General features: G+C 38.5%; 4 protein-coding genes, 1 non-coding gene and 1 pseudogene across 5 annotated transcripts; 1 reads left to right on the top strand and 5 right to left on the bottom strand.

Moving 5' to 3' along the window:
* Nucleotides 1–14,355: 14,355 nt before the first annotated feature.
* Nucleotides 14,356–14,473, bottom strand: LOC128134033 (5S ribosomal RNA; annotated as a pseudogene).
* Nucleotides 14,474–38,003: 23,530 nt separating this feature from the next.
* LOC111910658 (uncharacterized) lies at nt 38,004–40,461 on the bottom strand. The gene is made up of 9 exons (XM_023906498.2): nt 40,180–40,461; nt 40,029–40,096; nt 39,769–39,880; nt 39,588–39,685; nt 39,373–39,506; nt 39,117–39,225; nt 38,650–38,841; nt 38,442–38,578; nt 38,004–38,351 (listed from the first exon to the last, which is right to left on the bottom strand). The coding sequence occupies exons 1-9, from the start codon at nt 40,433–40,435 to the stop codon at nt 38,063–38,065; spliced, it is 1,395 nt and encodes a 464-aa protein (XP_023762266.1). The 5' UTR covers nt 40,436–40,461; the 3' UTR covers nt 38,004–38,062.
* A 76-nt stretch (nt 40,462–40,537) lies between these two features.
* Nucleotides 40,538–40,609, top strand: TRNAG-UCC (transfer RNA glycine (anticodon UCC)). The gene has a single exon. It is a non-coding gene; the product is annotated as a tRNA-Gly (tRNA).
* Nucleotides 40,610–41,352: 743 nt separating this feature from the next.
* On the bottom strand, nt 41,353–43,750 carry LOC111910657 (uncharacterized). The gene is made up of 5 exons (XM_023906497.3): nt 43,576–43,750; nt 42,586–43,425; nt 42,210–42,398; nt 42,043–42,134; nt 41,353–41,975 (listed from the first exon to the last, which is right to left on the bottom strand). Exons 2-5 carry the CDS (start codon nt 43,321–43,323, stop codon nt 41,474–41,476), a joined length of 1,521 nt encoding a protein of 506 aa, XP_023762265.1. The 5' UTR covers nt 43,324–43,425; nt 43,576–43,750; the 3' UTR covers nt 41,353–41,473.
* Nucleotides 43,751–44,949: 1,199 nt separating this feature from the next.
* LOC111910635 (exocyst complex component EXO70B1) lies at nt 44,950–47,038 on the bottom strand. The gene has a single exon (XM_023906459.3). It carries the CDS (start codon nt 47,036–47,038, stop codon nt 45,038–45,040), a length of 2,001 nt encoding a protein of 666 aa, XP_023762227.1. The 3' UTR covers nt 44,950–45,037.
* A 10,828-nt stretch (nt 47,039–57,866) lies between these two features.
* On the bottom strand, nt 57,867–59,432 carry LOC111910656 (uncharacterized protein At4g28440). The gene is made up of 3 exons (XM_023906494.3): nt 59,274–59,432; nt 58,395–58,627; nt 57,867–58,308 (listed from the first exon to the last, which is right to left on the bottom strand). Exons 2-3 carry the CDS (start codon nt 58,612–58,614, stop codon nt 58,121–58,123), a joined length of 408 nt encoding a protein of 135 aa, XP_023762262.1. The 5' UTR covers nt 58,615–58,627; nt 59,274–59,432; the 3' UTR covers nt 57,867–58,120.
* Nucleotides 59,433–72,089: the final 12,657 nt, after the last annotated feature.

The raw sequence follows: 72,089 nt of genomic DNA, 5'->3' as shown, positions 1-72,089 counted from the left end.
GGTCAAGAGCACGCAACTTTTCAACTCCCAGGAACAATTGGAAGCTCTTCGATCCGAGAGGGAGGTCATAAAGACTTGTGTTTCGGATGTCCACGCAGCTATCTCAAACATCCTGGAAGCACATGACCCAATCCTTAACCACTCAGTGAGGCGTACCCTCGCTGAAAAACTCTCTCCGGCCATGGACCTGTTAAGTAAAATTGAAGGCCTACCGAGTTTCGTGTCCATTCCGAAACAAGGGGGAGAAGAGAAGAAAGGATCGAAACCACCTCCTTCCTCCAAAGCGACTCACACAACCGAACCAACCCCAACTGATCATGCCTCGGGTTCGGGTGTGAAGAACAAGGGCAAAAACATAACAGAGGGAGGAGATGAAGATGAAGATGAAGACAAGGAGACCATTGCGGACATGTTAAAAAGAAAGAACAGTCGCAATGCTGAAGACGATGTCAGTCGTGTGGCGCGTGAGGCTGAAGAAGCCGAACGAAAGCAAAAAGAAGCCCACGATCTCCTTGAGAGCCGAAAGTTGCTCTTCCCTGCCTGGACCAGGGATCGTATGATAAAAGAGGCCATAGAGACTCCAAGCATACTATGGCTCGAGCCGGTGATATCATTCGACTGCAACAATTCTATCGATTCGCAGTTTGATATGCCGCTAACTCGAAAGGCGTTCATCTTCCACGCCTTCTCTAATATTTTTGAAGTCCCACATCCGAACGATGAGCTTGACAGGGAGCTCATTGACTTCTACCTGGAGGCCGCTCGCCCTCAATACCTTACATGGAGCGCCCAGAAGATTGTTAGTGTTCGGGTGCTGAAGCCTTATGCCATGGGGAGATTCACAAACGTTAAGTTCAAGCTCATCCGAGGATTTGCAAGAACTTCCCACATCATCTCCCTGACGGATCTGCCCAATCTGAATCCTCATGATTGGATAGTATTGTACAATATCCTGCTGACAAATGAATCTGAATATGGTCCCATCATAGACCATGTGAAAAGGATGCTGGCATGCTATATCATGGAGGTTGCCCTAATGGATCAGGAGGTCGCCACAGTTTTTAAGAAGAAACCGAAAGTCGCACCTGTGGGATCGGCCAGCGATCTAAATCAAATGCAAATGGGCAAGATTGATCCGAGGCGAAACTCTGTGATGTTCACTAGAGCAGAAGGACAGAAATGTCTCTTCGCTTTAGCTGACAAACATCTTTACACCACACCTTGCTTGGAGCACGTCTTATCAATCATCAAGCGGTGTAAAGACAATTCGGCTGATGACATCAAGTACTTCAATGATATGATCAACTGGTACATCCGGTTTAGACAGACCATCCTCTCCATAACCAAGTGTCTGTTTAACACCGTGAAGAAGAAGGTACCAGCTTCAGCTGCCGGCCCAAGTAAGAAATGAAGGTCTCGCTCCAAATTGACGCAAAGGGGGAGATTGTTGGGCTGTAGATAGTTTTGATGTAGCGTCTTTTGGGCTCGTTGTTTAGCCTTGTATTCTCCGGTTTGGGCCTGTCCAACCGAGAGCCTTTTATGTATTGTATATAAGTTAAATGCTTGCATGCATATTAGGTTAAGATTCTAGAGATTATCGATATAGCGATTGATCAAGAGTACAATATTTTCTTTTAATCGTTCTTGTAATCTTCTAATCCTTTGCAGTTGATGTTCTTAATCGAGCTCTTCTAAGGATTTTATTTAATCATTCGACACGTTTGATTCAAGCTGTTTAGTTCTTATTATTGCGTTTTTACTGTTTCGTATTCATATATTTGTTCAAGAGCTAATCTATCTTCATAGATTAAAAGTCATTTTAATCCCATCAGGTCTGTATCGGAACATGACACCCCGAGTTTTGATTATAATGAAAATACATTTCTTTTATGAAATGCTTTGGTAAACATTGTTTTATCATGTTTTGTTTTTGGAAACAAATTCCGCAACTCTTTCAAATCAAAAGGATTTACTCTGAAAATATTTTAAAAGCATAAATGAAAATCGGTCTTTTCTGGCCGAGATTTTGGGGATGTCACAGTTGGTATCAGAGCACTAGTTTAAGCGAACTAGGAATTTGTAGGATTTGTAGACTTAAACTTAGAATGCTAAGTGGAATTTTGAGATGTGTGTCTGTTGTGTTTTAGACACAAGCACTAGTTTATTTTAGGGAAGTTGCCTAAAATGCTTTATGTTCTAAATGTTATATGTTGCCATATATGATATTATTTGTTCGGATCTATGGTCTGTTGTCGACCGGATTTAGAAACCTTATGTGTTTAGGATTCTAAGCGTACGTCTACGATATTAGAACTAGCATGTAAACGTTTCGGAGTGATAAGGATGATTTGAATATCTATCATGATTGAGGATCTAATTTCACCTTATTCGGTGTGTAGATCAAAATGGTGAGAACAAGAAGTGGAGTTGGAAATGCTGACGACAACGGGAATCAACCACCAGTGATTGAACAAATACCTGTCGTAGCAGCAGCACCTGAGCCAATAACCATGGCTGGTGTGCAATTGATGATTCAGACGATGTTGGATCATCAGATGGATGAAACTAGACGGTTTCTTCAACAAAATCGTGAAGAACTGTCAATTCGTGTGGAAGAGCCTGAATTAAATGAAGGGCACTCAGAAGGTGGAAACTTCAGTGGGTCTGTTGGTCAAGCCAACCCACCGATAGTTAGGCAAGACAACCGTGATGAAAGGAATGATGGAATGGGATGCAAGTACAAGGACTTTCTAACTTGCAAACCATCGACCTTCAATGGAAAGGAGGATCCGATTGGGGTTATGGATTGGATCTCGGAAATGGAGTTAGCCTTCATGACTTGTGGCTGCAGAGGCAAGTTGCAGACTATCTGTGACATCCCCAAAATCTCGGCCAGAAAAGACCGATTTTCATTTATGCTTTTAAATATTTTCAGAGTAAATCCTTTTGATTTGAAAGAGTTGCGGAATTTGTTCCCAAAAACAAAGCATGATAAAACAATGTTTACCAAAGCATTTCATAAAGAAATGTATTTTCATTATAATCAAAACTCGGGATGTCATGTTTCGATACAGACCAATAAGCATAAACGAATACATTACAAGTCATATAACAAATATAAACATATGCAGACTTGTAAACAAAACAACTTGATGGTTCATCCATCTCATGCCCTTCCGCCACTTCCTGTAATACAATTTAAAACTGAGTGGGTCAGGCTTGGGAGCCTGGTGAGCATATAGGGTTTTCAACCCACAATAAATATCATATTTAATTTTCACCAACCAACAATAACCCAATTACCCATTCCCGTTATTCTCACTTTAATGTCCCTAAAACAACTAACATAAGGGACCTAGTCTAAGAATATTTCATCGGGGCGACAACACATGCTTCGGGGGCACCTCAGCAATATAAGTCAAATAAGGCAACCATGAGGGGGATGGAGTGCAGCGAATGAACACCCAAGTTCATTAACACCTACAGGTGGCGAACCTGCTAATGTTTCCACAAGACTATCTAGAAAAGTATGTGGTCGTCATCTAAACTCCGCTAGATGACTAAATCAAACAACAACGAGGCCTCTCATCTGTTTATTACACACCAACTATCTACCCATGTTCTACCCAACATATTAGTAGATAAAAATATACATTTGTATACATAGTTTAAAAACCTGTATAGCATGCTTTAGTCAACACATATATCACATAACAGATGAGGCACACACACACATAACACATATCTCATAGAGAAATAATCAGATCTATAAGATAGAAGAGAGTGAATACACATTCACACATAACACAACCAAATATATACACATAGCACGTATTTCATACAAAATACTTCGTATTATTGTATTAGAAGAAAATAACTACACACTCACTTGATCAGAAGATGATCCGACAGCACTACGGCTTATGGAAGTAGTAATCCTCCGCAGATCTGGAAGATCTTCACAAAAATCGAACTTTTCGCGGGCAGAGCTTCGGCTCGGGAACCGCACTTCTCGGGATCTTCGGGATCTCGGATCTTGTTTCGAGACTAGAGTATGATACCGGGGCTTCGGGATGGCTTCGGGGGTTTTCGCGCAGAGCTTCGACACAAAAACGAGAGGAAAATGGTAAAAATACTCGGAACCCTCGCATCCTATTTATATGAGGCTGAAGCCTCGGAGTACACGGGGCGTACTGCTCCGAAGTCGTAAGCGCATGCATCATCCGAAGTGTCGACACTATTCTGAGTACGCGGTAGCGTACCCTCGTACGCAGGGCGTACTCCGGATCACACCGGTGACTCGTCTTCGGATAATACCTCCGAATTTATAATTAAATTTAAATACAAAATGATTAATAAATTTCGGAAATTCATAACTTCTTCATACGAACTCCGTTTTCGACGTTCTTTATATCAACGGAAAGGTGAGACCACGCTCTACGACTTTCGTTTAGACTCCGACGGCTAATTTTGATTTTATTTTTATTAATTATTTTTAATAGGCCGGGACAGAAACTTTCGTTATAAATCCATAACTTCTTCGTTTGACGTCCGTTCTCGCCTAACTTTTTATCGCTTCGATACCAACAATGAGATCTTCGATTCTCATTTAGATTGCTTCGGCTAAAAACCGCTCGATCTCAAATTGAGTATAACAGGCTGCATACCGCTAAGCCGGAACTTCGATAAATCATAACTTCCTCATACGCAGTCAGATTTGGGCGTTCTATATATATTCGGAAACCTCGTTTCAACTACTACAACATAGATCAAAGATATTAAGTTTATTTTACACTTAAATTTTGACGCTTATTTTTATTCTTAATTAATCAAACCACATAATTAAGCAATTAAGCACAAAACACATAATACTCAAATAATACAATCTTATTATTTCAAAACGGGTTACAAAGGTTAACCTAGACCATTACATTGCTAAAAGTGGCAAGCCCGGAAACACAGGCGTTACACTATCTATGTCGTGCGTCAATTCCGGGGAGGAGCCGTTCGTTGGTGGAACACTCTAGGGAAGACTTTGAGCCCTAATGAGCCACTACAATTGTCATGGGCAGAGTTCTTGGTGCAGTTCAAGCGCAAGTTCTGCTCGGCTCAAAATCTGTTGGAACTAGAAAACAAGTTTCTGACATTGACGAAAGGCAGCATGTCAGTTGATGAATACACCAATAACTTCACCGATAAGATGGAGTTTGCCTTGCGTATCGTTCCAGATGAGCTGACAAAGGTGGATCGGTATGCGAAGGGACTTCCATGGGAGTACGAGGTGCCAGTACGTCAGACACTTACTCTAGAGGCAGCTATCTGGGCTGCCAAGTCTGTTGAGAACATGATTAAGGGGAGAACCACCGACAAGGTTGAGGTTGGTGAGAAAAGAAAGTTTGAGGGAACATCTGGTTCCGGTAAGAAAGGAAAATTTTCAAAATTTGATTCGAAAAAGTTTGGAGGAAAAGGAGGCGAAGCAAAGTGGTGTGATAAGTGTAAGAAAAAGCACTTTGGGAAATGTAGCGAGGATGTAACCTGCTACAAGTGTGGAAAGGTCGGACATTTTGCCAATGAATGTCCGAACAACAAAAGGATGTGTTTTGGGTGTAATGAAGAGGGGCATATTTTTAAAGACTGTCCGAAGAAGAAGGAGGCAGCTAGGCCCAACATTCCACCAAAGCCGAAGGCGAGAGCCTTCCAGATGACACTTGAGGCCGCGAAAGATGAAGTTGATGTCGCTTCAGGTACCTTTCTCGTAAACGAATTACCTGCTCAAATATTGTTTGATTCTGGAGCCAACTACTCCTTTATTTCGCATGAGTTTGGTAGAAAGCTAGCTTTGCCTATTGATAGACTAGATAATGCTTTATTAGTCGAAGTAGCTAGTGGCAAGTTTGTACCTGTTAGCCATCGTATGAAAGACATCTTAATCGACCTTAATGGGAATAAGTTTCTCGAGGAATTATTGCCCATCGAACTAAATGGTTTCGACATCGTTTTGGGAATGGATTGGCTTAGCGCCAATGATGCCGAAATTTTATGCAAGAAGAAGATAGTTAAAGTAAACCCGCCTGGAAAAGATTCATTTATGGTGTACGGGGACAAACGGCGAGTGAATTCTGGAATCATTTCCCTAATGAAAGCCAGAAAGTGTTTGACCAAGGGATGTACATCATATTTAGCATTTGTGATTGATGCTAAGAAAGAAAAGAAGGTGATGCAGAGTATACCAGTGGTGTGTGATTATCCAGAAGTATTTCCCGAGGATCTTCCTGGATTACCACCTGATAGACAAGTGGAGTTCAAAATAGACTTGTTACCAGGAACCACGCCATTAGCAAAAGCACCTTATCGATTAGCACCGACGGAGATGAAGGAGCTGATGATGCAACTTCAGGAGTTATTGGAAAAAGGTTTCATTAGACCTAGTTCATCGCCCTGGGGAGCTCCGGTGTTATTTGTGAAGAAGAAAGATGGAAGTATGAGAATGTGCATCGATTACAGAGAGCTGAACAAGGAAACAATAAAGAATAGATATCCGTTGCCGAGGATTGATGACCTATTTGATCAATTGCAAGGTTCGAGCTATTTATCGAAGATCGATCTTAGGTCAGGATATCATCAGCTAAAAGTAAGAGAGCAAGATATCGAGAAGACTGCATTCAGAACTAGATATGGACACTACGAGTTCTGGTTATGTCGTTTGGACTAACCAATGCTCCGGCAGCATTCATGGATTTGATGAATAGGGTTTGTAATCCTTTCCTTGATAAATCCGTGATAGTGTTCATAGACGACATTCTGATTTACTCGAAAAGCCAGGAGGAGCATGGCAGACACTTGCGAGAAGTGTTAAAAGTTTTGAAGAAGGAGAAACTTTATGCAAAGTTCTCCAAATGTGATTTTTGGATTCGTGAAGTCCGATTCTTGGGTCACGGGGTCAACCAAGAAGGGATAATGGTTAATCCAGCGAAGATCGAAGCTGTGACGAAGTGGGAACAACCGAAAAGTCCCATGGAGATTCGAAGCTTTTTAGGATTAGCCGGATATTACCGAAGGTTTATCCAAGGCTTTTCTTCGATTGCTACTCCATTAACAGCTTTGACCCACAAAGGAGCTACTTATGCTTGGAGTGATAAGCATAAAGAAGCATTCGAGAAGTTAAAGAAGAAGCTATGCGAGGCACCGATACTTTCTCTACCCGATGGAGTTGAAGACTTCGCTGTTTATAGCGATGCGTCTGGTGTTGGATTGGGTTGTGTGTTGACCCAAAGAGAAAAGGTGATAGCATATGCGTCTCGACAGCTGAAGGAGCATGAAAAGAATACCCGACTCATGATTTGGAGTTAGCGGCGGTAGTTTTCGCTCTAAAAATATGGAGGCATTACCTCTATGGCACAAAGTGCAAACTTTTTACTGATCATAAGAGTCTCCAATATCTCTTTAATCAGAAAGAATTGAATATGAGGCAACGACGCTGGCTAGAATTACTTAAAGACTACGACTGCGAGATACTTTACCACCCCGGTAAAGCTAATGTTGTTGCTGATGCTCTTAGTCGGAAAGTCAATCTTGAAAGGAAGAGGCCAAGAGCGTTGAGAATTGAAGTTGTCTCGACCATTGTGGAAAGTATAAAGAAAGCTCAAGAGGAAGCTTCTGAGAAAAATGACCGAAAGGAGGAACGTTTGGGTAAAACGTTGGTGTTTGGTACTAACGGTCATGGGCTGAAGGTATTCCAAGATCGTATTTGGGTACCTAAGTCCGGTGGAATTAGAGATCTTCTGATGGAAGAAGCTCACAAGACCATGTACTCGATTCATCCGGGTAGCAGTAAAATGTATAGGGACCTGAAACCCTACTACTGGTGGCCGATGATGAAGCTTGATGTTGCAAAGTATGTGGCCGAGTGTGTGACTTGTGCGAGAGTCAAGACACAACATCAGAAACCTTACGGGAGTTTAGAACCATTGCCTGTGCCTATGGGTAAGTGGGAAGACATTGCTATGGATTTTGTCACTAAACTGCCCAGAACAAAGAATGGTCACGACATGATTTGGGTGGTCGTTAATCGATTCACTAAGAGTGCGCATTTCATAGCAGCCAAGGAGAAATGGTCTATGGAAAAGCTTGCGAATTCTTACGTGAAGGAAATTGTGAGGCTTCACGGTGTTCCGTTAACGATTGTATCGGATCGTGATAGCCGTTTCACCTCAAGGTTTTGGAAAAGTCTACAAGAGGAAATGGGTACCAAGTTATGTTTAAGTACAGCTTACCACCCGCAGACTGATGGTCAGAGTGAAAGAACGATACAAACACTTGAAGATATGCTGAGAGCATGTACCTTGGAATTCCTAGGTAATTGGGATGAACATTTACCTTTGGTAGAATTTTCCTATAATAATAGTTTTCACTCGAGCATTAAGATGGCACCTTATCAAGCTTTGTACGGACAAAAGTGTCGTACGCCGTCTTGTTGGCTTGAGGCTGGGGAAAAACAGTTTATGGGACCGGAGATGGTTCATCAAACTGCTGAAAAGTTGAAAATAATTAGGGAAAGAATGTTAGCGGCTCAGGATCGTCAAACGGGCTATGCTGACAAGAAGTGAAGACCGATGACTTTTGAAATTGAAGATTCGGTTTTGCTTAAAGTCTCATCGTGGAAGGGACTTATAAGATTTGGTAAAAGGGGAAAGTTGAGTCCAAGGTTTATTGGACCGTTTAAAGTTTTTCAGAGGATTGGAAACCAAGCTTACAAGCTCGAATTACCCGAAGAACTGAATGGAATTCACAACACTTTTCATGTGTGTTATTTGAGGAAGTTCACGGGAGAAGTTCCCGACATAATTCCAATTTCTGAATTGAGAATTGATGAGAACAAAAGGTTGATTGAAGAACCAAAGGCAATTGTTGACCGAAAGACTAAGAAGTTGCGACGCAAAATGGTTGGGTTAGTGCTTGTCCGATGGAAACACACGAATGGGCCGAATCTCACATGGGAGACGGAGAGTGACATGTTGAGTCGCTATCCGCATTTGTTTGTTGATGTGTGATTCCGGGGACGGAATCATTCTAAGGTGGAGAGAATTGTAACGCCTGTGTTTCCGGGCTTGCCATTTTTAGCAATGTAATGGTCTAGGTTAACTTTTGTAACCCGTTTTGAAATAATAAGATTGTATTATTTGAGTATTATGTGTTTTGTGCTTAATTGCTTAATTATGTGGTTTGATTAATTAAGAATAAAAATAAGCGTCAAAATTTAAGTGTAAAATAAACTTAATATCTTTGAATAATGTGGTAGTAGTTGAAACGAGGTTTCCGAATATATATAGAACGCCCAAATCTGACTTCGTATGAGGAAGTTATGATTTATCGAAGTTTCGGCTTAGCGGTAAGCAGCCTGAAATACTCGATTTGAGATCGAGCGGTTTTTAGCCGAAGCAATCTAAACGAGGATCGAAGGTCTCGTTGTTGGTATCGAAGCGATAAAAAGTTAGGCGAGAACGGACGTCAAACGAAGAAGTTATGAATTTATAACGAAGTTTTTCTATCGCGGCCTATTAAAAATAAATAATAAAAATAAATTCAAAATTAGCCGACGAAGTCTAAACGAAAGTTGTAGAGCGTAGTCTCACCTTTCCGTGAATATAAAGAACGTCGAAAACGGAGTTCGTATGGAGAAGATATGAATTTCCGAAGTTTATTAATTATTTTGTATTTATTTTTAATCTTTAATTCCGGCATTATCCGAAGGGGAGTCAGCAGTCCGATTCGAGGTACGCCCCGCGTACTCCGAAAAGTGTCGACACTTTGGATGACGCATGCAGTGAAGACTTCGGAGACCTGTACGCCCCGCGTACAGGCGTACACCCCGCGTACTCCGAGGCTCCAGCCTCCTATAAATAGGATGCGAGGGCAGCCGACCCAATTGCCAATTTCCTCTCTTCTCTCTCCCGTTTTGCATCGTTTTGCGTGCCAGAAATATCCCGAAGCCCCGGTATTGTTCCCGAGCCCCGAGGCAAGTCCCGAGATCCCGAAGATCCCGAGAAGTGCGGTTCCCAAGCCGAAGCTCTGCCCGCGTGAAGTTCGGTTTTTGAAGAGATCTTCCAGATCTGCGGAGGATTACTACTTCTGCAAGCCGTAGTGCTGTCCGATCATCTTCTGATCAAGTGAGTGTGTAGTTACTTTCTTCTAACGCATAATTATGAAGTATTTTATATGGAATACGTATTATGTGTATAATTTTGTGGTTATGTGTGTGAATGTGTATTCACTTTCTTCTAACTCATAGATATGATTTATTCTCTATGAGATATGTGTTATGTGTGTGTGAGCCTCATCTGTTATGTGAAATATGTGTTGATTAAAGCATGCTATACAGGTTTTTAAACTATGTATACAAATTGTATAATTTTTATCTACTAATATGTTGGGTAGAACATGGGTAGATAGTTGGTGTGTAATAAACAGATGAGAGGCCTCGTTGTTGTTTGATCTAGTTATCTAGCGGAGTTTAGATGACGACCACATACTTTTCTAGATAGTCTTGTGGAAACATTAGCAGGTTCGCCACCTATAGGTGTTAATGAACTTGGGTGTTCATTCGCTGCACTCCATCCCCCTCATTGTTGCCTTATTTGACTTATATTGCTGAGGTACCCCCGAAGCATGTGTTGTCGCCCCGATGAAATATTCTTAGACTAGGTCCCTTATGTTAGTTGTTTTAGGGACATTAAAGTGAGAATAACGGGAATGGGTAATTGGGTTATTGTTGGTTGGTGAAAATTAAATATGATATTTATTGTGGGTTGAAAACCCTATATGCTCACCAGGCTCCCAAGCCTGACCCACTCAGTTTTAAATTGTATTACAGGAAGTGGCGGAAGGGCATGAGATGGATGAACCATCAAGTTGTTTTGTTTACAAGTCTGCATATGTTTATATTTGTTATATGACTTGTAATGTATTCGTTTATGCTTATTGGTCTGTATCGGAACATGACACCCCGAGTTTTGATTATAATGAAAATACATTTCTTTTATGAAATGCTTTGGTAAACATTGTTTTATCATGTTTTGTTTTTAGAACAAATTCCGCAACTCTTTCAAATCAAAAGGATTTACTCTGAAAATATTTTAAAAGCATAAATGAAAATCGGTCTTTTCTGGCCGAGATTTTGGGGATGTCACATAGCGTAACAAACTTTTACTGGAAACTTTTTCCTAATGAAGGTAAAAGGTATGTTAGGGGCTTTATGGATGAATTTAATACGAGGCAGGAAAACTTTCTTCCCAGTGGAAGTTCAAGTAATAATTATTTCCTCTATCACGTTTGACAGTAACTGTGAAACCATCAACCGTGTCCCATTGCAAAAACCTTCTTTTTGGTTTATGTTCTGAATCAACATAATGGGAGTGTTAATTTTCAATGATAGCAAATGTGCAGGTATGCTAGGGAAGCTGAGGGCATTCAGATATTCTAATGGATAGAAAGTATTAAACTTTGTACTTTGGTTGCCATTGAATTCAATACTATTAGCATTTTCATACATCTTAGAATGACCAGGACTTTTCTGCAAAACTATATCATTTATTTTTTGGATTGTTTCATTTTCGGACAAACTATTGCTCTACCAGACAAGTCAGAAGCAGAAGGTTTTTTTAGAATACCATCTCCATATGCAAAGTTTATAAGGCTGTCTAATGCATTCTCTGATGGAGGTATAATAAGTGACCGAGGAATTTCAATCCATCTGCTATTTGTTTTATCACATGCATCAATTTTACCAATCGCCCCATCTCTAATTTTTAGTAACCAAGATGCAAACTCTAGGATGCTTAAGTTTGTGTCCAATGAGTTGGAGAAGTTTGTAAGTCGCATATTATCGGTTAGTTTATACAACTTGAAATACGACCATAAGTACGAGTTTGGCAACGTAAAGGAGATAATTTCAGAGGGTGTACTCCTGGGAGAGACAAGTAATGTTTGACGAAAGTGCCTTCCTAATAATAGTGACATACCACCAAAAACTTTACTTTCGCATTCGAGGATATCTCTTAAAGAGCGATCTAGACACTCGAAACAACGCATGTCACTCATTGGTGCTTCATCCCATATAATGATGAAATTTCGTTACAATAACTCAGCAAGCATTGTCTTCTTTGTAATATTACACGCCATGTTATCGGTAAAGTCAATCGGAATATTGAACCTAGAATGAGCAGTTCTTCCTGATGGAAGGAGCAAGGACGCTATACCCGAAGCAGCAACAGCAAGTGCAATTCTCCTTCTTGAACGAAAATGAGCAACTATGGTGGTCCACAGAAAAGTCTTGCTAGTTTCTCCATGCCCATAAACGAACATGAGTAGCTATTGACTTTTATCTTCTGCAGATTGAATAACATTATAGATGTGAAGTTGTTCATGATTTAGAGATGACAACATTTGCTCATGAGTGACATTCAAAATCTCCTTATCATACGTTGTTTCTTCTAAATAAAGATGATTTTTTAACATAGCGATGGCTTCCTCTGTCGGTTTAGGCAAATGAGAGTCAACAACAGATCTTGAAGGCGTAGATGATTTAAGTAGACGATCCAACCCATATAAAACCATTTTTGTACATGCAAATCATCTATACTTACATCTAGAGTAGGATTGGACATCTTAATGGTATATACCAAATCATCACTCATTTTCTTCCATCCAATAAACCACAAAGACATAGGATCATTAACATCACATAGACGAAGCAAATAACAGAATAAAGAACGCAGTTGAGAGGACGTTGCCCATTCAAAAGCCTGAATAAAAGCATCCATCCATTCTCTATCTTCCCCTATTAGACCTAAGGCATCACAAGCACCATGGAAATCAGAATATACAATGTCAGAAACAGTATGCAAATCTTCATAACACTTGCAACCTTTTGATGAGAAAGCAACATTCTTAGGTAAAATAATTCTCCAGCAGACGGATGAACAAAGATAAATCTACCTAATGCATGGGAATTAGAACGTTTCATTCTCTTCCAAGCTTTTGCATGTTTATCCCACCAATACTTAATATGAGAGGAGGTTTACGTAAGATCATGACCAACTGCATCCTACTTATTTTTATCAAACCAACCTAATAACAAACTACTACCAAAACTGGGATCTTCAACCTCATGCTTAATACGAGTGTTCTCTTTGAAGAACATAGACTGTATATTTGGCAAACATACAGGCAATATTACAACAGGTGGATCTCGGTCATGAATAGGATAATCAAGTATACGCCACGCAGCCTCATGAGGACATAGGAAACGACCATCAAACTTAACACGCTCTCTAAACAACAAACCTAACACGCTCCATTCCCTTTGACACATATTTGAAGGAATATTTAATCATCATATTCCACACACAATACTCAACATTGATATGTGCATTGAAACGACAACACAACCTTTTGTTATATGGGACAATGAACCTATTGTCTATTTCCACACCTGTTTGTAACGTATGAAACGCGACTGAATTTCTTTTATAACGAGCATAACCATCCTTGTCGAAAACTGTATCACTACAAAAGTTTTTGGGGAATTTTTTTACACCTAAGGAGACTTATTATTTAGTAAACCACATGGTCCATGTATAAGACATCTTGTAACGGTCTCATATAACAATGGCTTAGAATCAGGGTCTGACAACTCAGTAGTAATGTAAGCATCAATAGCAGATGCTTCCCTTATTTTATGATAATCTGCTATCCATATCAGCGCATGACAATGTGGCAAACTTCTTTTTTGGAACTCAATAGTATATAAATATGCAACAAACCCGAAAAAATGGATAGAATATAAGAAAGCAAACACAACTATGAGCAAAGATAAATAGAGAAAAACAATTAAAAAATTTTAATTTGCAGAAAAAAAACACTTACGTACTGCTATATGGCCAAAAGTCTTATCGGATTTCAAGTATGCAATAAACACATCAACTTTCATACAGAATTGTAACATCCCCCTCTGGCACGTATCACAATATTGTCCGCTTTGGGCCACTCGGCACGAGGACTTCCCAGGGGGTCACCCATCCTCGTACTACTCCCGCCCGAGCACGCTTAACTGCAGAGTTCTTATGGGATCTGCTGCCCTCACGGCTTTAAAACGCGCTGTTACAAGGAAGGTATCCACACCCCTTTATAAGGAAATGTTTCGTTCTCCTTCCAAGCCGATGTGGGATCAGATCTAACCCACTTTCACCCCCCATTATAGGGTTCGACGTCCCCGTCGAACACATCGACCCGTGCCCTGGCTCTGATACCATTTGTAACATCCCCCTCTGGCACGTATCACAATATTGTCCGCTTTGGGCCACTCGGCACGAGGACTTCCCAGGGGGTCACCCATCCTGGTACTACTCCCGCCCGAGCACGCTTAACTGCAGAGTTCTTATGGGATCTGCTGCCCTCATGGCTTTAAAACGCGTTGTTACAAGGAAGGTATCCACACCCCTTTATAAGGAAATGTTTCGTTCTCCTTCCAAGCCGATGTGGGATCAGATCTAACCCACTTTCAAACTTGTAACGACCCAAATTTCACGTCCAAAAATTTCATTTTAAAAACATTACTTTAGAGAAACATTAATTGTTAAAAACATTAATTGGTCAAACCATAACATAAACGTAAGCCATGTCTAAGAATCAAACCATACAATCATCATAATATCAGAGTATAAATCCCAGGAAATCTCATAAATGCGGAAACCGGAGAGTGTGTGTGTGTGACATGCTGCTACCGCGCCGGCTCCTTTCCCCTCGCTGAGGAGGTACCTGAAACCAAAACTGAAAACTGTAAGCACAAAGCTTAGTGAGTTCCCCCATAATACCCCATACCATGCATACATATAACAACAAATGTTCAGCTAGGAGTTACGGGCCTTGCCCACACTCGGGAAGATACGGGCCCTGCCCACACTTCGCTAGCCGGGAGGTACGGGCCTCGCCCACGCTTGAGAAGATACGGGCCCTGCCCACACTTCGCCATCTGGGAGATACGGGCCTAGCCCACACTCCAACCTCGAAGAGATAAGGGCCCTGCCCACACTCAACCGCTAACCCATAACATACAAGTATCACACAGACAACAAGTATAATCAACTCTATCATATTAACACATATATCATACTTGACTAATCCCAGAGATACGGGCTCGGCCCACACCCTAGTGCTAGCATCTCATCTACACGGGTCGGCCTTGGTGCCTTGGACCCGTCCCTACTGGAAAGGAAACTCACCTCGAAATAGCTGCTGGTATGTGTGGGAATTGATCACCTACTACTGTTGCTGTTGCTCCGGAAACCCTCCGACTGCAATTCCCACAATGTACTCAATCAAACAATGCTCACTGACCTTTGGGTAAAATGACCATTTTACCCCTCACCAAATCAAGGACCAGGTCAAAGTCAACTTCCAGTTGACTGTTGCTGTTTCGTTCTACAGGTCTCTGGAAGTGCTAAAGGAAGTGGAGGCTGGGTTAAGTCGATTAAATAGGGTGCAAACACCCGGGTTAGGGTTTCAGTCCAGACAGGGTCTACTTGCCGAGTCCATCGGACCTACTCGCCGAGTAGACCGAGTAAATCCCGCGTCTAGACCCGCTTCTACTCAGCGAGTCTGTCCCTCAACTCACCGAGTCCAAGGCTAATTATGCAAAATAAAGAGATTTAATAACCACGAATACATACCAGGAATCGGGTGCTACAAATCTCCCCTACTTATTTTAGACTTCGTCCTCGAAGTCTGCTGCTCGATCCCGAAACAGCTCGGGGTAGTGCTCCATCATCTCGTCCATTGGCTCCCAAGTCCATTCCGAACCCTTGCGGTGCTGCCATTGCACCTTTACTAGCTCCACCCTCTTGTTCCTCAAATCCTTCGACTTCCTGTTGAGGATTGCGATTGGGCGCTCAATGTAATTCAGGCTGTCATCAACCTGAATATCCTCCAACGGCACTACCGCGGAATCGTCCACTAAACACTTTCGCAGCTGAGAGACATGGAAAGTGCTATGGATCTGGCTGAGCTCGGCTGGTAGATCCAACCTATACGCCACCTTGCCCACCCGGGCTTCAACCCTGAACGGTCCGATGAATCTCGGGCCCAACTTGCCCCGCTTCCTGAATCGGATGACGCCTTTCCAAGGCGACACCTTCAGGAGAACCATGTTCCCGACTTGAAACTCCAAGTCGGATCGACGCTTGTCGGCGTAACTTTTCTGCCGACTCTGAGCAGTCTGAAGCCTGCTCCGGACCTGCTGAATCCTCTCGTTCGTCTCGAGCACCACCTCGGTACTCCCATGACTCTCTGGCCAACCTCACCCCAGCATATCGGGGTCCTGCACCTTCGTCCGTACAACAACTCAAATAGAGGACGATCAATACTCGCGTGGTAGCTGTTGTTGTATGAGAACTCGGCCAGGGGAAGATAGGTATCCCAGCTACCACCGAAGTCTAGCACGCATGCCCGCAGCATATCCTCCAATGTCTGGATGGTCCGCTCGCTCTGGCCATCCGTCTGCGGGTGAAAGGCGGTGCTAAAATGCAGATGAGTGCCCAACTCGTCATGGAATCTCTTCCAAAATCTGGAAGTGAAACGCACATCCCTGTCCGAGATCACCGATACTGGCACTCCATGCCGTGCCACAATCTCCCTGATATAGATGTCGGCCAATTTCTCGGCCGATATGCTCTCCTGAATCGGAATAAAGTGAGCACTCTTGGTCAATCTATCCACGATGACCCAAATCGAATCCACTCCACGTGCGGTTTTGGGAAGCTTCGTGATAAAATCCATCGTGATATCTTCCATTTCCACAGTGGAATATCCAACGGCTGCGTCTTGCCATGTGGTCTCTGATGTTCAGCCTTAACCTTCCTGTAGGTCAAACACCGCTCGACGTACCATGCCACATCCCGCTTCATGCAGGGCCACCAGTAATCCAGACGAAGATCCCTATACATCTTCGTCGCCCCGGGATGAATAGAGAATCGGGACTTGTGCGCCTCCTCCAACAAAATCTGGCGCACGCCTCCGTGATACGGCACCCACACCCTACGGTGTAGTGTCAATAGTCCTCGGCTATCATAATCAAAGGAGGAAACCTGACCCACCACGCGCTCGCTCTTCCGATGCTCCTCCTTGATAGTCTCCTGCTGAGCCTCCCGAATCTTGTCCAACAGGGGAGTCACCACGGTCATCCTCAAGCAGACGTCCCTGATCGGCGCCGCCTTGCGGCTAAGCGCATCGGCCACCACATTGGCCTTCCCCGGGTGGTAAAGGATCTCACAATCATAATCCTTCACCACGTCCAACCACCGACGCTGCCTCATGTTCAGATTCGGCTGATCCATGAGGTACCTCAAACTCTTGTGGTCCGTGTAGATGGTACATCGAACCACGTAGAGGTAATGTCGCCAAATCTTGAGGGCAAAGACCACCGCCCCCAACTCCAAATCGTGCGTCGGGTAGTTCGCCTCGTGAGGCTTGAGCTGCCTCGAAGCGTAGGCAATGACATGCCCCCTCTGCATCAGTACCGCGCCCAACCCAGAAATGGACGCATCACAATAAACCACAAAATCCTCTACGCCCTCGGGCAGGGCTAAGATCGGCGCCTCACACAATCTCTGTCTCAGCGTCTCAAAAGCAGCCTGCTGCTCGGGCCCCCACCGAAAGACCACAGCTTTCTTCGTCAGCCGTGTCAGGGGCACGACTATCTTGGAGAAATCCTGGATAAATCTCCGATAGTAGCCTGCCAATCCCAGGAAACTCCGAATCTCAGATGGAGACTTCGGAACCTCCCATCTCATCACGGCCTCGACCTTGGCCGGATCGACCAGAATCCCGTTCTGGTTGACGAGGTGTCCAAGAAATTGCACCTCGCGCAACCAAAACTCACACTTGGAGAACTTGGCATACAAGCTCTCCCTCCTCAGGGTCTCCAACACCTCCCTCAGATGCTCCTCGAACAAACGCAGCACGTAATCTCGAAATACCATCGATGCTCGTACCGATCGATCATCAGCAATCTCCACCTCGAAAGGGCAATCTAACTCGCCTGATGGCTCATGAAACTTCTTGCTAAGCGCAAGGGAAACGAATGATCGGGATGCACCCGAATCAAATAACACCTGAACTGGGAGGCCGTTCACATGGAACGATCCTAATGCATACATATACATACAGAGCACCTATCAATAACATAACATCATGAAAATAAGATAGAGGGAAAGAATCATACCCGTCACCACATTAGGTGCGGCGCGTGCCTCCTCGGTAGTCAGCTGAAATGCCCGGCTCCTCACCACTGGAGCCTCTGCCTTGCCCTGCCGACCATCCGTGATCCGCAGGGTCGCTGGAGCTGGCGCCTTCACTGGCGCTGCAACTGTCAACTGGGGGCAATTTGCCTTCTTGTGGCCCCTCAGGTTGCAGTGAAAACACAACAACTCTGATGTCTGAATAGCTGAAACTGGAGTAGTACAATCCCTGCTAAAGTGCCCTGCCTTGCCGCACTTGTAGCAGCCTACCGATCCCATCCTACATGCCCCCACATGCGTCCTGCCGCATTTCCCGCATCGGCTCGGTCCTGACTGGCCTTTCGGCCTACCGTCTGATCCCTTGGGCTTCTTCCCCGAAGCCTCTCCTGCCTGACCCTCCTCTAGTTTCCGTTTCCGGATGTGCTCCAAATCTATCTCCCTTTCCCTCGCCCTGGCAATCATGGAGTCCAAGGTAGGGCAAGCCGAAAAGCTAACATGCTCCCGGATGTCAGCTCGTAGCATATCATGATACCGAGTCCTCCTCATGTCCTCGTCACCAGCATACTGGGGCACCAACAAAGCCCTCTCCCGGAACTTGGCGGTGATCTCCGCCACAGTCTCCGTCGTCTGTCTCATATCCAGAAACTCCCTGGCCAGCTGCTGAAGCTCGACAGCCGGCGCAAACTCTGCCCTGAACCTGGTCACAAAGTCCGACCAGGTCATCTCCTCGATAGCTGAGGCTCCCAACGAGTCACCCACGGACTCCCACCAATCCCGGGCTCGGTCCCGTAAACATCCTGCTGCATACCTCACCTTCGACCCCTCGGGGCAGAAGCTAGTCAACTGGGCAGACTCGATGTCTGCAATCCATCGCCTGGCAACAATGGGGTCTTTCGCCCCATGGAAATCCGACGCACCACTGCCCCTGAAGTCCTTGAAGGACAGCGTGCGAGATCCTGACTGACCATATGCCATATCGCTCCTGAACGCCCTGAGGCGATCCTCCATCAACTCGATGATCCCTTCCTTGATCGACTCGAAGATAATGGGGGTCGACTCAAGGATGCCTCTGGTAATCTCTGACGCGATGAACTCGCGTAGTCCCTCATCAATCGGCTCGGAACCTGATCCTGAACCTGGCCCCTCTCCTGAACCGCCATCTACTGGCCTCGATCGAAGTACCACCATTCTGCAGTAAATCACAACCATCATTAGTGATATGGATACTCCCTGAGGGATCATAACTACTTACAAGTTCCCTGGTCTTATCTTGGCCTTCCTTGGTTTGGGTACGGATCCTCTGCTTTCAGTAGTACGGGCCCATACTGTTGGATTAGTGTCTAAGTCCATAACTATTTTGGTATGTACTTGACCCGATTATGAGCATGGTCCTTTTGGGTTGCCTTCACCATAGCAATATGTAGGATGATTTAAGGAGAGAAAGGTTTAAATATGATTTATTAATATATATTATGAGAATAATATATTAAAGGAGAAATCATATTGTTTAATTAATATTAGTCAAGAATTAATTGTTAATTAATTTTGTGGCTAAAAGAGATTAATTAAACTTAGGGGACTGAAGTTGTAATTATAAGATAATTATAATTGGGCTATGGATCACCTAATAATATATAGGTTGGACGAATTCTATGGGAAGCCCATTAGAAATCGTCCAAGGGATATGTTTAAGGAGTCCATGGGCTGCTTAGGGCCTAAGCAGTCAAATTAGGGTTTCCTAGTTGTAAACCCTAATAGCCTACATGTATATAAAGGGCCCCTATGCCCCAAAAACGTGGACAAGTCTTCCATTAGGGTTTCCAGCCGTTTTGGGCAGCCTCTCTTCTTCTCCTCTTCATCCAAGTTGCTTAGTGGTGTTTGTGACTCCATTAGAGGTGCAACACTTGAGGCACTAAGCTTTCTAAGGCCAATTCAAGCAAGGAATTGATTGTTATTGTTATATAACAATCAAAGGTAATTCTATAAACCCTAATTCAGTTTATAATATGTTAGATCTTAGTTTATTAGTCTTGGATTCAAAGCATGTGCAATAGAGAAATCTAGATCCAAGCATTAGGGTTTGTATGAGCACATAGGATTGTTCTTATGCCTAAAACCCATCAGTGGTATTAGAGCCTTGGTTGGTTTCAGTTGTATTTGATGCTTATATGTTTTATGAATTTGACAAATTAGGGTCTATGGCATGTAAACCCTAAGGCATGGTGTTTTTCGCAAATTAGGGTTGCAAAACCCTAGTTGGCGATTTTTGATAGGGTTCTTAATTTTTTTTTTTTTTTTGCCTAGCCTCCAAAATTTGAAATTAGGGTTAGGAAACCCTAGGGATTTCGAAAATTCCTTGCCCCCCCAAGATAAGATCCCAAGATTTTAGGGATTTGGATATTGCTATCTTTGTGATTATCAATTTAATTGTTTAAACTGGATAATTGAAGATCTTGTATTATCCTTTCCATACATTTAAAAAATAAAATGAGATTAAGTCAAATTTAGATAATCACCAAATTAATTGTTTAATTTGAATTATTTTTCATTTGATCCCTTATGTTTCGAAATGTTTCAAAACCTACCCTCAAGTTTTGGAATTTAAAATTTGACTAAAAGTTTAATTTTGAAATATTAAATTCTAAAACCCTAGAAATTTGAAAAAGGTTCAAATCACACCCTTATGGTTTTATTAATTAATTAAAGTGTATAATTAAAAGTGATTCAATAAACCCATAAAGATTTGGTTTACATTTAATTAAATTAAAAGTATAATTTACTAAGTTAAACCACCTAGTATTTTAAAAGTGTAAAATACACCCTATACTATATATAACATTAAAAGTCTAGTATTATATATGTATGAGTAAACAGTCAGTCTTACCGTTAGTAGGCCTCATTCACGAAGCTGGTCTATAAGGGGTGTTTAAGGAAATTGCCTATAAAATGGCGATTGAATGGGTATCCACTCTTACCCACCACACTCTTGACTAGTGGAGGGTCGTTAGCCGAACGGGTTGGATAGGACAGAAACCTTCCATTATAAGTATAATGAAGTACAGAGTAACTAAATGCTTTTTCAAATTCCCAAATCATAGTTACTTTAGGAAAAATGTGAAATTGTATGCTAATCCATAGAATTACACTTCGTACCCCTGTCAAACGTTAGTGGAGCGTGTGTGGTTAACCGACACACTAATTTGGGGATGACATTGGTAGAGAAGGGTGACTCGATGTTTGTCATAGATCAATGGAGCGTGTGTGGCTAACCGGCACATTGATTAGGTGATAGTAGCATTGGGTGCACCACGTGATTCGTATGGTTATTCACACCTTGTTTGTGATCCTCGGCATCCCAGTCACAAATAGTAGGGCATAATCGAGATTAAACATGCCATTGAAAAGTTCAATGAATCTCAAAAGATCTAGGAGTTTCAATTCATTTAAAACTTAAACTTCCTTTTCGTTTTTCATGGTGGAAATTGGTAAATCGTCATTTACCTACCTTCAGATATTCTGCAACTAGATTACGGCATCCCTCTTCTAGGTTGTAGAGTATTGTGTTGGATCCTAGCTTGATGTTTCATTTGGGTGTTGCATCAAGAATTCTAATCGACTTAAATTGAATTTTCTCCCGTTTTGTAGATGTCTACGTCTTACAATGGTCTTCCCAAATCCTTTGGAACAAGCTTTCCAAATGAAGATGACGTTCCGAGATACGATCAAGGAAATGAGAGTCGTGCTTCACTTCCTCCACCTCCTCCAATTATTCTCCCTGACTCACAAGTTCAAAGGCTTGAAAAGTTCAAGCTCACTCAAGCCCTTTTGGCAAGTAAACACGAAGATGGGAAACCTGTGTGTGCACACGTCTTAGAGATGAAGTCACACATTGATAGGTTAATCATGATGGGTGTCGAGATTTCAAGCGAGTTGGCTGTTGACTGGGTTCTTCAGTCACTTCCTAAATCATATAGTGAGTTCGTTAGAGAGTCCTATATGATGGACCACGACGTGACCCTAATTGATCTCACCTATTTGCTAATAGCTGCTGAATCAGCAATGATTTGGCATGCTGGTCAAGCAAATTTGTCTAGTGAATCAAACTCCCAAACTTCAATGGACACTGGCAACATTGGAAGTCCAGAAAGAACTAAGTCTGTGATTGTCCGATGTGCTGTGCCAAAGGAGTCCATTTGCTTTTATTGCCAAGAGAAGGGGCATTGGAGACGAAGCTGCCCTAACTACCTGAAAGATCTAAGAGATGGAAGAGTCAAGACATATGGCTCTACTCCAGGTAAAATCCATTATCTAACTCTTTTGAGTTCCTATTCTAGATTCTTAATACATGATGTGATAAGATTACATTTTGATGTTTTGTAGGATCGAAGAAAAGAGAGGAAGCTTGAGAAAAGAAGTGAGCTGAATCTAATCATGAAGAAATGGATTTCGATCGCATTACTTGAAGAATGGATTCTTGAGCTACTACTTGGAGTTAGAATAGATTGTTAAGAAATATGTAATAACATAGTTTTTCAATTGAATTGCATTGTAAGGACAAAATTTTTTCCGCAATAAAATGAATTTTGACTTTATCTTATTTATTTATCCTTGCAATGGCATGTATGAAAGAATTAATGTTTGAATGTTTCTATTATTAGCAATAATGGATTTGATTCTTAATTGTGTTATTTGTGGAAATGTCAAAAGTTTACCAAATAGGGAGAGTTTCTCATCGCCCAAGTTTCAATTGGACAGAAACTTGGAATCATGCAATGTGCATTGTATGATGAATGAAAAACTTTCACATTTGGGAAACTTAGACTAATTCTTTGGCAAAGTGTCAATTGAAGGACTAAGAGATCGAGTACACTAGGTCGTACGTTGATCAAGTCTACCACAAGAGTGACCAAGATATTCGTCATGATTTACTAAAGTTTAGTAAATATGGTTATACTTATAAGATTGAGTATAATTCTGAGTTAACTGAAATAGTTTCAATCAATAGCAGAACGAATAAGAAGAATCAAGAAGGCAGAAAGATAAAAGTTTCTCCATTCTAAGAAGAAGGGAGAGTACCTTTTATTGTGTTTTATGATGAAGTCTTAATGATTAAGAACCATATCTCAATTGATCCTCTAAGTGAGTCTTAGTGCATTTGCATGTCTAAGAAGAGAAATCAAGAATTGTAGAAATGGTTAAATCAAAGAGTCAATTGTACTTCGTTCCAATATCAAGTCTTGGATTCATACTCCAAGATTGTGACATTGAGTGAAAAGTCTTAAGTAGGTTTATAACACTCATCAAATGTGGAACTTGGAAAGGTTTTCTTATTCTTGCACATTTGAAATTGGTAAGTTGTGCTGTCTTGGATAAGACAAAGACCAACTAGGACCAATTATGTGACGTGTTTTGTCTTGATAAGAACTACACTAACTCTTGAATATTTGATTTGTCAAGAAATGTTTCTTGACAAGAGAATCTTATATATCAAGGAGTCAGTGGGAGTCTTAATGGTCTTGAAAGGTTTCAAGAACAAATCAAGAATAAACCTTATATATCATCACTAGCACACGACTTGAGGTTTACAACCTGTCGTACTGACATTATCTTGTTTCTGTGCCATTCCAATTGAGTTAGTTGCGTATATGAGTTCTATGAGTTCTCATTTGAATGCATACTAGAGCCTTAGTCGATGTAAAGTACATTGATATGTAAGGACAAGTTACTAAACTACTTGGAAGACATGGTGGGCACTCGTGATACCATAGGACAAGAAATTAAGATTAAGAAAGCTCAGTCTATATGAGTTTGGATTTGTCGCAAACCTTGGTTTTGGCAAATTCACATGGATAGGAACCCATACACCATAAGATCTAAGTGTCATAAGATTCCCTCCTTCATGAAAATGACTGTGAGGAAATACTTTCACTAAGAGAGGTTTTAAAAAGATAGGAATTGTGAAAATTGTATTCTCACATTCGATTATGGTTACGGCATCCCTTTCCATAGTTCGAATTGTGAGATTTGGCAATTAGTTTGAACATTTGGAACTTAGTAACATAAATTCTAAATTGCTTAAACACACATATGAGTTATCTAAGGTGAAGGTGTATAAGTTTAAGAAGCTTAGATAAAGGCTTATCGAAGCATCTGGTATTAGAAATATGAATTTCAGAAATTCAATAGGCTTTGTTTTCTGGAAGTTCATTTGTTCTCTAAATACATGTCAAAGCTAGTGGGAGCATAAGTGTTATGCTTATATGATAATAATCATCTTGATAGTGGGAGCATAAGTGTTATGATTATTATGGTAGGTATTGCAAGTTAGCAATATTAATTATAGAAAAACAAAGATTCAATTTGCAAAGTTGCATGGGTTGAAAAGTTGTTTTGATATAATTAAGGGAGAGAATATTATACTTCGTTTCAAAATCTAAAGCTTAGATTGAGAAATTTTAATATTTTCAGTCAAAGGATACATTGTGTGTTCTTAAAATTCGATTATGATTACGACATCCCTCTTCATAGTTCGAATTGTGAGAACATGACACATAAAATATTATGGCAAAAGATTGGTAAGGTATCATATCTTTATGTAAGACATTATGCATCGTGTCCCATACACTTCGGGTATAGGATCGATTGCAAATGCTATAATAATTTACCATTCTAAAATTTTTCAAATGTCTAGCGCATTAAGAGGGAAAAAGGTCTAGAATGGGTTTTGACTAAAATTATTAAACAACTATCAAAGGACGATCCAAAGTTCGCTGAGGATTGGTCGCTTGTGAGTAGTTGGAAGTATGATATTGGATGGACCATATCAACATTATTATGAATAGATAAGATTCTATTAAGAATGAGTTGTCATATGGCAAATGTGGAAATGTTTCCATATTGGGAGTTGAGAATCTATGTCTAGATTAGAAACTTTTATGCAAGAAGGATGTTCAAAGGAATGTACTTTGAATGTGAGACTTCACGTCTATGGAATTGTCTTGTAACAATTTCTAAGAAAGTACTTTGTAATTTCATTAGCCAAGTCTTGGTGACTTTTGTGCTATGACTTTACGAAAGGATCGTTGCGTAAAATGTTAGAATCTAGCATATTCTAACAGTAGCAAAGAACCTTGTGTTCCTACACTAATGATAAGGATTGGGAATTGTGAAATTAGCATCATTAAAAAGGTTTTTTAATTGATCTATTTCACAAAGTAAGGACCATAGGAAACATAGTGTGCATGCTTTATGCATGGGATAACTATTGTTGTAATTCGAGTAATAAGTTGATTTTCTGAAACAGTAAACGATAATAATGAGTAATCAATATGGTGGTTGAATAGAAGTGTTTTATTTACTCTCACAAGTTTGAGGCCATATAGGATTAAGTATTATTGGTATGTTTCAATTTGCATGTTTTGACTTCCAGAATAACTAGGTTATTCAAACATCCACAGTCGGTCATACGTAGGGAGTAAGTATGAAGGAAGATTGTCATGAATCTGTCTGTAGATTGTCCGAAGTGTTTAGACATAGCACAAGTTTGCTGCAGAGTTCATGAGTGCTTTGATAAGATTAAAGTATTGGATTAAACCCACGCTCACTTGGATCACTGATGTGTGTAAAACCAACTAGTTTTAATCCTACTAACTTAGACACAAAATAAACACACGAAAGGCAGTGTACCTATCGATTAGTAATATAGTTCAAGCAAGTAGGGTATCGAACACAGGGAACGGTAAACAATTAAAATAAATGCTAATATTATCTAAATAAAACAAATAACAAAAAGGGGGTTTTCTCTAGTTTTACAAGACTAGAAACTTAATTAGAATGACCAACACACAAATTAACTAACTAGCAACTAAAACAATTAATTACAACTAAATTCAATAGTAAAGAGGACTTCTGTTTAGGTACGACTCATTTGTTCCCATGGATGATTTTAATGTATCAGATTAATTCTTCATTGGCTACCGATTAAGATAATTAGGTTCACGTTCACTATTCCTAATTCTTAGAAAACAAATTAACTCAAGCAATGGCCAGTTGTCTAAATTAACGGGTTTCCTAGATTATTGATTCGGGTTAAGTAAGACTTGTAATGGTTAATTAAATTGACCCTTCAATTAACCTATTGCTGATGTTCATCAAACAATCTCACACATTAACTTACCTATCTTCTAGTTAATTCTAGTTTCACATTCGTTATTCCTAGACATACAACTATGTGGTCACAATAAATCATATGAAATTAATAACTAAGAGATGTTCATACAACTTAATTACTGATTTATTAACAGAAGAATAGTTATTGTCAACACATAAGGTTCTTTAACAAGCTTAACAAAACATAATTACCAATTAAAATTAATCCTACTCAAATAATCAATCCATGTTCACAAAATTGTCTACCTAAACAGAAGAATAAGTTTTTAGCTCATGATTACAACAGAAACAAGCTCAAAAACGAAATCAATTGGTAAAAACATAGTTCAAACAAGAGATTAGGTAAGAGTAAACTTGATTTTGACTTGATTCTCCTTAAAATTGAATGTAGGGTTGATTCCCTTGCTTCCCACGCTCCAGCAGCACCTTTAGTCGACAATTGGCCTCCTAGGGTTTCTCTCCATCCTCTGGTATCGATCTAAAAGTCTCTTTATATAGATTTTCACAAAACAGAGGCTACTCGGCGAGTCCAGTGACCTACTCGGCGAGTACATCACTTAAAACCCGTGTACGGCAAGTCAGCGCGTCTAGAATCGCGAAAGTTCGATACAACTCGCCGAGTAATCGACACTACTCGCCGAGTACGTTTCGAATCAGCATTTTCTCAAAACACGAAATTCGTCTGAAATTGTGTCTACTTTTCAGAACATTTTGAATCTCGTCAATCGGAGTTACGGTTTATAAGATATGGCCAAAACACTGATGAGGGGTCAAGCTGTCCAACAACATCCTTCTTTCTTCAAAATCCAAGATCCAAGCTTCCAATCGCTAGTTCCGCTTCCTTTTCTATCCGAGCATGTAATTGTTGCTGAAAAATGAAATTATAAACTAATTAAGCACCTTTTGTTCATTAAATGAGACAACAACAACATAAAGTATTAAGATAATGCATGAATTATATGATTAAATATGCTCATATCAAAATACCCCACACTTGACTTTTGCTTGCCCCCAAGCAAAACTGAATTTTACTACACTAATATTACATAAGACAATCCCAATTGAACCCAACCATTATGCCAAGACCGCAACGCATGCATTTGTGTCTAAAAACTTGATGTGTGTAAAACCAACTAGTTTTAATCCTACTAACTTAGACACAAAATAAACACACGAAAGGCAGTGTACCTATCGATTAGTAATATAGTTCAAGCAAGTAGGGTATCGAACACAGGGAACGGTAAACAATTAAAATAAATGCTAATATTTTCTTCAAAATCCAAGATCCAAGCCTCCAAGTTTTTGGCGCCGTTGCCGGGGAACGGTTCAAATAGTTAATTTTATTTGTTAATTGTTATCATTTTTATTTTATTGATTTTTTTTTATTTAGTTTAATTTTTTTTATTTTTTTTTATTTTATTATGTATTTTCAAAATCTCGATGCTTTTGACGCTTTTCTTGAGGAAGTAGTACAGGAAATTGAGCAAGGAGATGAGGAGTATGACTCAGATGAAGATTTGAAGAAATTTGGAAGATGGTTAGATAACATCTTGCCCAACACAGAAGGGACATCTGAGTTACAAGATGAAGAATTTAATCCAGAAAGAGACTTGGAGGAGCTGGAAAGATTGCTAGCAGAAGGGTCAGATGAAGAACAAGAACAAGCTGAGTTGCAGGAACCAAGCTGTGGTTTGACCATTACCACGACAAGGCCCCCTGTATTTCCAGTTTGTGTTTCGAAGCATGGGGTGACGATTCCAACTTTGGAGAAAGTTCTGAAGCGCGATCCATTTCTAATTAATATCCAACCGGTTCCAACCCTTGTCAGAATTCTTGGGTTTTATGTATTCAAGCTCGTTTGGCCAATTTTAGAAGAAAAGAGCCAAATTTTACAAATTGGTCCAAAGAAAATATTTAATGCAATGGATGGATGGGCATCAAATTTATTAGAAGTTTATTAAGTTGGGAGTCCAGCTAAAGACTCGCACAAAAAGAAGCGCTTGCGGGAGGCAACCCGTCATTAGAGTTTGCTTTTCTTTTTCTTTCTAAACTTCTAGTGTTTAAGGATAATTTAGGATTTTTTTATTTTAATGTTTTTTTATTACTTGGTTTTTGTTTTTGATCTTTTCAGTTTGAGTGTAAGGATGCATGTGAGGGTCTAGAGTCAAGGCTGACGAAGTGAGAAATCGAGTCTAGGCGAGAGAGGAAACGAAGTTTTGAGTTAAGCTATGAGTCCAATTGATAGAAGGGTTATAGAGTGTTTATTCCCTGAAGAAAAATGAGGGAAATTATTAGTTTATATAACCCCCATACATCATAAACGGACTTGGGCAGAATAAAATTTTTGTCACACAGCGGTCTACTCGCCGAGTGCATCTTATGGACTCGCCGAGTCCATGTGAAAATTCACGATTCTTCTGCCATTTACGCTTCAACTCGGCGAGTCTACATACTTACTCGACGAGTCACTCATTCTTCTTACTTTTGAGCTGAAGATTTGATGACATTCGATATGGGCATTGGTTCTATTCTTTGAAGATCATTTTACGAGCATTTCCAAGACTTTTTCCCTTATATTTGGAGCTTTTATAAAGACTGTACCACACGAGATTTTGACACCCAAGACATGGAAGAGCTGTTCCCATGTCTAAAGTCAGCTGAAGATGGAGCTTTAAATGAAGAAGTTCAACCTTGCAATTACTATCCCAGGGGAGTTTGTTCCAATTCTCTCTTTATTTTATTGTTCTTTATCATGCATAATATGCAATGGGGACATTGCATAAATTAAGTGTGGGGTAGGGGTTGGTTAAATTAGTTAAATTTCGAAAATCTTGAGATTTGAGTTAATTTTGAAAATTTTGCATTAAAATTGCTAGGGCTAATTTAGAAAATTTTGGTAAAGCAATTAGGGATCATGCTAGTATTATATTTGATGATTGCATGAAAACCCAAATGTTTAGTTGAGCCTATATACGTTCTAGTGCATTTGTGGCTTCCTTATTCTAGTGAAATCATGAGACAAAAACATAACCTCGCTTAGTTTGAAGGATGCAATATGTTTAGCATCGTGTACCAGAAATGTATCCAGGAAAATTGTTATCGTTAACCAATAAAGGTTGAAGTTGAGCGCCCTTGCTTAAGCATGTAGGATTTGAGTGAAAAAAAAGTGAGGTACATGTAAAAAAAAGAGAATTCCAAGAAAAGTTGTAAGAATTTTGGAGCAATTAAAGTGAAGATCAAAAGATCGAAAATTCCGAAGAAATTCAAAAAGTTGAAGATACCAAAAATCAAACAACAAGGTGGTGAATTCAAAGAAATTAAAGATCTAATGTCAAAGAAGTGAAGAATTCCAAAGAGCTCCAATGTGGTATCATAAATTGTAATTGTCTAGATTATGTATGCTTGGGTTGCTCAACCAAAAATACCTTGAGGTTAAGAGGTTTTCTGAGGATGGATTCGGAGGGATGCATAAAATGAGCATTGTTCGGAAAAAGTGGGCGAATGTTTATGAGGATTGTGAGTATTTGGAGTATGGGGGGTTATTAGGAAAATTTTAGACACAAATGCATGCGTTGCGGTCTTGGCATAATGGCTGGGTTCAATTGGGATTGTCTTATGTAATATTAGTGTAGTAAAATTCAGTTTTGCTTGGGGGCAAGCAAAAGTCAAGTGTGGGGTATTTTGATATGAGCATATTTAATCATATAATTCATGCATTATCTTAATACTTTATGTTGTTGTTGTCTCATTTAATGAACAAATGGTGCTTAATTAGTTTATAATTTCATTTTTCAGTAAAAATTAAACAGAAGAATAAGTTTTTAGCTCATGATTACAGCAGAAACAAGCTCAAAAACGAAATCAATTGGTAAAAACATAGTTCAAACAAGAGATTAGGTAAGAGTAAACTTGATTTTGACTTGATTCTCCTTAAAATTGAATGTAGGGTTGATTCCCTTGCTTCCCACGCTCCAGCAGCACCTTTAGTCGACAATTGGCCTCCTAGGGTTTCTCTCCATCCTCTGGTATCGATCTAAAAGTCTCTTTATATAGATTTTCACAAAACAGAGGCTACTCGGCGAGTCCAGTGACCTACTCGGCGAGTACATCACTTAAAACCCGTGTACGGCAAGTCAGCGCGTCTAGAATCGCGAAAGTTCGATACAACTCGCCGAGTAATCGACCCTACTCGCCGAGTACGTTTCGAATCAGCATTTTCTCAAAACACGAAAGTCGTTTGAAATTGTGTCTACTTTTCAGAACATTTTGAATCTCGTCAATCGGAGTTACGGTTTATAAGATATGGCCAAAACACTGACGAGGGGTCAAGCTGTCCAACAACATCCTTCTTTCTTCAAAATCCAAGATCCAAGCTTCCAATCGCTAGTTCCGCTTCCTTTTCTATCCGAGCATGTAATTGTTGCTGAAAAATGAAATTATAAACTAATTAAGCACCTTTTGTTCATTAAATGAGACAACAACAACATAAAGTATTAAGATAATGCATGAATTATATGATTAAATATGCTCATATCAATCACTTCATGGTTTTATCACGAGTGATTAGTGAGACGATAATATTGTATATTCTTGAAACTGAGACATGTGAGTTGTTATTTGTTGGTCGGTTGCACATTGATAATAAGTAAACGCACCAGTAACTTGGTGTTATAAAACTTATTGTTGTGTGTGACTCGATCAATAAATGCAAGCGAGCATTTGAGTCGAAGTTTATCCATTCCTTTTACCCAAAGTGGGATAAAAGCGATATCTGTGGGCCTCTCGATGATTTAATGATGACACCTAAGCGCTTGGCCAAGCCGGGACTAAGTTGATGTGTTCAATTGTAGTCTGTTGTCAGTCGTCATAAATCGGAAGTCGGGAAACAGTATAGAGAGAATGATTGAAACTCATGTCTTTTGTCTATACGATATCTTGAGAATGGAGGAATATATAATCCCTTATCTAGAGGACACGCTATCTGATAAGATCAGAGTTGACAGCGGCTTTTGAAAGCTACGATTGCTGATCAGGTTCTGAAGTCATACGGAAAATAGTTATTAGACTTATCCAAGTGGGAGACTGTTGGATTAGTGTCTAAGTCCATAACTATTTTGGTATGTACTTGACCCGATTATGAGCATGGTCCTTTTGGGTTGCCTTTACCATAGCAATATGTAGGATGATTTAAGGAGAGAAAGGTTTAAATATGATTTATTAATATATATTATGAGAATAATATATTAAAGGAGAAATCATATTGTTTAATTAATATTAGTCAAGAATTAATTGTTAATTAATTTTGTGGCTAAAAGAGATTAATTAAACTTAGGGGACTGAAGTTGTAATTATAAGATAATTATAATTGGGCTATGGATCACCTAATAATATATAGGTTGGACGAATTCTATGGGAAGCCCATTAGAAATCGTCCAAGGGATATGTTTAAGGAGTCCATGGGCTGCTTAGGGCCTAAGCAGTCAAATTAGGGTTTCCTAGTTGTAAACCCTAATAGCCTACATGTATATAAAGGGCCCCTATGCCCCAAAAACATGGACAAGTCTTCCATTAGGGTTTCCAGCCGTTTTTGGGCAGCCTCTCTTCTTCTCCTCTTCATCCAAGTTGCTTAGTGGTGTTTGTGACTCCATTAGAGGTGCAGCACTTGAGGCACTAAGCTTTCTAAGGCCAATTCAAGCAAGGAATTGATTGTTATTGTTATATAACAATCAAAGGTAATTCTATAAACCCTAATTCAGTTTATAATATGTTAGATCTTAGTTTATTAGTCTTGGATTCAAAGCATGTGCAATAGAGAAACCTAGATCCAAGCATTAGGGTTTGTATGAGCACATAGGATTGTTCTTATGCCTAAAACCCATCACATACTACCTTCCACATCTATCCGTACCTTCTTCAAGGAATGCCTCGACTCCACCAGATCCCTTTCACTACTGCTGATCACTGCTATACGCATCCTAGGCTTGCCCTAGGGAAATCTCTAATTCCACTCTAACCAGTCCTCAGCTGCTGCAGGCCTCCTTGTAATGCCAATTAGCCATTACCCGAATACCATCACATGTGACGAGACTCAGATAATCCTTCGAGTACCTGAATCGTCCCTACAACGGTTGGACTCAAACAAGAGCTGCGCAGTAGGATCAAATCCGACACTCTAAGATTATTCAACCCTGATCACATGTGACGTGACGCATTCGCCTAATGGCTAACTCCCATTATTCAGAGTCCCACGTAGCACGAAGCAAGCAGCATTCAGATAAGGGTAACAATCTCAATTAACTCTATCTACTCTCAGGAATTGAGCTAGCATAAAGTGCTAAGCTCATACTACCAGGCATAACCTAAGCAGGCTATCCTACTTACTGTTTACTCAACAACTAGCATGCAAGTCCTCATACAACTGGAACACATAAAGCAGGCACATAAGGCATCACTCCCAGATCCTTAGTCCTATTCTAGCATGCTGTTCTACAAAAGCTGATAAACATAACATAAACTCGTATGGGTACTTTGGGGAATACTTACTTGAGCTCGGCCGGTCGTGCACATCACACACTTCGTTCTTTCTCAAAACTCTTTTCTAAATTTTAGAAAACATTTTCTTTTAGAAAATCTTTTAATCCCTCGATTTGAGTTCAGACACTCTCGAAGGCGTGTCCGAATCCCTCAAACCAGGGCTCTGATACCAACTTGTAACGACCCAAATTTCACGTCCAAAAATTTCATTTTAAAAACATTACTTTAGAGAAACATTAATTGTTAAAAACATTAATTGGTCAAACCATAACATAAACGTAAGCCATGTCTAAGAATCAAACCATACAATCATCATAATATCAGAGTATAAATCCCAGGAAATCTCATAAATGCGGAAACCGGAGAGTGTGTGTGTGTGATATGCTGCTACCGCGCCGGCTCCTTTCCCCTCGCTGAGGAGGTACCTGAAACCAAAACTGAAAACTGTAAGCACAAAGCTTAGTGAGTTCCCCCATAATACCCCATACCATGCATACATATAACAACAAATGTTCAGCTAGGAGTTACGGGCCTTGCCCACACTCGGGAAGATACGGGCCCTGCCCACACTTCGCTAGCCGGGAGGTACGGGCCTCGCCCACGCTTGAGAAGATACGGGCCCTGCCCACACTTCGCCATCTGGGAGATACGGGCCTAGCCCACACTCCAACCTCGAAGAGATAAGGGCCCTGCCCACACTCAACCGCTAACCCATAACATACAAGTATCACGCAGACAACAAGTATAATCAACTCTATCATATTAACACATATATCATACTTGACTAATCCCAGAGATACGGGCTCGGCCCACACCCTAGTGCTAGCATCTCATCTACACGGGTCGGCCTTGGTGCCTTGGACCCGTCCCTACTGGAAAGGAAACTCACCTCGAAATAGCTGCTGGTATGTGTGGGAATTGATCACCTACTACTGTTGCTGTTGCTCCGGAAACCCTCCGACTGCAATTCCCACAATGTACTCAATCAAACAATGCTCACTGACCTTTGGGTAAAATGACCATTTTACCCCTCACCAAATCAAGGACCAGGTCAAAGTCAACTTCCAGTTGACTGGACTCGCTGAGTCCAGAGAGCAACTCGCCGAGTCCGTCCCTCACTGGTCCGGTCCCACTCACTAGGTCCCTCTTTTCACTCACTGAGTCACCCCTGACTCGCTATCCGAGATTTTGGGGCCGACTCGAGTATCAACTCGCCGAGTCCTTCGAGCAACTCGCCGAGTTCCTCGAGAAGGTCCCCTGCTCGCTTCCAATCCACACCAAAACACCCCCATTCGAGGGTTTGGGGTTTCGGGACTACTTTATACGGTTAATTCCGTGCACAGGTACGAAGGGTTAAACCCTCGACGCTTAAACCCCTCGCGATCTGTGGATGTTCATAATACTCGCCGAGTTTGTAAACTACTCGGCGAGTTCCAGGCAATTTTCATAGGACTCGCTGAGTTTGTTCATCCAACTCGCCGAGTCGACGACCATCTTCTTAGAACTCGCCGAGTTCCACTTTAGGACTCGCCGAGTCCTTCGACCCACTTCCTGAGTAGGCCAGATCTGGGACATACAACACTTCCAGACCACGGATCCATGGTCGTAGGGCTCATTTACCACGTAAAGTTGTAAACTTTACGTGCATGCATGGCCCTATGAGCTCAAACATGCACTTCCAAGCTATACAAGAGGTCCTATGCTCATTGGGGACTTCCACTACCTCAACCACAGAGACTTTATACTACCATGAAGTCCAAAAGGTCCACATCCGAAGTTCATGCAAGACATTAGCCATAAACACCTAGAGATTTAGGTTTTTAGGGCTTAAAACCTCTTTTCTTAGGGACAAAAAGGGGACTAACAAGCTAGAGATCAAGTTAGGGTCTTTTCTACCTGAATAGAAGCCTTTCACAAGGTAGATTCCGGATCTTCTTCCCTTCTTGCACTTCTACAATCTTCTCCTTCTTCTCCCAAGCCCCAAATCACCTTCAAAATGCTAACAATCACTCACAAGGGCACAAAGGAGGCTAGGGTTTCGTTCTACAGGTCTCTGGAAGTGCTAAGGGAAGTGGAGGCTGGGTTAAGTCGATTAAATAGGGTGCAAACACCCGGGTTAGGGTTTCAGTCCAGACAGGGTCTACTCGCCGAGTCCATCGAACCTACTCGCTGAGTAGACCGAGTAAATCCCGCGTCTAGACCCGCTTCTACTCGGCGAGTCTGTCCCTCAACTCGCCGAGTCCAAGGCTAATTATGCAAAATAAAGAGATTTAATAACCACGAATACATACCAGGAATCGGGTGCTACAGGAATACACGTGAAATTATGTCAACCCTGCTCGCGACATCAACATGCCGATGCACAGCCATGTGCCAGGTGATTTCTGGTCATCCAACATTACATGTAAAGGTTATAAAATATTTTGGATTCCCATACTCCCAACAAATAAAAAGAGCATCCTGATAGTGGTTGTACATATATCGCGGACCACCAACAAAGGATGGTGGTAGAAGTACACGCTTGCCAATACACCGACTTTCAGTATCACCACGTGATATAGCATCATAAATACCGCTAACATACACTGATCTTAGTTGATTTTGATTACATTCATAAAAGTCAAGTCGCGAAAGTTCAATACAGGCATACGCATCAACTAAATATTGTTGGAACAATCTACAAAAATTCAATAGCAGAGAGTATACACCATTCCTTGTGTGTATGTGGTAATTATAATACATGTTAACAGTAAGAATCCTAGCCTTCAAACCAATCCCATTTAAAAGCTTCAAACGTGGAGACCTACCATCCTCACCATAAGGAAATAAAATAGGATACTGCAAGGGCACACAGCTAAGATAAAGTTTACTAACCGTGCATGGATGTCCACTTTTGGAACACACAACTATGTCATACGTACTACCAACTGCATCTTCGCCAACGACAATACAACCCAAAGTACCAGGAGCCGGATGACCATACAGACCGTCACGAACATCATTAAAAAGACAAACTGCATACTCAAGTAACTTCCTTTCAGCAACAATATCTTTTGAACATTTAAAAGTCTTTAACATATTCATTGTGAGCTGTCAAAATATCTATAAGAGTCTGTACTATTGTTGGATCTAAAGAGTTGTTTTCATTATTTCGAAAAGCGGAAAGCCTATTATGCAATTCATGATCTGTATCAACAATATACAACTGCAAAAACTTAGGCCCTTTTTCGTCAACCACATCAAAAGCACCAATCCAATGACAAACCTGACCGAAAACTTTGAATACATATGGACCATCCATCCTATTAACATCCTCATCTACCTTACCTCCAAAAGATGTCATACTGAATATGTTATTATAAGCCCTTATGTTTTTCATGGAAGGGGGGAAATCATATAAAGCAAGCAACAATTAAGGAGGCAGAAGTGGATATGGCAATACGACAAAACCAGACCTACAACAACGCGTATAGGCAGGGCAATTTGGCCGTGACAGATACAAAACCCTTTCATCAAACCAGAAAAAGCACCACATGATCTACAAATAAAAGTACAATCACCGATATCATCACAAGAAGGCAAAACTAAACAATTGTCTGTAACGGAAGAAGATAATCCTATTTCGGGAGAAATAAGTGCAGCCAAATGAGGAGAGAAACGACGTTTAAAAGTGGAAATTCCAGACATCAGATTCTACAACACAACATACCTAAAAAAGGAATCGAGACAACGATGGGAAATACGTAAAAAAGAAACGGAGACAGTAAGGAAAAATAAGATCGCAACAGGTGAAGAGGAAGGAGGAACAACGAAAAAAGAGAAAAATAAATAAAAAACGGCAACAAATACTATTCGTCCAAAAGGGCGGTAAGAAGAGAAGACAACGATGAGAAAAAATATGAAGTTTGTACAGTACAAGGGAAATCAAAACTTCAATGTCCAAAATTAAAACCTCCGTGTCCAAATATGAAAGGGAAAAAAGGTTACTGCAGACAAACATTTTAAGAATTTGTAGTATATATAATAACACTAACAATGTATTTATATATTTTTTAAGCATATATAAAATGGAACTTAGAAATATTTTGAGGTTATCTTGTTTTTGCTATATTAATAAAGAGATATTACTGAGTTGCTATTATGTATATAAAATTCGAGTAACGTTGTAATTATAGATGAAAAACAAAAATACATTATTCATATTGGTAGCAAAGTAAGTATTATTTATTATTTTGTTAGAATGTGACTTGAAATTTGGTAATCCGACTCGGAATGAAGTTGAAAACTCGATTGAAGATTTCGAAGGGATAATTGTTCCGAGTAAGCTAAGGGTTGTTGACTCGAAGTTGTATGGAACCGTTTAGTTCGTTTCGGGTTTACATGTATATGGTTTTAGTCCTATAATTGTTAGGGTTTACATTATAAGTATTCTTAACTATAGATTCAAATGTATCACTTTAAAAACAGTCGAGTTCTTTGGTTTTTTGGTTTTTGTCTGTGTGTTCACCGACAAAACCAAGTCAATAATTCTCAGTGTCATTTTTATTGCTTTTTGCTTGGGTAACATCTTCACTTTGCCCTTCAATACTTTAAAAATATTAAAATAGATATATAGTTTTCATTTTAATTATGGTTAAACGTTAAAGAAAAATGAATTGCATCAAATAACAATGTATGTACTTATTTTTACCGAGATAAGCAACGTAGTTATTTTTAACTCGCAATAACAATCGGCTTGCGCTCTTTTACCAATACAAACGATCTTTAAGTTGAAATTATAAATATATATTATATGACACAGGTTGTTCTCATAACCTAGATAATATTATTCTCAGACTTATTCTATAGAAGCATCTCAAAATAATATACAAGATTTATACACATTTAACCCGACCTATTTAACTTGTTATGTCACTAGACTGAGTGTCTTAATTCATTCATTAAACCAGGTTTTTTGGCTTAACTTGTTATGTCAATTTTAAGTAAAAAAAAAATTAAAAACAACTTCAATTGAAATAACAGATTCATGATTAAAACGAATGTACCACACTTAATGCATCATGTACAAGTTATAAGGATAGCTCTAATGAGGGTTGAAACTTGGGAGGCACTTTAAGTAAAGGAGCTTGGAGATCAGCCGGGTTCCCTAACTGACCACATGCAGCCATCTGATCATCTCCTCTACTTGGTCTCATGAACACAGTCAAGCCACCCTCAGCCAAAATGTTTCTAAACTCAACCATCTTTTCATCTGCTGTGGGTTGGAAGTGGGACCCACTGTGCGGGTTGAATGTAATCAGATTAATCTTGCATGGAATCCCCTTCACAAGATCAATTATCCGCTTTGCATCATCAATGCTGCAAATTAATAACTTAATGGGTTAATCACTTAATCTCAAAACAGCTATATACATATTTGATATTTCTTTTATGAGCAAATAATTTAACCTGTCATTGACTCCAGCAAGCATCACGTATTCAAACAAGACTTTGTATTTATGTTTGAATTGGAGCTCTTCACGAAGGGTGTCAAGAAGTAAGCTCAAATTGTACTTCCGGTTAATGGGCATGATCCAGTTCCTCACCTAATCACATAATTAATTAATAAATATGGAAATAAAAACTGAGAGGTTTTTAATTAAAATATAGTAATTACTTCATCAGTTGTAGCGTTCAGACTAACAGCTAATGCACATTTAGAGTGACGAAGAAAACGTTTGATTTGAGGCACAAGTCCACTTGTTGAAATGGTGACCTTGTTTGGGCTAAAATGAAGCCCTTGTTCATCAACCATTATATCTGCAGCTTTCATCACATTTTCAATGTTTTGAAGTGGTTCTCCCATTCCCTACAAAAAGATGTAAATTAATTCAAAGTTTCAAATCAACATCTTACCCATTGCTATAATGGGTAAATTTTGTAAATCACAATAAATAATTTGAAATTACATTTGCTATTTCTTGCATTTTTCTCTTTCCTTTATTAGGACATTGAATATTGACCATTTTACCCAATTCTAGCAGTAAAAATTCATTTGTATTTGAATGACATTGTTACAAATAGGAAGAAATGAATGTAGGATGCGATAAATTATAATAAACAAACCAATAAAAGCATACATACCATGAAAACAACATTTGAGATGGGACCCACTGTGCTAGTAAACAGTCTACGTGCAAATACAGCTTGTTCTACTATTTCCTCTGCAGTTAGATTTCTCCTTAAACCCATCCTGAAAAACAGAAGAGATGCATCATGTTTCTTAATATATATGTATACAATAACAATGATTATAATAATAATAATAATAATAATAATAATAATAATAATAATAATAATAAGAAGAAGAAGAAGAAGATGAAGATGAAGATGAAATTACCTGCCAGTGAAACAGAATTGGCAATTCATTGCACATCCAACTTGACTTGAAACACACACTGTATTTCTTCCCTTATCACCATTAGGTATTATCACTGTCTCTATTATCAGTCCATCATCCAATGTAAACAAAATCTGAAACCTCCTGAGATTTTATAATCAATGAGAATACCCTAATATATGATTAGAGACAGAGTCAAGTAAGATTATGTGTACCTTTCTAGTGCCATCGGAGGCTGTGATGATATCTTTCACTTGTAATGCTTTCAATTTAGCATGTTTACTTATCATCTTTGTTAAGTCTTTGTTTAAACCTAGAAAAAAGTTGATAATAAGATGATTGATGTTACTAAAGGAAGAACACCTTTAGTGATGCAGTTGAGATTTGAAGATGAACCTTCTAATTCCTCAAATGAATGTGCCCAAATCCTCTTTGAATTGTTCCCGTAAAGCAGCTTCCATAGCATCAATGCTTGAGCAGGTCTATATCCTTGAGAAGTCACCCAATTCTGTTCAAAATTTTCATGTATTAAGAAATGATCCCTTTCAAGAAGCATTTCCAAAAAGTTCCTAACTCGCGGGGTATGAACTCAAAAGCCCTAGATTACCAGCTTTTTGAAGAAAAAATAGTTAAGGAAAAGATAGATGTATACATACTTCGAATTCTTTGTATCTCATCCCTTTCAGAATAATCTTTTGGGAATCCTTAGGATTAATGCCACCATCTTCAGCTCATATAACAACCAAAATCAATACAAAAGAAGTGAATTATGTGTAAATAGATACAGACAATGTTATACAAAATTACCAGAAGAAGAGGAACATTGATGATGAACGGTTCGGGAAAACGGAGACGAAGAAGACTGAAGAGGAAGAGTTGCGGTTATTGAAATTGAACGGCGTGGGTGAAATATATGAGAAAGAAGTGATAACGTTGATTTGGAAGAACGTAGCGGAATGAATAACGGTGAAATAGAAGACGAGGTTGTGGGGCGGAAGACGATGGAAGTGGTGGTGGTCGCCATCTTTACTCGCCTCATCCAGATACGGCAGCTCGACTCCATAAGAACTGTTCGGAAAATTCCACACTTCATCGTATTCGTAGGTTTTGAAAGATTTCTACCTCGCTAGGTAATATAAATAAAAGATCGTTTGTATTCACAATTGCGTTTGTAGTCCAACGGTTAGGATAATTGCCTTCCAAGCAATAGACCCGGGTTCGACTCCCGGCAAACGCATATATTTTTTGCTCTCTTTTTTGTTAATATATTTTTCTAACATTATTTGTTGACTTTGCCAAGTTATGTAGTTCAATGACTCTATAAGTTTGATTTTCTCAAATTATACAATAAAATGTTAAAATGTATGTTAGTACCAAGGTTGTAAAAAACGCTCGACGTTAGCTAATCGGTGGACTGAGGTCAAGGGATTAATCGGCTAGGCAGGGATTTATCGGAAGATTAATCGGTGACCATTAATTGCTAATTTGTTGAATTTTAAAAAAATTAAATATGACTAATATCATATCAAAGTTCGTAAATACCACTAATATGATAACAAAATAGGTTAATATGATTAATACAACACTAATCATGCCTCAAATTGTTTCCATTGAAATAAAACTTATTCAAAATGTTAAAATTTCATCGTTTTATAATGTTTCACTTATCATGTGTGCAGGGATTAATCGTTAGGCGCCCACTAATCGGTCGAGTAGCGCCTAGGGATTAATCGGGGATTAATTGGGACCTAGTCGGGATTTTTACAACAGTGGTTAGTACACATATTAATCTAACCAGTTAACTTATTTGACTAGATAATTTTAATATATTTGTCAAACCATCTAGCTTGATTTGACAATTCTATCATGTATATTGTTTGAATAGGTCAAGTAGCTTGGACATATGAACAATTTTTCTTTATGTGGATTACAACAATCCATTATTAAAATAACAATATTTTTATAAAGGAATTTAGGAAGTTGTAAGCATTTGGTTCAACCCAAATTTTTTGTATTTAAACTCATCACTTTATGCAAACTACACCCATGTTTTTTATTGTATCAAACAACATTTGATACAAAAATCAATTTACATCAATATTCAAGGGCTCTTCACCTTGATCCTCAACTTCCTTGCAATTTCAATTGCTTTAGGATTCACTAACCTCTTGCTAGAATCACATTGTTCAACTTCCACCCATTTCATAACCTTCATTACAAGTGATTTATGAACTTTTATAAACTTTGATTCCCCCATACCCTTTTCCAAAGCTTTCTCCAAAAACTCCATGAACCAATTTCCAGCCTCTCTCTCAATCTGCTTTCCTAGTTTAATCGTATCATTCAGACACGAATGCTTGTTTCCATTTTGTTTACATGTTCCCATTTTACCCTTTTGGTTAACATTTGATGACCTCGTGTGTTTTCCCAAGACTGTTGACTTTTGATTGGAGTTGTTCATGATATTGTTGACTTCTGTTGCTGATTTAATTGACACCATATCGGCTATGGCTTGAACTATTTGGTTATGGAATTCAAGAAATTGATCAAAACAATCTGTTGGATCCTCAGGGTTAGCCAACTTGCTCAAAGTAGATAAGCTCCTATAAGAAATATACAAAATCATAAATTGATAAATAATTTTTTAGTATAAAATCATAAAAGTCATACTTGAGAGACCAAACAATAGTTTCAGTGGCTGAGGCATTTCTAAGCGCTTGAAGGGCAATTTTCTGTGCTTTTTCTCGTTGTTGGATGGCTTCCTGATGCATCATTTTTCACAAAATAAGAAAAAAAAAATTAAAAAGAAAAAGTTAAATGAAAGAAATTGCTTTAACCTTTCCCAGTAAGCTAAGCTTTCGTGGCAGATTAAATAAAGAGGTCTCAGAAGATGAATGAGGATTTGGAGACTTCACTTGTGAGGTAATATTTGTATTCAAGCATTCCTTCGTGTTAACACCAGAAATGGGAGAAGACACCATTTGTTTACTCTGTAAACTTCGGGGTGATGTGGCACTTTTCTTTTCCTATATTAAAAAAATAAAGAACTGAACTTTTGAATAAGATCACATAAATCTTCCCATTTGGTTTCCAATGAATGTTCATATACAAAACAAGATTGTATAACTAATAAAGCTCTTGTTGTATTCATTTTGATTGCTTTAATAAACCGTCAACTGAAAAAACTATAGATAAGAGGGAAGATGTACCTACAGCTGAGTTGTAGGGACTTGTTGACATCTTTGCACCTTTGTCACATGTGCCACTCTTGCTGCTCCTTGGAATCTTCACCATAGAAGAAGTAACACAGCTTTTCTTTACACTAGTCACAGGACTTTCAGTCAATTTAGACATTGATACCCTTCCATTTGAGCTTCTCTTCTCAGCTGATCTAGAGCTAATCATCGAAGACCTCACTTTTACAGGTGTACATTGATCAAACTTCAAAGGACATGGCTTTAACGCTATAGGTGATGCACAAACTCCATGTTCTCCCTTTGTACCCCAAGAACCCCTTCTAGAAGCAGATGATTTTGAATTCAGATGAAGATTTCCTTTTAACTGATTCGTTTCCTGTTTTCCTTTTAACCCGATCAATGGTTCAGGCATTCCAACAAACGGGTGGCGTCCTGGAAGTGGTTTCACTCCTTTAGCTATAGGAACAGGGGAACCAGACTCCAGTTTTTCAACATGAATGAACTGGCCAAGCTGCATTTTATTACTGAGAACAAGATCGTCTTTTTCTAAAGGTAATCTCGCGTAGATTGAATGAGATGAATCCGAAAGTTTTATGTAAAATCCATGTTTTGGCCAGAGATCTTTCTCATCAAGATCAGCTGGCATAATATCTGTAACTTGTAAAAGTGAACTCCTATGTTCACTTGTCGGCTTCACCCCTGAATCCATCCCATCCAGTAACTTCAATAAAACCCCCGGTATCAACGTCGCCATTAAAACAGGAAACAGGGGTTCTTCAAAAGAATCAAAGATTGAAATCCGGAAGCACAAACTAGTTCATGTCATTGATGATGGTTCAATTCCATCATAGATTATCTGGGTACCGAAGATTTTAACAAGAAAAAACAGAAATCACAAGCTTTCAAAATTTAGAAATTGAATACTAAAAATTGGAAAAGATCGTGATCAAATTGAATTGGATTTTAAATTGGGGGCGGATAAAGACGGGTAGGCAAACGGTCGTACCTTCGCTGTTGTGTCACGGTATTATTGATGGGTTCATAATTCATTATAGGCGGGCAGAGTATTCTCAACGACCAAGTTTGAACTTTGAAATGAAGTTTTTGTTATTGAATAATTGAATAATGAATATGGATACGCTCCGGAGAAGATGACGAAAGCCCCTGAAACTTCTCAACGAATTAGTTTCTTATTGGGGCCGAATAATACTTTATTTCTGCTTTTATATCGGGCCAAAATATGAAACATCTCAACAAATTTTATTATTTGTATTAATCTAATTTTATTATCTTTTAGTTGTGATATATTTATTGCACCGTTTAGAAAGTCAATTTCTGTTAACATGAAATCTGGATTTATTTCAGTGTACGCCACCATGTACCAGATGTTCTATCAAAGTTATTTTATTTTTATATCAATTTATTATTCTGTTTTGAGTTTTGACATTGTTATAATATTCTAATAATAAATTTTATAAATATAACACATAAAACGTTTTTCTAGTTATTAGTGTTAAAAAGGTTTTTTAATGGCAGATTCGTTATTTATTGAAATAAACTTGCAACACTCATACAAAAAATTAGTGTAAACTAGGTTTGCAGCATCGCGGTAGTGCATACATTACCAAGTTAGTATTTTTGTATACATTCAAAGACGATTATGTTTCTGTAATATCAGTAGCAAGTAGCAACATGTAGTAAAGTTATAACATTTAAACATAAGAAATACATTGACAAGGCTAAAAAAAATAATAACGACCCGTTATGATCGGATGTAACCTGCTATAAATCAAAATTAAAAGGTAAAATAAAAAAGAAAAGAAACTGACTTATCATGATAATTAACTTTTCGATTTGTTCACATCTGGATAACTATTTTTTTGTACATATTTAGATAACAAATATTTTGAAAGTATTCATATATGACCATCATAACCGGATGTAACAACAGGTCATAATAGTCATATGTAAATACTTCCAAAAAGATCGTTACTTAGATGTGTAAAAAAAAATAATTATCTAAATATAAACAAACCAAAAAATTAATTAAAGTAAATTTTATAAATTCCTGCTAATTATTACTTCAAAAAGCATATCTCCCAAAACCCAAAAATTGTAGTGCAATATGGCTAAAGGGTAACATCTCGAAAGCTATAAGCCCAACAAAGATTATGGGTCAGACTGGTCATCCGACATGGTCGTATTAGTCCATCAGTCTGGCATGTTTGTTCTTTTCATATCTATCTAGTTGATCGAATGGCCCAGAGTTGTCATGCATCAATTTACCCAAAATAAAACCATGCTTATCCTCAAATTAAATAATTTTAATCTACGAATCTGCATAATGCATTGAACCATTTCTTACTATGGGTGGGCTGTTGATAAAAAAAAAGTTAGTTAAGACAAGATACAAGATTAATACAAGCAAATTGATACATAGCTAGGAAAAGAATGGGTCCACTTCAGATTTATGATCTCTTCCTAGACATAGACGCATTAATATTACCATCGAACAAAGTCTCAATCAATGCCTCGATGTCTTCTGGTTGATATTTGATGTACTTGTCTACGCTTTTCGCTGACTCAAAGTGGTGTCTATACCTCCCTACAAATGAGCGATATGCAGGAATAACAACCGCCGATATGGATGCCCGGAGCTCAGACAGCAGTTGCGGCTCCCTGACCACCCATGTGCTCTGTGTCTTGTGTATCTCATCAAACATGGCGTTGAAGTTCTTGAACCTCTCGTTCAACGCCTGTTTATTCACTTTTCCGTTCACTTGTATCCCTTCTTGTGTAATGCATTGTAACAACCTTGTCCATGTCTCTCTCTGGTAACTTTTATGGTAATGCCGGACCTCCGATGACTTCCGGCGACACCAATTGTCGCCCATCAGTTTTTTAATCTCGTTTGACTCTCTTACTTTTGTTAATATGTATCTACCATTGTTCATTAGGAAAAAGAAGCGTAACGAAGGGTCTTTGTATAGTGTTGATTTCAATGCCAGGTTACCGTCTAGAACGGCGATTACCGACGCTACTTGTGCCGCCAGCGGCGACTTCTCCATGTCTTCCGACGTCGCCGACGGTTGGATGAGTTTTGCGTTTTGGAAGATCTGTTCTAAACAATTTCCATACGCACACGCCAATTTCAAGTAGTTCAAGACGTAACTTGACAGAGGGTGTATTGCACCTCCCGGCACCGGAGTTTTCGCCGGGTCGTTTCGAATGGAGTTTTCTAATTCACCAAGCGTGTTCACCGCTGCTCCGCCGATTCGGTCGATGGAAGATGATATTTCCGTATTTAGATCATTACGTGATTGTGAATCTGACAAGAATTCGTCGTTGTCGTTGTTCGTTATTGCTTCACGAAGACCGGAAAGCGCCTCATACATATCAAGGAATCTGAACAGCTTCTCCACAGACGCCTTCGTTTTGGCAATTGCTCTCGCGTAATCAAGTAACGACGTGATGAGGCTATGAACCAGATTGATGAATAGACCTCTGAAAACGGAAACATTGTCGGCAAAAACCGTCTCGCCTAACTTCCGTTCCGCCGGTATTAGGACGTCGGAACATTGCTTTATGATGCCGATCCATCGTGCCACGTCTGGTTCAAGCAATTCCCAGCTGTTTAATCTCGAAACATCTTCTGCATTAAGCTTTTCGAAGTCGTTCTTTTTGAGTTGCTCATACAATGCATTTCCACGCGCCATGCTATAAACATGTGAACATTCGTTTTTGTATCCACTGGAAATCATGGTGGTTACGATTTTGGTAATCCTAATTATCTTCTCCTCCGAGAAACCTGGAAAATCATCATCCTCGTCCTTAATGGCTGTGGTGGTGGAATTGGAATTGGAACGGTCTGGTTTGAAGGAAAAGTGCCTTGAAGAAGAAGTCATCATCTTCAAGCTCGGTTCCGGAGGAAGCTTTGCCTTTGAATGCTGTAGAAACGAACGAAGCTCTTCTTCCATGAACATGATAATTCGATGCAGAAGCTTGTTGATTCTATCAAGCATAACCATTGATGTGTTTGGATTTTCGCCTAAGGCAGTTTTCAATTTACATAACAGCCTAACGGATTCATACAAAAACGGGTCTTCATCGGTCACCTCACCGTTCCTACCCGGGCGTCTGGTTGATTTTCTGGTTTTGGACTTGATGATTAAGGAGAAGGTGTCTATGATGTCCGGCTCCGGCGGGGTGGTCTTGTCATCGGCCGTGCATAATTCATCGGTGAAACGTTCAATTTCGAGCAAGATTTGATCATGATCGACGTCTGGTATTGCTTCATCCAGGTCGTCGTTAGAATCGGAAAGTTGTGCATTAATATTATCAGGCACAGGGACAGGGGAGGATTTGCGAGGTAAAAATGGAGAAGAAAAGGATGATCGGGGACTATCCGTGGTGGTGGTAGTTTTCCAACGCCTTCCGATGAAGCTGCCTGATTTGCCATGTCTGTCCATGGATGAATTGATTGTTGTGCAGAATGAATATTGAAATGGAGGAAGGAGGAGGGAAAGGGAAGGGGATTATGGTTGGTTTAGATTGTTTGACTTTGACCCGATTAATAAGCTTTTACTTACATGACTCCATGGACACCTTTTGCTTTGCTTTGCAATTTTATTAACAAATTATGTTATATATTTCATATGGACACACGATATATTTTCAGATATAACAGATCGATCAGTTCAAACAACACAAAAACTGTAATAACCTTTACAGATTCCATATTGTTATCTTGACAAAAAAAATTTGTTAAAAAAGGAAACCAAATTTATAGATGGTGGATTGGTAGTTATTGAAAAAGAACATTTTCTATAAATAATAATCATAATGGATATGAGTTATCATTTATCAACCAGCAAAATGGCTTTATGTAATGAGGTAACAAGGTTTTTTTTAATAAACAAATGCTTTAAATAACTTATACTTTAATAATTTAGTTTGAGGACAATACGTTTTTTTAACTTTCCAAATATTTTTAATACTCATTTATCACATTAACTCTAATAATAATTCTATTTGACCAATATGATATAGAAATTGAATTTGCATATAAATTGTTTTGATATTATATGTAAATATGATCTATAGTTTTCAGTTTTTCACTTTACTCTATAAAATCAGAATAATATGTCGGCCCAATGATTATCACATGATATGAAATACTCCGACGAAAGTAAGCTTGTATCTTGAATCATAATCGAGTGTTATGTACATAAACTTGTTAAACTTCATTAAGTACGCAACATTTTCATTAAGTACACAACATTTTCATATATTAACTCAACATTTTCAAATTTCAGACTTTAATCTTGGAGTGAACCCTTCTTTAAAATAAACATTATAATAATTATAGTTTCTCTAATTAGTTTTAGAAATTAAGTAGGATTTTACTTGTCGCGTGTTATGGCGGCAGTAATGGATTTAAGAAGATAAACTCTTTCAGTAACAATAGAAAATTAGGAGGACTTAAGTTGTCAAACCATAAAAGTCAAGGATTAAAGCAATGCATAGAAACTTAGGAGGACTAATGTTGTTAAATCATAAAAATCATGGACCAAAGTCATGTAAAACAAAATTCACTTTTATGTCAACATAAAAATAAATACGAAAACATAAAAGCTACTTACGTCGAAGTGTAGACAAACTCGAATTACATACATAACAAAATCTAGGGGTGTGTATGGGGCGGTTTGGTTCGGTTATTGGTTAAAACCGAACCATAACCATTATGATTGGTTAATGCATTTTGGCAGCCATTGGATATGGTTAATATTGGTTATGGTTAGTGGTTTTTATCGGTTAACGGTTTTGGTTAATGTTTAATATTGGTTAACCATAATGTTCAAAATAATATAAACGACGAAAGTATTTTGGCATGAAAAATGAAAATAAAATACCAAAAAGTCCTCGACGCCGATGTTTGTAACCTAACTTATAGTAATAGAATAAAATGTGTATCTTTAATACTTAGAGTGAGATAACACATAGTCACATTTAAAATCAAAAATATTCAATAAAAATATAAAACATTAAAAAATTGACATTAATAATTTCATATATTGATAATTGATATTAATATTAAAATAAAGTCAAACATTCATACACGTTCAATACGATTAAATTAAAACTATTAAATAAAAGAGTCAAACATTCATATTATGTGTTATTAGATATAAAAAAAAAGTCAATCACTCATCTACATTCAATGTGATTAAGTCAAAAACACTAAAAAATTCAAAAAATTATATAAAAAAAAATTACATTCTTAATATATCACATAGTAAAAAAGAACCAAAAACTTAACTTACCTATAAGTCTTGATTATAAAGTCAAAAAATCCTTCGAATAGGACTATAAAGTCCAAACAATCTTTGATTAGGATTAACGGTGTGAGAACCCTTCGATTAGAATTATGAGTGTGAAGATTAAACTAATTGTGAATAATGTTTACAAATTATAGAATTAGCCGATTATGAATTACAACATTAATTAATAACCTAATCTCAATGTATGATTGGAAGATTATGTGTGTCTGGATGATCAGTCTTTGATGGTTTGATTGCTCGTTCGTCTCCTGGTAAGTGAGGATTAATAGATTATATTTTCAAAATTTTAATGGATCTTAAATAAGTTTGACTATATTATTTTATATATAATCTATTTTTTTTATATATATTAAAATATAAAGTTAACGGTTCGGTTAATAATGGTTCGGTTAACCTATAAAACTATAACCGAACCGTTAGTTATTGGTTAACAAAAATTAGAAACCGAACCAACGGTTTTTAAAATGGTTCGGTTATTATGGTTCGGTTATATCGGTTAATTTGGTTTTGGTTCGGTTTTTCGGTTATTATGCTCACCCCTAACAAAATCAAGTAAGTTTTTTTTAAACAAATTAACGAACGTAAGTTTTAAATTTACGTCGAAGCGTTGATCACCTTAAATTTATACCCGACACATATATAAAAGTAAGCACGTAATAAATTAACTTTTTTTTAAGTTAAAGAAAGGATGGTCCCTTATGCATTTCATTCTTTCCGGGAGGGAAAAAAAGAAGTACCCCCCATTATAGTGAACCCCTCCTTGTGATCAGGATGAAGTAGATGCCTCCCAGCCGGGGGGCGGATCGAATCGGAGTTTCCTTAGGTGGCCACCAACCTACAGTTATCCTTAAACTTCCGTGCTTGGTGGAGAAAAAGCGAACAAAGGTACACTCACTTGTTGTCTTGTTCTCTATCGCTTGCTTTCACAGAACTTATAGATAGATCGTCAAAAGGGGCTTTCTTACTCATAGGATTTCAGGATACTCGTTAATGCCTCACTCCCTTCTTTTACTTCTGACATTCTACTTGAAAGTCTGATATCCGATAAACTAGGTTTAGCTTGAATGTCTTAGTTCACATACTCTACGGGTTTTTTACAAAGTTCAAAGTCAACGGGGTCAAAGTAATATTTTACAAAATTAAGGGATGATAACTATAACTAAATCAGATTATAGAAAATCATATTATATATACTACAGGGATAAACACACGAAAGTTTACTAAAATGAAATGGGTGAAAGTGACCTTTTAGAAAGTTCAAAGTTGAGGTAAACGTGATATTTTACAAAGTATGAAGGTAGAAGTGTCATTTTACAAAGTAGAAGGGTTAAAAATGCCGACGGAAAAACTTCATTGATTTTTAGTATATAGATAATATTGTATTTTAGTAACAATTTGTGAATTTTTTTTAGAAAAATCTGTAAAATTGGTCTATATGGTTTATAAAAAAAACTAGATTATGACCCCGCGTAAAACGCGGGGGACATATAAAAATATACATGTAGCATTATTGCTAACATTTAAATGTTTGAAAAAAAAAAAAACACTTGAATATCTATAATAGTTGAAGGACCTCTTTGTAAACATAACTTTTTGTTTTATTAGTTGGACAACCTTCCTCGTAATATATGAGTACCTTCAATCCTTTTTCACTTGTGACGCGAGAAACAAAAAATATATAACTGAAAATGAGTGAAGACAAGTTTATGCAAGTATAATCCAACATTTGATAATTATTGTCATTGACTTTTGTTAGTGGCCATAACAAAATAAACTACTATAGGGAATTGATTCCGCTGAAAACAGAATGAGATTCTTTCATTAGACGGAGTTAAATTCATGCAAGGTATATAAGTAGTCTCCATAAAGAATCTATCATATATGATTCAGGCTTCAATGACGTTTCTTCCAAGCCTAACAATCTATAATTTAGTACAATTGCATAGTCCTTTGGTTTTGTCGATATTACAAAGTAATATGACTGAAACACCTATTTTTAGTGTAAGTTTATGGTTGAAAATTCTAGATGCCTTAAAATCATTCAACACAACTGAAGAGTAAATTGATTCCTCAAAAAAACCTGGTAACTCTGTATCACGTAAAGAATTTGAATTTATATGTTTTCCCTTCATCTTTCATCAATCCTAAAATGTAGTCATTGGTAGTATAAAATTCTTCATTTGTAGGGACCAAAATAGTTTTATCTTGAAAATATGATTGATCATCAAGATGATTTTCAAAGGATAGAAAAATGATGGATACAATTGAATGAATATGGTCACCTATAGAGCGAACAACAACGTCTTCTGAAATTTCAATTTCAGCTTCACCATCATTAGGGCCGTCAATATTACCATCGCCAATTTTAACAATCCACTCATCAAATGCTTTTGTCTCATCCAAATCTTAGTTATACAACCAAAATAAATCTCATGTTTACTGTTAAACGTAAAACTTACATCACGCCGTAATTTGGATGAATATGATGCATGCACAGTATCCGAACAATTGCCTCTTTGTATTGCTAGAAGAATTTGTCTAAAGCCATCTCCGTATAAATTGGTCTTGCCTCCAAACGATTCTTAAAGATAAATACCTACAGAGCAATGCTATCCTCTTTGTTGACCATATTTGATGTATAAACTTCATTGTCGTTGAATTGTTCGTCAGAGTTCACTAATACTTTTGTATTGGCACGCGATATCCCTCTAGACAATGCCACACAAAGTTGGCCATGCGTGAAACCGATTTTGGGAGATAAATACATATATTTGGATTGTTTCTCCGTAAGCTTTATTAATTGCCATCGCGAAACATAATTTGATTAGAAATTGTTTTCTTATCAGCTTGAATGGTAACATGTCATCTTCATGCGGACATAGAGGAAACCTTGGACCAAATCTCTAGATCGTTTATTTTGATTATTAGTGATGCAACGATACCAAATAGTTTCTTTTAATGATAAGTTTTAGACGACTATTTAGGAGCTTAAGGTTTACAGGGAGGGTGTGTTGCAATAAATATTAGCAAATTGGTTAAAAAATGAGACTTATTTATGAATGCAAATTTTCATATGTTCTTAGCAGGAACATGCTATACTTTAAAGAACATGTAATATATTGTTCTTGTATCATCTCTTATTCATATATAAGTATACATTAATCCTAAAAAAATAGTTATTTTGTCAAAATATTTGTTTAAAAACTAAAATAGTATGTGAAATCTATTTTAAAACGAGTAGATGCTAACACTCTTTTTCGTAATATGATTTTCATATATGAAAAAACATAAACCATGATTACTTTTATAATTTGAAAAATTAAAACATGATTACTTTTATATATCTGACAAAATTTTCGTATAACAAAACTTTAGAACATAATTAACCGTTTAAAGATAATAATGAAATATTGAAATAAAGAATCAATTAATTGGTTGCTATCTTATTTTTATTTTTATAAGGTGATAATCTTGTTATGTCTTACTTAAAAACTTATATTATAATATAACTTATATATATATATATATATATATATATATATATATATATATATATATATACAAAATAAATTAATATATCGTTATCATTTTACTTTTTTTTTGCAAATTTCAATCTAAAAACAAATTTTTCCTAGAAAATTGTCATATTAATGACCTACTAATTAACAATTAAATTTATATATTACATAAATGGTTCACATGTGAATAAAAGTACACAAATGGTCCATATTTAAAATGTTTTTCTTACATAATTGGTCTATTACGCGAAAGAAAATGAAAATCTACTTTCCATTAATAAAATGTTTTCAAAAAAATCCTATTAGTTAGCTCTAATGTAGAAAAAAAATTGTTCTAGATTAGTCAAAAAGAATATGGAAAAGTCATTTTTTGAAACTACAATGCTATTAATGAACTTTTTTGCAAAGTTTAATGCTATTAATGATTTTTTTTTCCAGAAAAACAATCGTTTAAATAAGCTTCAATATACAAAAAAATATAACTTTCCATATCAACTAAAAATAATCTGAAAAAGTCACTTTTTAAGAGTATGATGCTATATATGAACCTTTTTTTTCAAAGTTTAATATTAAAAGCAATTTTTTTTTCCAAAAAAGTCATAATATAAGGTTAAAAGAACATATTGTAAAATATTTATCGATCTACATGAGCAAGAATTAAACGTTTCCATTAATTAATACACAATAAAGTATATAAATCATGTCTCCTTCTGTAATGAATTTCAACGCCCCACAATGTGGAATCCCCTCAGTCGCAACATTCCATAACTCAAACCAAATCCGATAATCAATATGAAGAGAAGTTGCAATAAAAAATAATAATTATCACCATCTTATACAAATATTAGAGATTATTGGGGTATTAGATAGTATAATAACTTGCAATTAAATATAATTTTCAAATAAAACTTAGTATGAGAAACTAACCAATGTGATCAAGGGTCAAATAAGGCATTATAACTAAAACATAAATAAAGAACTATTAGGGATGAAACATGAAGCTTTAAGGAGAAACATACAAATTTAAACCGTGAAGGATAACAAAAATCGACAAGTATATTTTTAAGTAATTTAAACCAATATTTTTTTAAAGTAATTTAAACCGGACCGCAAGTTTATCCCAATATTGTTCCCTTAAGCATTTCATCGAACAGGCAGTAGACAGGTAGACCAAACAAAATTTCAAAGTATCCAAATCAAGGTCTCAAATCCTAACACATCAAAAAAAAAAAAAAACGAAAAAAAAATCAAATTTGTGATTTTAACAACCAAAAGCAAAGGATATGACATACATTGTGTATGAGTCTATAGTTTATAATTTGATTGCTCAACTTATTGAACAATTCGTCAAAAGTATGAAAAAAATGGGGAATCCCATAGAAAGATCCGATTCAAATTTCTAAATAACACAACCGTGACAATTAATTTTCAAACCACAAAATTTAACACCCTCATAACATAAAAATCAAAATATATTTTACTTACGTTCACAATAACCCAAATGACTTCGACCATTTCTGTTGTTTGTCAACTTCAATTTCGACCTACAAGAAATCTAAAAAAAATCAAGCAATTTGAGTAACAATCATTTTAATGTTGTCACAACTTTAGCATAAATATCGATAAATAGTAGTTATCAAGAAATAAACATATATGAGATGACTAAAAAGTTGTCAAGTGGAATTTGAGTTACTTGTTTTCTTACCTTTATCTGATGTATTTATAATTTCAGTCGTTCGGCTATAAATCTAAATCGTTAAGTAAAAATCAAAACAACATGTTTTCCTCCATTTTCTTCTCCACTACAAAACTTAGGTTAGATATATTATGTAAATAATTGAGGGAGGCGGGGTATTTTCGTATTTTATTTTTTGTGAGATTTTATTTTCATTAATAGAATTTTTAATTTAATTCATTTTATTTTTGGTGATATTTAATTGTCATTAATAGAATTTCTAATTTAATTCATTTTATTTTTGGTGAGATTTAAGTGTCATTAATGGAATTCTAATTTAAAACGTAATATACGTTTTATAAAATCTATTGACATAAATAAATGGGTTGACAAAGATGATGTCATCAAATAATCCAAAGGTGGAAAATATATGATTGAAATGCAATCAATGGTCCTGATTTCTTCAGTTTAGAATTAAAGGTTCTCTTTTAATAATATTTAGAGACTATAGATAAAATCCAAAATGTTTTCAAATTACAATGAAGGTCCAAAATTAGAAAATTTTCATGGTTTTGGTCCTTAGTTGAATTTACAATTTTACTTTTTTCAGTTTTTTTTTTTTTTTTTTACATTTAATTTATTACTTTTATAATAAACAAATGAAAAATCAACGCTACACCTACCTACATTACCCCCTCCCCCCCCCCCCCCCCCCCCGCCCCCCTCATTTACATACAAATACGAAAAAAAAAAAAAACAAAAGTCATGGTTATATTTGTCATTAGGTTCTTTCGAATGCAAAACACACACGAATCAATTTGTGGATGATCAAGATGAACATACATTGACACATGTTGGAGAAACTTGTAAACCAACAAGGTCTGATTTTAGGGTTTTTAATGTCTGATTTCAAGATTTTCAAGGGCCAATTATATAGAAACTTGTAAACCCAGATGATGAACAAATTCTTTGAACGTCTATTTCTAGGTGTTTCAGGGTCTGATTTTAACGTTTTCAAGTTTGATTTTGAGGAAGAACACAGTGCTTGATGGTTGGACGTTTGTTTTGAATTCTCGAACCAGAATTGTCAATCAATTGAAACCATTTCAATATACGTTAAAGTTGGGGCGTCAGGTGATTCATTTTGACTTCATGTTTACTTTGTTTAAGTTGGAATTCATAACTAGCTCAGATTTATTGAAGATTTATTCTGACTTCACTGTAAAATGTGTCAATATATTGAATTCTTAGTTCTTCCAGGTTTTATATATACTTGAAAGTAAAATTCTCTGTTTGTTCTTGTTTTTTTTCGTAATTTAACATATTACCATTGTATTTGTTCTCGTATCAAAGCATGTGAGTATGTGACTCAATTGCTCATCATTTGACAACGTAAGTCGAAATACATCTATGCTTTTGGAGGACATTAAGAGGATTTTGCATTAGCTTGACATATTTTCCATAACAAACTTGTTGAATCATATATCGTGGAGTCATGGGAACTAGGCCTAGTAATTTGGTTGGAATCATGTTTTTAGGCCATAAGTAACCCAATCCAACCCATACAATATATGGGTTTGTTGGTCACACCTTGAGGGGTTGAAAACATCAACCTAACCCAATCCAACCCACATAATCCGTTTAAGTATATAAGTTTACAGGTTAATTGGTCGATTTCGGGTCAAATAGTCAACAGGTCATATTCGGTTAACTTTTTACATGTTAAATTTATACGAAATATACATATCTCTAAATTAATTAATAATTAACATTTTACATTGTAAAAAAATGTTTCCAACGTCACATTAATTGACTCTATTCTGTTAATTCATAAATACAATTTTATTTATTTTTAAATATAATATATATATAGTTCGGTTGACGGATTGATCTGTGAACACAAACATGTTACCCAACCCAACCCAACTAATGAAATAAACAGGTGGCATGTAAGAAATCTCAAACCAAACCCGTTTATTTTCGTGTCGAGTTACATGTTAGGTCGAGAATTGTCACTCTTACGTGGAACCTTCTTATATCTCTCTATATTTGTATGTGTAATATATATGCTACCAGCAACACCAGAGTTGGCCTAAACCATCACCGCCACAAGCACTCAACACCACCACAACTAATTTCACTTCTAATCAACGATGCGTTGGTGTTTTATGTTTTTCGATTTCTATGTCAAAGAACCTCAATCTGGCATTTTATTAGGTGTGTTCTTTAGTCTTGCTTCGACCATTATAATATAATCTTTATTTGAATTTTAGATTGAAAGATTTCCAATCTTTTACAAAATCCCCAGAACAGATGTTTAGAATCAACCAAGTATCAACAATCGCATTATCTGTTAGGTAAAATTTGGGTGATTTATATCAGCAGATAATAAATTTTGATTCGTTTGTTGATGAGGCGGCACCCGGATTTGGACCGGGGAAAAAGGATTTGCAGTCCCCCGCCTTACCACTCGGCCATGCCGCCAAAACGATACATAATAAGATAAAATTTTATGGGTTGGATTACTAAACTTTAGTTTATTGTACTTGCATCCCTTTTTTAATTTCATCTTTTTTTTTCTAAATTTATAAAAATTCTAAAAGAAACCCTTTTCCCCTTTTGTTTGACCACCCGTTCGATTGATTATATAGTATCGGACAGATCAAACATCCAATCCAATTAACTAAATCCAAATTGATTCCGGTTTTCAAAATATCGATCCAAATAGTTCAAATTAAATTCAAATCTGATCTGATCTAATTAATTACAATTCGGTTAGATTAGTTTTTAGAATTTGGTTTTCAAAAACCATAATATTTTAAAACAACATATAGATTATCTAATTTTTACAAGAAGCAAAAACAAATTATTTAGTTGTGATTTAAAATTTATAAACAACTATTAAAAAGATATATTATAATTTAATATTTTATAGATAAAAAACTTTTGAAAGAAAGTGCATACTAATGTTTTTTATTAGGTAAAACCTTTTTAATTTACTTGAAAAAATAAATTATAAAATTAATAAATAATTACAGATATATTAAAAATAAATAAATAATAAATTGTTATTCGTTTTTTGGACTATTCGGTTCTTATATATAAACCAAAACCAATTTGAAATCCAAAATAATAATACGGTCTTGTTGAAAACCAATTCAAATGTCCGAACCAAATAGTCCAATCCAAATTGTCCAATTGAACAATTCGGTTTTATCTAAATAGTGAACAACCCTACATTTTATCCTACATTTTATGGTAGAACTTGAAAATTAGAATAATATATCTAGAATGCCTATGTATATGCTTCTGATTTTATTTTCGATTTTATCCCTGTTTGTGTATGTGTGTTTTTAATTTTTTCTATATGTATTCTTACATTCATATTACTGAAGAAAAAAAAAAAAAAAAGTGGAGAGATGATGAACATTCAAGGTCAATGTGTGTTGTGTGTTTCTTTTGGATTGCAGGTATGGATCATTTTTGTGTGTGTTTTTTTTTTTTTTAAGATTAGTTCTATTAAAAGTTACATTCGGAAAAATAGATTATACTTTCATTTCATTCAATGATGAAATAAATAAATAAATAAAAACCAACCTAAAAATAACCACTTTTCTTCATTCCAAATAAAGGAGCCATTCCATTGATCAATTCTCATACCAAACACAACATTTCACGTATTCTTTTGAAAGAATTAATATTTATCAAGGAAATGTATTTGAGAGTAAGATATTAAATACAAAATCAAAGCAACCTTAGTCCATCATGTTAAATATGCTGAAAATTATAATTCAAAAAACAAAGGGTATACATAGTCATAAACAACTCACAAGTTCTTATACTATTCTCAAAAGTGAAAAAGACTATCTCTCATCTCATCTCATCTCATCTCATAATAACTGATAATAAAAACATTAACCTGACTCTAATCCAAAACCAGAAAGGATAAGAGAAACTTACAGTTTGCCATTTGATACAAGAACACATAGGCATGTTCTCATCCCATCTCTCATTCATTCATTCTTCAACAGTGATAAGTTCAAACTCAATAAGTGAAAGATTGCTGTCTTCCTTGACACTAAAAGCAGCTGCATCAGTAATTTCAACACGACCCCATTTGTCCACTGCAAGTCTCATTGACCCTTTGTACATATCAATCTTTGCATTCCTTAAAATCACACTGCTTCCCTCCTTCATCGCATCCACTGCCAATTGTGGATAAGAATCAAATTTCATACCAAACATGTTAAGTGATATGATTCTCAAGATCAAAAAAAGATTAGAATTTTACCTTGATCATTTCTAGCAGTGAAGACAATAATTCCAGTTTCATCACCAACTAAACATTCAGCAAGACGCATGTTGTTGCGTCCTTGAGTCCCATTTCGACCTCCTCTTGTCATGATCATCTTTGAACTAACCACTTTTACAGTCAGGTTTAGACCAAAAGCACCAGGGCGAAGTTGGTCAATCTTAGTGAAAGCTGGCTGTTGCTTCGTTTGTTCAGCCATTTTGCCACAAACCCTACAACAATAAACAGATCATCAATTCAATTTCAACCTAACTATTGATTGTGGAAACAAGTACTATTACTAATTGACATCATCAATTCAAAGATATATGATTACATTCAATCTTTTCTAAATTTTTTAACAACCAAATCTTCTTCTTCTGTATTATGTAGACAATATTATGACTGTTGTTCGTACTAAAGTGCGATAGCTGATACAGGATATTGATGAAACGTCAGGTACAGCTTTACAAAAACAGATTTTTTGCTGACTTTTTCATGATCTGATTTAGGAGATATAATGGAATAAGAATATTTGCAGATTTAGCATAACAATCGATTCAAAAGACCGTACACAAATACATGCATGAACTTCAAAACAAATTTAATTTGCTGTTTCAAACGAATTCAATTAGCAGCTTCAACCTCGTCGCTTTTTTAACTTGTGTAAGTCGATCACACAAGATCGGGACCCAAAACCAACAGAATGTCAAGTGCGATCGACAATTCCATAGGAATTTGACGGAAAAAAAACAGTAAACTTAGCAATCATAAGTCGACTCTAATTGTACAAATTGCAAATTGGTAAATCATTGCAAGTCGATGAAATCTGATGCCTGTAATTGTACTATGAATCGATGGAAGAAAAGATCGACTGACCTGAGTTGCGAGTATGGATTTTCGTAGAACTTTAACGAGAAAGGGGGTGAAGATCTGTTGGGGATCGAGATTAATGATCGTGCGAGTGCCAATCGCGTTTTATAATTAGGGTAAACGAACTGGGATCCCCAAATTTCACTTACCAAAAATAAATGCAATAATCTTTTGATATTTTGTTTAAAACAAATATAATAAGCTTTCAATTTTATATTAAGTTTCTATTTTTTCAATTCCTCTTATACAATTTATTGTATCTATGATATTCCTCATTTGTGGGTAGTCTCTATGGAGAATTAGCATGGTTGTATAAATTGCTAATCAGCCACTAATGGGTGGACTAGTGATTAGAGATTAATCGGCTAGAAGGGAATTAATCAGGAGATTAATCGGGAACCATTAACTATTAAGAAAATTATTCAAAAATTTGTAAATCTAATTTTAATCCTACAAAAAAGTGATTAATCGGCGATTAGGTCCGACCTTGACTTGCGTTGACCAAACCCGATTAGGTCTGATTAAGTCCGATTAAGTCCAATTAGGCCCAATTAGGTCCGATTAATTCCGACTTTGATCTGTATTGACCAAACCCGATTATAGTGACCGATTAGTAATAAATCTCATCGGTCGAGGTCCGATTAGCGATTAATTGCCGATTAATCGACCAATTAGGCCGATTTCTACAACACTGAGAATTAGTGAATTAATTGTTTGGGACATATGTTTGAGAATTGGTTGTTCATACCAATGTCTTCTTAATATATGTTGGTTTTCACTTTAATAAATTTGTGTTGGTTTAGTAAAGATGTAGTCAAAATAAAACAGGGTTATTTTATTTGTTAGGAATAGAAAGTAGGTACATATCTAGCAAAATGTGATGAGAACATAAGATTATTTGAACTTAACTCGAATCAATACATAATATAATACGTTTCTGGTTTATCAAATCAAACTTTATCTTTATCGAAGGCAAATTTACAGTGGACGTAGTATAGTTACCACATAAGAAAATTTATAAAACTTGCAGTTACCACATAAAAGAAATTATAAAACTTACTATGCTAATGTATGTAGGATAAAACACTGAGTTGTCTTCAAAAATATTTGGAAAATTGAAGGAAGATAACATAATAAGTGTCTTTAATGCTCCCCATTTATAGAAAGTTGAGACCCTTCAATTCGCCTATCTTCACAAATACGAGATGAAAATACGTATTTTCCCAAAAGGATACCTACATTGATTGAAATTCAAAACCATGAGAATGATATGATGATGAAAAATGGAACTCAAGACAAATTAAATCACATATCCACATCTAATTTAACACCACATGACATGATTTATCTTAAACTTCAATCAAATTTCTTATCTTTCACTATCTTCTTTTTGATGTATGTTTTTTTTTTAAGTTTGTAGGTGTAACATCTAATTTTCAGGTATTCGCTTTTAACCCTTGGGTTGTGTTTTGTTTGCAAGAATAGTCCCTAATGTCATTATCGTAAAAATTCGGACGCAGCTTAGTACGCGGAGCATACACCTTGGTACGCTGGGCGTTAGGAGTGTAAACGAGCCGAGCCGAGCCCGAGCCTGACCAAGCTCGAGCTCGGTTCGTTTAATTTTGAAGAAGCTCGAGCTCGATTCGAGCCTTAAAATGAAGCTCGAGCTCGGCTCGTGAACAATTTAGTGAGCTCGCGAGCCTAAACGAGCTTAAACGAGCCTATATATATATATATATATATATATATATATATATATATATATATATATATATATATATATATATATATATATATATATATATTGTAACAGCCCGAAATTTCAGGTATTGTTAAATTATGTTTTTGGGGTGAATTAAGAGGGGACTCGGCGAGTTGGAGCCTAGACTCGCCGAGTAGGATCGCAGACTTGGTCGCGGGTTCGCGACTGGACTCGACGAGTCCAGATATGGACTCGGCGAGTCTACGCTGTTTAGCGAAAACCCTAACCGTTCAGGTTTGGGACGTATAAAAAGGGCTCATTGGCCGTCATTGTTCATTTTAGCCTTCTGAGAAGAACCCTAAATCGATTGTGTGCATCTGGAGCAAGGATTATAGGCCATTGTTGATTATAGAAGAGTGGTTGTGCAAGGAAGAGAAGGGATTGACTAAAGGAGCAGCAAGGGAGTCACATTCTGAGGATTGGGGACACAGAGGATACATCATCCAGGTAAGAATTCGAGTATACTCTGCTATGTTGATGTGATTATGGAATTAGGGTTTATGGAACCCTTTTGTGAATAAATTGAATGTTACCCTAGTCCCCTAATCGATTGTAACCCTGTATTGGGACCTTTGGAGGTCCAGAATGTCCCATGTCTGTGCATTTCGGGAATTGATGAAGGTTTTGGATTGGAATCCTTATGCCTTAGGTCAAAATGTAAATTATGAATCATATGGTGTATCATGAGCACTGAAATGAGGACTTTACGTGATGGATCAGCCTAGGAAGGCCAGACCTAGGAATGGTCGAAGCAGTTCTGACCTTAGGATGCAGTTTGAGCGGTTGCATGGCATGACTCGCCGAGTTCGATGAACAGACTCGGCGAGTAGCTTGAAGATTAACTGGGACTCGTCGAGTTGTTCTTCAGACTCGGCGAGTTGAGTCGGGGTGGCCCCGCGATTCTTCCAGGAGTAACTCGTCGGGTCAAGGAGGATACTCGACGAGTAGATAGGGAATCTCAGAGAGTTGGAGGACGTCTAGACTCGCCGAGTCGCCATGGCACTCGCCGAGTCCGGTCGAGTTGACCGTTGACCGTTGACCTAAGTCTGACTTCTTAGGGATAGTCAAACTTAGAAGGTAAAAGTATTAATAAGAGATATATGATGTTATAGGGAGATTGTAGCTCGGCGGATTGTGCACGAGTGATTTCAGGATTTGCTAGCTTTCAGCATTCACGAGGTGAGTCTTCTCACTATACTGTACCCGGAAGGGTTTGACTGTGTGACCGGAAGGTCCGATATGATATGTGATATGTATGCTATATGTGGTAAGCTGTTGTTATATGTGCTATGTATGTTATGGGCCGGAAGGCGATTATATTATGGGCCGGAAGGCAATATGTTATGGGCCGGAAGGCAATATGTTGTGTGATGGACCGGAAGGTCGGCGTGGGTAGGACCGGAAGGTTTACCCAGCAGGGACGGAAGTCCCCTGAGACACATGGACCGATAGGTCAGGGCCTGGAAAGGCGTATGTGCGTAAGTTGTATATTGGGGAACTCACTAAGCATTTATGCTTACAGTTGTTATGTATGTGTTTCAGGTACTAGCGAGGACCGTGGGAAGGCGCCGGCGTGATCGATACACACTGAAGGATGTTTTTATGATCTTGGGATTTAGACAATTTGTATTTGACATGACACTTAAATTATTTATGCCTTGTTGTGAATGGAAATACTTTATTTTTAAAATGAAAAATTTGTTTGAAAATTTGCGTTGTTACAATTGGTATCAGAGCCTAGGTTTGAGGGATTCGGGTGCACCTTCGGGAGTAACTGAACTCAAACCGAGGATTCGAGGAAAAACTTTTTAAATAAAGGCATAAACTTTTGTAAATGGTTTTGTGGTAAGCAAGAAAGAAGCAGTGTGTACGATCAGTCAGCGCCCGAACGGTAAAGATCCCCAGAATACCTTACAATATTATATGATATGAATTGTTATGCATGCTAGAAGACTAGGTATTCATGATAGGACTAGAGTGGCCTGATTTGTGATGCCTTAGTCTAGGGAAGTTTCCCGATATGAGATGCTTTGCTAGTGTGCGAGTAGATAGTGCATAACCGAAGTAGAGTACTCACTATCCGGGGTTTGGGGAGGAAGGCTTGGGATGAATGCTGATGCGGTGTGGTCGGTAGTATTGGGCCCGTACTACCGAAGACACCGGGTCAGTGGGAGACCCAAGTAAGAATCCCTGGATATCGGAGACTGAGTAGGGTTGCGTTATCGAGTGCGATTATACTCGATGGAGTCTCTGATAGTTTATGTTGTATTTCAGAGACATCATGGTTAGACCACGCCACGGAGCGAGTTCGAGCGGTGTGAGTGACGAGGAGATTCGTCAGATGATTCATGAGGAGGTAGCTGCGGCGATCCGGGCTGATATCCCGGAGATGTTTGGGTCTATTAAGACCACCCTGATGGAGACGTTTGATGAGCGGTACGCCGCATTGACTGAGGCTGCAACCGCTGCAGCTACCGCAGCTGTGGCCGCTGCTAGGCCACAGGGGGGTGACTCGTTGCTGTTCCGAGAGTTCAGCAACACGAAGCCACCAGAGTTCGATGGGACGCAGGATCCGATTGCTGCGATGAGGTGGATCGCGGATATAGAGGGGTGCTTCTACACTTGTTCATGCCCGGAGCACCTGAGGGTACGGTTCGCTTTGAACCAGCTCCGTCTGGGAGCGAAGGACTGGTGGAAGTTCGTGACGGCGAACTTCACTTTGGCAGAGATTACAGCAGTGACATGGGAGGGGTTTACTGCTATGTTCAGGGACGAGTACGTTCCCCCGGTGGAGAGGGAACAATTGGTTCAGGAGTTCTTAACCCTCAAGCAGGGTACTGATTCTGTTGCGGTGATCACGCGGAAGTTTCATGAGAGGGCGATGTTCTGCCCCGAGCTGGTGTCCACTGATCAGGCTCGGATGAGCCGGTACTTGGGAGTGTTGAAGAGGGATATCAGGGAGTTTGTGTCAAACTCCACCTACCATACTTTTGCTGAGCTTCAGGCGAATGCCAGGAAGCGCGAGATCGAGTTGGAGACCCAGGCCAGGGAGGAGGCCGAGTCTCAGCGGGTGGACCGGCGACCGGCTCAGTCCCAGCCGGCAGCCAAGCGGATAAAGTCCGCCGATTCGAGGACAGGAGGTTCGAAGGGCCGCACTTGCGGAAAGTGCGGCAAGGGTCATGATGGGGCATGTCGATCTGGTGCTTGCTACAAGTGTGGCAAGGAGGGGCACATTGCTAGGGAGTGCCCCAAGGGGTTTACGGTTTGCTTTCATTGCAACCAGACAGGCCATAGGAAGGCCGAGTGCCCTCAGCTTCTTCAGGGATCTGCACCTGCTGCCAGAGCTGCTGCGACTCGACCGGTGAAGGCCGAGGCCCCGAGGGCTCGGGGGAGAGCCTTTCAGCTGACTGCGGAGGAGGTCCGTGCTGCGCCCGATGTTGTGGCAGGTATGCTGTAATTCATGTATTTATTTTTAAAGTTGAGACGTTATGCTTATGTTATTATATGCGTAGGTACTTTCCTTGTGAACTCTGTGCCTGCCTTAGTGTTATTTGAATCGGGTGCGAGTAGATCCTTTGTATCTTTAGCCTTTAGTCAGCATATCAGCGTTAGTCGTGAGTCGTTGAGTCGGCCTCTGAGAGTTTCTATAGCTGACGAGAGAGTGATTTGTGCCACGGAGGTTCTCCGGGGATGCGTGTTAGAGATTTTCGGGGTCGAATTCCCGATTGACCTGATTCCTATTGCGATGGGTGATGTCTGTGTCATCGTGGGCATGGACTGGTTGAGCCGATTCGGCGCTGTCATCGACTGTGAGCGTCAGCTGGTGACTATACGAGACCATAGTGGGGGAGTTCTTTCGGTGTACGGCGAGGGTACCCGTTCGGGATCAGCTTTTTGTTCGGCCGCTAGGGCGAGGCAGTGTCTACAGCAGGGCTGTAAGGGTTTTGTGGCATATGTGATGGATACGCGGGAGGTTTCCGAGAGACCGAAGTCAGTTGAGGAGGTCCCTGTGGTGCGTGAGTTTCCAGATGTTTTCCCCGAGGAGCTGCCAGGAGTACCTCCTATGAGGCAAGTAGAGTTTGGTATCGATCTAGTTCCGGGGGCCGCACCTATTGCTAAGGTGCCTTATCGTCTTGCACCTCCAGAGATGCAAGAGTTGTCCTCGCAGCTCAAGGAGTTGCTGGGGAAGGGATTCATTCGGCCGAGTAGCTCGCCGTGGGGAGCACCTATTCTGTTCGTCAAGAAGAAGGATGGTTCACACCGGATGTGCATCGATCCGGCCAAGGTCGAGGCAGTGATGAGTTGGGAGGTGCCGAAGTCACCTTCCGAGATCAGGAGTTTCCTTGGGTTGGCAGGGTATTATCGGAGATTCATTAAGGATTTCTCCAAGATCGCAGTGCCGCTCACCAGATTGACCCGGAAGGGTGTTGCATTCTCATGGGGGCCCGAGCAGCAGACCTCCTTTGAGACACTTCGCCAGAGGTTGTGCGAAGCCCCGGTATTAGCTCTCCCGGAAGGGATGGAAGATTTTGTAGTATATTGCGACGCATCGATTTCGAGACTGGGTGCAGTGTTGATGCAGAGGGGTCATGTGATAGCGTATGCGTCGAGGCAGCTGAATCCTCATGAGGCGAGATATCCCACACATGATTTAGAGTTGGGGGCAGTAGTGTTCGCTCTCAAGATTTGGCGTCACTACCTGTCTGGGGTTCGGTGTACGATATACACGGACCATAAGAGCTTGAAATATTTGATGGATCAGCCCAACCTAAATATGCGCCAGAGGAGGTGGTTGGACGTGGTCAAGGATTATGATTGTGAGATCCTGTACCACCCAGGCAAGGCTAATGTGGTAGCCGATGCATTGAGCCGCAGGGCGGAGAGCACTCCATTGCGAGATGTATGCTTGAGACTAACTGTGATGACTCCAGTATTGGATGCTATTCGTGGGGCACAGGCCGAGGCTGTGCGGCCAGAGATGCAGAAGAAAGAGCGGGTCGTTGGGTTAATTTCAGAGTTCGTTAAGGATGGACGAGGGCTTATGACGTTTCAGGGTCGGATTTGGGTACCGTTCGTGGGCGGTACGCATATTACTTTGATGGAAGAGGCTCATAGATCGAAATTCTCGATCCATCCCGGTGCTACGAAGATGTATTTGGATTTGAGGAAGGAGTATTGGTGGCCCTGTATGAAGAGGGACGTCGCATGGTTCGTTGAGAGGTGCTTGACCTGCCGTAGGGTTAAGGCCGAGCACCAGAGACCGCATGGCAAGTTACAGCCATTGGAGATTCCTGAGTGGAAGTGGGAACAAATCACTATGGATTTCATCACCAAATTGCCGAGAACTGCCAGGGGAGTTGATGCAATTTGGGTGATTGTGGATAGGTTGACGAAGAGTGCACACTTCCTTGCCATCAGCGAGAGTTCTTCAGCGGAGAAGTTGGCGGAGATATATATGAGAGAAGTAGTATCTCGGCATGGAGTGCCGATCTCGATTGTTTCAGACCGTGATGTGCGCTTCACTTCCAGGTTCTGGAAGAAATTCCATGAGGAGCTGGGTACTAAATTGCATTTTAGTACCGCATACCATCCTCAGACAGACGGTCAGAGCGAGCGGACAATTCAGACGCTGGAGGACATGCTTCGAGCGTGTGTGTTAGACTTCGGGGGTAGCTGGGATGCGTATTTATCATTGGCAGAGTTTTCCTACAACAACAGCCATCATTCGAGCATTGGTATGCCGCCTTTTGAGCTGTTGTATGGTAGGAGGTGTCGGACCCCCATTTGTTGGGGAGAGGTGGGGCAGAGAGTGATGGGCAGCACAGAGATCGTGCTTCAGACGACAGAGCAGATTCAACAAGTTAGACAAAGGTTATTGACCGCCTAGAGCCGACAGAAGAGTTATGCAGATAGTCGCCGATCCGAGCTTGAGTTTCAAGTCGGCGACTTCGTTCTCCTGAAGGTCTCTCCTTGGAAAGGAGTGATTCGATTCAGGAAGAGGGGCAAATTGGGGCCCCGGTATATTGGGCCATTTCGTGTGATTGCAAGGATAGGCCGGGTAGCCTATCGGTTGGAGTTGCCAGCGGAGTTAGGACAGATCCACGACACTTTTCATGTGTCGCAATTGAGGAAGTGCATAGCCGATGAATCGGCAGTGGTTCCATTAGAGGATATTCAGGTGGATGCGAGCCTGAATTATGCCGAGAGACCAGTGGCCATCAGGGATTGGAAGATCAAGGTTCTGAGGAACAAGAAGGTACCTCTGGTGTTGGTTCAGTGGCAACACCGTAAGGGATCGGAAATGACTTGGGAGTCGGAACGTGAGATGCGGGAGCAACATCCGGAACTATTTATAGAGTGAGACTTCGAGGGCGAAGTCTAATCCTAGTGGGGGAGAGTTGTAACAGCCCGAAATTTCAGGTATTGTTAAATTATGTTTTTGAGGTGAATTAAGAGGGGACTCGGCGAGTTGGAGCCTAGACTCGCCGAGTAGGATCGCAGACTTGGTCGCGGGTTCGCGACTGGACTCGACGAGTCCAGATATGGACTCGGCGAGTCTACGCTGTTTAGGGAAAACCCTAACCGTTCAGGTTTGGGACGTATAAAAAGGGCTCATTGGCCGTCATTGTTCATTTTAGCCTTCTGAGAAGAACCCTAAATCGATTGTGTGCATCTGGAGCAAGGATTATAGGCCATTGTTGATTATAGAAGAGTGGTTGTGCAAGGAAGAGAAGGGATTGACTAAAGGAGCAGCAAGGGAGTCACATTCTGAGGATTGGGGACACAGAGGATACATCATCCAGGTAAGAATTCGAGTATACTCTGCTATGTTGATGTGATTATGGAATTAGGGTTTATGGAACCCTTTTGTGAATAGATTGAATGTTACCCTAGTCCCCTAATCGATTGTAACCCTGTATTGGGACCTTTGGAGGTCCAGAATGTCCCATGTCTATGCATTTCGGGAATTGATGAAGGTTTTGGATTGGAATCCTTATGCCTTAGGTCAAAATGTAAATTATGAATCATATGGTGTATCATGAGCACTGAAATGAGGACTCTACGTGATGGATCAGCCTAGGAAGGCCATACCTAGGAATGGTCGAAGCAGTTCTGACCTTAGGATGCAGTTTGAGCGGTTGCATGGCATGGACTCGCCGAGTTCGATGAACAGACTCGGCGAGTAGCTTGAAGATTAACTGGGACTCGTCGAGTTGTTCTTCAGACTCGGCGAGTTGAGTCGGGGTGGCCCCGCGATTCTGTTGGATTAATGTCTAAGTCCATAACTATAATTGGTAAGACTTGACCCGACCCGGCATGGTCCATTTGGGTTGCATACCATCATGCACTTGAATGAGAGAAATAAGACACTTATGGTTATTAATATATTATAAGTTCTAGTATATTAATAATAAGAATAATAAGATTATTTAATTAGTATTGATCAAGAATTAATCTAGGATTAATTAAGTGATCAAAAGAAGACTAATTAAATATATGGGTTGATTGTGTAAATCATCCATACTTGTATAGTGGGCTAATGCTCCATGGATAATCAAGTTGGGCTAAAACCCATAGGATGGTCTATGGATGCTCCATGGTGTGTTTGAACCCATGGATCCAAGGAAATGGAAAGTCATGTCAATTAGGGTTTGCCCTAATTGTAACACTATATAAAGATATTATTCTTGGCAAAATTGGCGACTAGTATTATTCTAGAGAGGGCTAGCCGATTTCATGAAGTGTAGAATTCTCTCAAGCTATTCTAAGTGTTTTGATGATTGTGATTCCATTTGAGGTGTCACACTTAGGGCACTAGGCACTCAAGCTTCATGAAGACTTTCTACATCAAGAGGTATGTATTCTATCTTGCTATAGTTATTGTTTTGTATGCTAGATTAGGATAATACCTTGGAAGTTCTTATTTGCATGTATAATAGAGAAAACATAGATCCAAGGTATTTAGGGTTGCATGTACACTTAGGAGTGTTAGAATGCTCAAAACCCAACAGTGGTATCAGAGCCTAGGCTTGTTTTCTTGTTATACCTGCAATAGAAGCTGAAAAAACGAATTTGGTGCTGTCTGGCCATCAGACTCGGCGAGTCCATCAGGAGACTCGACGAGTCCATGCCTAAAAAGTGATGAATTCGATCCAACTCGCCGAGTTTGTTCATGCACTCGACGAGTTGGACCCCCAGACAGCATATTTTCGAGTTTTTTGGCTAGAAATGGACTAGGAACATTACCCTAAGTTGTTTTTGAACTTATAAACTTATTTTTGATGTGGTAATGTTCATGCTAATCCATTTTCAAAGATAATTGTCAATAGATTCATGTTTTGTATTAGTTTAAGGTTTAGACTAATTACATGAAAAAGTTTGATTTGAATTATCTTGTTCTTATGAGATGCTTAGATTAATAGAAATGTTGAGTGAAATAGTTGTTTTCAATCCATTTTAATCTAAGAGTTGAGTATAAAATGTGTTTGTGTAACTTGTCCTCAAGTTACATGAAGAGTCACATTAAAGACTCATAAAACTCATAATAGTTGGCAATGGTTACAAAATGAAGAGTCTTGTGTCATTGAATAACTTTTTATGACTCCATAACTTGTCCTCAAGTTATGGAAGTTCAAGAGTCACTTCATTAAAGAAAATATGTAACCATAATTAAATCCATAAGTTATAAAATAAAGAAAAAGTTAGTTCTTTTATTAGTTTAAAGTCTTCCATAACTTGTCCTCAAGTTATGGAACTTGAAGAGTTTTTGGATTAAAACTACTTTAAACACATAAGTTATGGAATTAATTAGTTTTGAATAGTTTCAAAACTTGCCCTCAAGTTTTGGAATTTGAAAAAGTTTTCAAGTATGAATACTTTAATTCCAAGTTAGCCCTTAGAATTTTAAAAGTTAAAATTCAACCCTTATACTTTATAATATTATAAGTTAATAATATATATGTATAAGAGTAAAGTTAGTCTTACCGCTAGTACGCCTCATTCATGAAGCCGGTCTATAAGGTGGGTATAAGGTTGTTGCCTATAAAATGGCAACTTAATGGGTGTCCACTCTCACCCACCGCTTGCTTGACCGGTGGAGGGTCGTTAGCCGAACGGGTTTGACAGGACTAGAATTCTCCCTTCTTAAAAGTATTAATGAAAATACTAAGTAACTAAACTTCTAATTACCCAATCTTAGTTACTTAGGAAAAATGTGAATAAGGTGCTAATCCATGAAATTACACTTTGCACTTTGTTTAAGTCGTTAGTGGAGCGTGTGTGGTTAACCGGCACACTAACTTGGACTTAACAAGGTAGGTAAGGGGTGACTTAATATTTATCATAGTATCGATGGAGCGTGTGTGGTTAACCGGCACATCGATTGAGGGGTAATTTATTAAGGGTACCAAGTAATTTGCATGGTTACTTCACACCTCGTTTTGTGATCCTCGGCATCCCAGTCACAAAACTTGGAGGGCACACTCGAGATTGAAACATGCCTTTGAAAAGTTCAATGAATCTCAAAGATCTAGGAGTTTCAAAACCAATTAAAACCTAATAATACATTTCGTTTATCTTGGTGGAAATTGGTGAATCGTCATTCACCTACCTTCAAATATTTTATAGCTTGGATTACGGCATACCTCTTCTAAGTTATAAAATAGTTTGTTGGGTCCTAGCCTTAATATTTCATATTGGGTGTCATATTAAGGACTTAAAATCAACTATCTTGAATATCTCCCAAAAGATGTCTGGTTTAGACACCTATGATCTTCCGAATCTCTTGAAACAAGGTTTCCTAATGAAGATGATGTCCCAGGGATATCATACTTCTTTCACCTCCTCCAATTATTCTCCCCAACCCACAAGTTCTTGAAAAGTTTAAGGTCACTCAAGCCTTATTGGCAAGGCAAGGTCTAGGTGTGAACACATCTTGGAGATGTAGTCACATATTGACAAGCCGGGAGAGTTGGGTGTCAAAGTCTTGAGAAAGTTGGTGGTTCAATCACTTTCTAAGTCACATAGTGAGTTCCTTTGGGACACCTATGAAAAAGACTATGACAAGACCCTTAATGATCTTATCTAAGGTCAACTTCCTTAAAACTTGATGGACATTGACAATAGTGACACAGGAAATCCAGAAAAGCATTCTCTTCCCAATGGAAAGGGATAGGCCATAGTCAACTCGGTTGACCAAATGGTAAAGAGAAAAAGCTAAGTCTGTGATAGTCCCGTGTACCATTATCAAAGGGTCCATATGTTTATATTGCCAAAGGAAGGGGCATTGGTCACGAAGCTGCCAAATTTACCTAAGGATGTTAAAGTCAATAAGTTTGACTCTACTTCAGGTAAATTCCACTATCTAACTCTGTTAAGTTTCTATTCTGAGATTCCTGATACATGATGTGACTGGGTCACATGGTGATGTTTTAAGAATCAAAGAAAAAGGTGAAGAAACTTAAAGAAAGAATATGCTGAATCTGATCGCATAGATGGATTTCTATCGCATAGTTTGAAGATCGGATTCTTGAGCTATTTCTTAGGAGTTATGAGATATTGCTTAGGAATCGATAACAACAAGTTTTTCATATGGATTGTAAGGATAAGTTTTTCCGCAAAGTTTTAAAATAAAAGGAAAATTTTTGATTTTATTTATTTTAAAATATCCTTACAATGGCATTTGATGAAAATTGTTGCTTATAAAATTCCGTTAATAGCAAGAATGGAAGTATGAAATTGATTCTTACATTTGTGGTAATGTCTATATTTACCAAATAAGGAAAGATTCTCATCACCCAAGTTTCAATTGGACCGGAACTTGGAATCATGCAAGTTGTATAGCATGATGAATGAGAACTTTCAAGTTTTGGAAAATTAAGACTAATTACTCGGCCACATGGATGTGTGAGTCAAGTAAAGGACTAAGGGATCGAGTACATAGTCTTGTGCACTGGTCAAGTCCACCACAAAAGTTTGATAAGACTATTCGTCATAGTTTACTAAAGCTCAGTAAATATGATTATACTTACAAGCTTAAGTGTAACTCTGAGACATTGGAA

Source organism: Lactuca sativa, chromosome 4, assembly GCF_002870075.4.
Source record: "Lactuca sativa cultivar Salinas chromosome 4, Lsat_Salinas_v11, whole genome shotgun sequence".
NCBI lineage: Eukaryota > Viridiplantae > Streptophyta > Magnoliopsida > Asterales > Asteraceae > Lactuca > Lactuca sativa.
This window is presented reverse-complemented; position numbering and strand designations above follow the sequence as displayed.

Bases quoted from the DNA above. Each gene is read 5' to 3' on its own strand.
- LOC111910658 (XM_023906498.2), bottom strand. From the start codon at position 40,435: ATGGAGTCGAGCTGCCGTATCTGGATGAGGCGAGTAAAGATGGCGACC. The intron at 39,686-39,768 runs GTTCATCTTCAA...ACTTTTTTCTAG, and splicing joins TTCATTTGAGGAATTAGAAG to GTTTAAACAAAGACTTAACA. The intron at 38,842-39,116 runs GTATGTATGCTT...ATCTTTTTGTAG, and splicing joins TCTCAAATGTTGTTTTCATG to GGAATGGGAGAACCACTTCA.
- LOC111910635 (XM_023906459.3), bottom strand. From the start codon at position 47,038: ATGGACAGACATGGCAAATCAGGCAGCTTCATCGGAAGGCGTTGGAAA.
- LOC111910657 (XM_023906497.3), bottom strand. From the start codon at position 43,323: ATGGCGACGTTGATACCGGGGGTTTTATTGAAGTTACTGGATGGGATG. The intron at 42,399-42,585 runs GTAGGTACATCT...TTTTTAATATAG, and splicing joins CAAGTCCCTACAACTCAGCT to GAAAAGAAAAGTGCCACATC. The intron at 42,135-42,209 runs GTTAAAGCAATT...ATGATGCATCAG, and splicing joins AGCTTAGCTTACTGGGAAAG to GAAGCCATCCAACAACGAGA.
- LOC111910656 (XM_023906494.3), bottom strand. From the start codon at position 58,614: ATGGCTGAACAAACGAAGCAACAGCCAGCTTTCACTAAGATTGACCAA. The intron at 58,309-58,394 runs GTAAAATTCTAA...CACAATTGGCAG, and splicing joins CACTGCTAGAAATGATCAAG to TGGATGCGATGAAGGAGGGA.